At 51.2% G+C, this 60,948-nt stretch overlaps 1 protein-coding gene across 1 annotated transcript; it reads left to right on the top strand.

Moving 5' to 3' along the window:
* The first annotated feature begins 49,210 nt into the window (after positions 1–49,210).
* PHB1 (prohibitin 1) lies at positions 49,211–59,697 on the top strand. Its single transcript, XM_004434654.3, has 7 exons — positions 49,211–49,264; positions 50,458–50,572; positions 51,949–52,110; positions 54,124–54,266; positions 54,435–54,551; positions 57,090–57,185; positions 58,544–59,697. Exons 2-7 carry the CDS (start codon positions 50,485–50,487, stop codon positions 58,754–58,756), a joined length of 819 nt encoding a protein of 272 aa, XP_004434711.1. The 5' UTR covers positions 49,211–49,264; positions 50,458–50,484; the 3' UTR covers positions 58,757–59,697.
* Positions 59,698–60,948: the final 1,251 nt, after the last annotated feature.

The following is a 60,948-nucleotide window of genomic DNA, read 5'->3' on the forward strand; positions in this document are numbered from 1 at the left end:
CAGAGTCTTTCCTTGTTGGCCCTGGCCTCTAAGCACTGAGGACATGAACTTGGCCTCTTCTCTCCTGACCCCTGACCCCCAGTTTCCTCTGTGGTGGGACCAGGGGAAGGAAAATAAATCTCGTGAGAGGATCAGGGTCGCTCAGGTCACTTGAGAGCATAAATTGCTGCAGAGTGGATGGATACTAGCTTAGAATGATTTCCTGGCCTAGTGGGCAGTGGCCTTGCAGGGCATGGTCACCCCCCAGCTGATGCAGCCTCCTTTTGCTCCTCCTCCCTGGGGGCAGAGAGGGGTGATGTGGGGGGTGCTAGACTTCTGGACTCTGCTGGGATGCCCCTCCCCACCAGCCGCCTGCCCCATTACAAAGCCACAGAGACTTGAGCATGGCGGGGACCACCTTATGGTGACTGCCCTCCCACCACAGCTCTGGCCTTAGGCTTCCTGCTTGGGGGAGGCAGTGGGGTGAGATCAGGGGTCAGAGAGAAAGTAGCTGTGAAGAGGATGGACTGGCCACGGGAGAGGGCCAGCTGTCCAACTGTGGTGGAAGGGCATGGAGAGGACAAACATTTCCACACAAAAAAAGAAGAAAAATATTCTATTAGGAAAAGCTGGTGGCAAGGCCTGCCCTGTGAGTCCTTCATTCAACCCTCAGGATGATAGGAGAGACCCAGACACCCCTGAAAAACAGAAGCCAGTGGAGGGAAGGCTCAGGGGAAAGGGCTCTGTGGGGGAGGGCAGATTTTTAAACAAATAAATGAGAATTTATCAGGTAGTTTTAAGGGTTTGAAGACAGTAAAATTGGTGTGACAGATACAGAGTGCCTGGGGGCTGTGACAGATGGAGTGGTCAGGGAGGGCCTCTCTGAGGAGGTGACATTTGAACTGACACCTGAAGGCCAAGAAGGAGCCAGCCATGTGCAGAACTAGGGGGAAAAGCATTCTGGGAAGAAGCAACAGCTGGTGCCAAGGCCCTGAGATGGGAATAAGCCTGGTAGGTTTTGAGCCAGAGCGAAAAGCCAGAGTGAATGGGTTGAGACTGGTCAGAGGCGGGGTCAGAGAGGTAGCCAGGGGCTAGATCATGTAGCGCCTTGTAAGGTAGGGCAAGGACGTTGAATTTTCTGCTAGGTGTGATGGAAAACCACAAGAGGGTTTTGAGTAAGGGAGTGACAAGATCTGATTTATGTCTTTAAAAGATCCGGCTGCCGTGTGGAGAATGGACGATAGATGCCAGAGCGGAGGCTGGGAGGGGAGGCCAGACTTGGGCTGTTGCAGTGTCCGGCCGACAGCCGCTGGCGGCAGTGGAGACAGAGAGAAGAGCCGCTATGGGTCTGGTTTAGAATCAGAGCCAGCAGGCCCTGCTGACAACTGATGTGGCTGAGGGTCAAAGGGAGGAGTGGAGCTGACGCCTGAGCTTTTGGCTGCTGCAGCTGAGGCTGGTGGTGCCTCGCTGTGGACTGTTCTCCATTCATCTCCTTCTGCCACAAGCCCAGGCCTCCCTCTGCGGAGGCTGCGGGACACTTGTTCATTCATGGATTCCCGCAGGAGGTATTTCTTGAGCTTCAGCCAGGCTCTTCCAGCCTCCAGTCCTGCCTGACCAGCCCCTGCCCTGTTTCTGACGGTCAGGGTGGACAGCTGCCCTCCCTTCCAGCCTGGTGGGTGTGGCCTCATACACTGTCTCAGCCCAGAGTGGGGTAGAGACATTAGGGGCCTTGGAGAGCTTGAAAATCTCTGTGTAGTGAGATGATCTGAAGGAGGATGGTTGGCGGGGAGGGAGGCTGTCCATGTCCAGAAAGTGAAGCCCCCACCAATCCCTGTACTGGGAGGGCAGGTGGCGGTAGACACTTCTTATCATTGTGGAGTGTAACGAACGGCAGACAGTACTCATATGGGTGTTGGATGCCTAGATGAAGACGCCACCAGAGAAAGGTCCCCGAGAGTGTCTGTGCCTGGGGATGACTGTCTTCTACTGAAGGTCCTGAGATGTGGAAGCTCAGACTGGTTACTGACTTACCAAAGGTCACATAGTGATTTCTCAAACAAAGCCTCAGGTCTCTTTTGTCTTGTTCTGGGCAACCTGAGGAAGCTTCAGGGTACTGAGCTACAGATCTCTGCTCCAAGTCACCAGCCTCACCTCTCTCAGTTCTCTGTTCCCTTCCACCCCAACCCTCACTTGCTACAAGCCTTTCCTCCTGCCCTGATGTTCTTCCCATTTTCCAGCTGCACCCTATCTCTCTGTCCTCTAGAAAACCAGCTCTCACCACTCACACCTGTCTGGATATCCCCTGAGCCCCTCCCGAAGACCCAGCCCAGGCCAGGCTGCCCTCAGATGCCCCTCCGTCGCTGGGGTGGGGTCACAAGCATCAGATGGCAGCTCTGCGCCGGCGTCCCCGCCCCCACTCCTCGGAGCCCCAGTCTGTCAGCGGTGATGGATGCTGGGCAGCAGTCCCTTGGAACGGATCCTGGATCTAAAAGCCTCACGCAGCCATCCTGGGCAGGAGGCGGGGGAGGGACACAGGGGTCCCCCAGAGCCCGGCTCCCTGCCATGAATCAGGCGGCCGGCAGAGCCAATTAGCGCAGACAAGAGCCCAGCGATGAATCATGAGCCCATTAGTCGGGACTGCTCGCCCCTCCCCCCCACCCAAGTGGGGTCTTGGCTGGGGGTGAGGTGTTGGGGGGAGTCCTTCCTCCCTCCGGACGGCCTCCTCGTCCCAAGAGCCCCTCCCTCTCAGAACTGCTGAGAAGACCCTCGCACCGCGGAAACCCGGAAACCCGCAGTGGCAGGGTCACACTCAGGTCAATTGCCATCATCTGCATGGCACAGGGCACTGGACACTCCCAGAGACGGGCTCTCCCATCTCCCCCCAAGTCTCCAGCTCACCCCACCAGACTGGTTCACCCTGAGAAAAGACCTGGTGGGTGACCCCTTAGCATGGCCTTTTCCTCCATCCTCCAGGGACAGAGGGCTAGACCTGGGTTATCAGGTCGTATGAAATACTAGCCATGGAGGTGGCTTTAGGGATCACGAAAGTCAGCCCCTATCATCCAAACCTGCCCCCTCCTCTGAGGGAGGTGAAGCGCGCAGAAGGCAAGGGGCTTGTCAGAGACCAGCTCAGCCAGGTAGAGGACGACCACACCCTGTCAGCCTAGCCAGTGCCTAGAGCCACCTCCCTGAGCCCTTGGGGGGTCTCTGTATTGATGTCATTCACAGCAGGCTGAAGCCCCAAAGCTGGAGTCTGGTGACTGGTCAATGGTTGGCATCAAGTCCACGTTGGGCAGTGGCAGGGGAGGAAGGGCGTGTCCCCCATCTGGACACTCTTAAGTAAGGTCAGAGTCAGAGAACTAGAGGTTGCAGTGAGGGAGTCAGAGAAGGTGGAGGGAGAGACAGCCAGAGCTTAGGATGCCGTGTGACAAGTGCTGGCCAGTGACTTGGTCTCGTTTGATCCTCACTATTACTCTCTCCATTTTGTAGATGAGATTGCTAGGTTTGGAGAGGTTAAAGAACTTGTCCAAGGTACCAGAGGAAGAACATGGGGATAAGATTTGAACACGTGTCTGGCTGACTTCAGTGCTTGAGCAGATAACTTCTGAGCCACATGACTGAATCTGTCCTGAACTTAACCTCATTCAGCCAACTGCCTGGTTGACATCGCCAACCAGCTGTCCCACAGGGGCCTCTAACTCAATGTGTCGAAACCTAGCTCGTTACCCCTCCCTCCCCAGCGCCCTCCTCTCTCCTGCAAAAGGTCCCTTCAGCCACTGGCTGCCCAAACCAGCAACATGGGCATATTCCTCCTTCCTCCCTTTCTTCCTCCACATCCAACCAGGCATGTGAGTGTGGAATCCGGTCCGTTCCATCTGTGAAATGGGCCCCTCATTGGGCCCCTACACCGTAGCTGTGTGGCAGTGGTGTGGCTCAGGCCCTGGGCCTCTATTGTCTAGACAATTCCAGGACTCTCCCAGTGGGCCTCCAGGATCCCCCTGACTCAGTTCCTTCCTCCATGTTGCTGCTAGAGTGAGCTTCCCCAAACACAGTCTAATCCTTCACTTCTTACCTTAAATGTTGGCTCCGCATCATTTTCAAGACAGAGCATTAAAGGGCTCCACAAGTGGGCCCAGTAGATCTTTCTAAATCCACCTGTGGCTACTTCCCTCTCAACACTCAGTGAGCTACTGGCCATGAGGGATGGCTCATCTTGCCCAGCATGTACCAAGTTTTCACTCCTCTTAGCCTTTGCTCCTGCTGTACCTCTGCCAGCAACGCCCCTTTCCCCATCTCCACCTGGCAAGCTTGTACTCCTCCTTCCAAGATCAGTTAAATGTCATCTCCTGGATGAAGCTTCCTCTGCCCTGCCCGGGCAGGATGGATTGCTCCCTCCTCTGTGCTCCCACAGCACTTTGCTCAAACTGCTGGCCCAGCACTTCCACAGCAGTATTGCAGTTAGCGGGCGTCTGCCCCTCCTTGCCTCAGAGGCAGGGCCACGGCTTGCTCAACTCTGCTTCCCTGATGGGGTCTGGCATGTCATAGATGTTCAATAAAGGTTTGATAGATGGGTGGACTGCCCTCTTTCTCAATTCTCCAACTTCCTGTTCTTCTGGCTTCACTCCCAAGTTGAAACCATCCAGTTAGAAGTGTCTTGCTGGAAGGCAATCCTGAGAGTTGGCCATGTGACCCCTGGAACTGCAAGGAGCTGATCTGGACAACCACACTGACCAGAAAACGCAGATCGGAGTCAAGGAATTCAGATTCTGAACCGAAATGCAAGACCTCGAACAAGTCACTTCTCTTCCGTGGGCCTCAGTGTCCTCACTTTAAGTGAGGGTATGGGTAGAGGGTAGGTGACATTTCTAAAGTCCCTTTCAGCTCTGATGTTGTGTGAATTTATTGCTTTATGAGCCCATGGCCCGTGGAGGGCCCTGGATAGTCCACGTGGTGTGTGAATGAGAAGCCAGAGCTGTATCTTGGGGGTGGGCTGTCCAGGGCAAATAAGCAGCTGTCCAGGGAGGTGGCTCCTAAGAGAAGCGGGGATCAGTTGGAGAGGAAGTCAAGGCAGGCACACACTGAGAGGATGGCTTAACTCTTGTGATTCAGTTGTGAAAATCAATGGTCTGGCCGGAGGCAGGAGACAGGGAAAACCTGGGGGATGGAGACTCCCAGGGAGTGAAGGGGATGGGATGTGTCATTTTTTTTGCATCCTCTCCCAGCTGGCCCAGGGGTTACTATAGACAGAGCAAGGCCCAGGGGTGCTGGAGTTCAGGGAAGGAGCAATGCAAGGGGAAAAGCCTGCTATTAGAGTTTTTGGGAGAAGGACAGGGAGATTTGGGGTACAATGAAAATAGTCATCCTATGCAAATTAAAGAGAACTTCACTGCTGCACATTTAAATGGACACATGGTGCTGGGGACCAGGCCTCCCTCCCACCAACCCCAAATCCAGACCTGGAGTCTAGTTCTGGCTCTGCCACTGACTCACTGTTATGTGACCTTGAGCAAGTCACTATTTCCCTTTGAGCCTCATTTCCCCATCTGTAAAATAATGGGTTGTTCTATTTTTTGTGAGGAAAATCAGCCCTGAGCTAACATCTGTGCCCATCTTCCTCTACTTTATATGGGACACCGCCACAGCATGGCTTGACAAGCGGTGCGTTGGTGCACTCCAGGGATCCGAACCTGTGAACCCCGGGCCACCGAAGCGGAGCGCGCACACTTAACCGCTGCGCCACTGGGCCGGCCCCAATAATGGGTTGTTCTTGACCATCTCTAAGGGCATGGGCCTGGCACATTTACTACAGGGTCCCACCAACCGTCCTGCCAGCCTCAGCCCCAACCTCACGTGTTCACCACCTCTGAGCCTTCCATCAAGGTGTCTACCACCAGGCTCTGGGTTCTTTCCATGTCTGGCCGGCTTTTCTGGGCCCCTCCCCAAAGCAGCCCCTGCCCCCTCTGCTTCCCTACTTCCTACTTCCAAGCAGGCCTTCCAGCCTCTCCAAGATCCTGGTTTTGAATCAGTCAGCCAGCAGAGCCAATTGATTTTGATTTTCGCAATCGAGCTGGTGGGAGCACAGGTTGTAGGCCAGCTCGACCTCCTACCCTTTCCGCCTCCTCATCTCTCAGCTGATACCACCCCACCCTCTCTCATTCCACAGGAGGAGAGGAACAGCCGCTGGGTGTCCTGGGAGGGGGAAGAGGTGGACCCTGGTGGTGGTGACAGGAGACCAAGTGGACCCTGGTGGGGGTGGGGGGACAAAGAGGAGCAGGGAGCTGGGTAAACCACTCTCCTTTAATCAGCAGCCTCCCAGGATGAAATACCCCATTTGCTTGGGGCAGAAAGGAGATGCCAATGTTGACCCAGAACCTAGAAGGAAAAATCCCTTGTCAGTGAGCCCCCGGCCTACCCCTTTGATCGACCCTCGCCCACTCCCTGAGAGGCTAACATCCTTCTTTACGGGGCTGGGGATGCAGCCAAGACTCTCACCTCATCTGGGGCCCCAGGCGGCTGCTTTGTACTTCTCCCTGTGCCTGGCGCCTGCCATGGGGGGCCAGCCTGGCCCCCCTCCACGAGGACTGTAAGTGAGAAGCCCTCAACCTCGGAGTAGTTAGGTGATCTGATGAGAGGAGCAGTCTGGGCTCACAGGGGGCTCCCAGTCTAATGGATCAGATGGGACACACACCTCAGCTGACAGATTGAAGAGACAGACAGTCCAGCAGGACAGAGCTGAGTGAAGGCCTCCGGCGGGCTTCCTGGAGGAGGAAGCAAGGAGAGGCCAGAGGAGCAAGGCCAAGGAAAAAGAGGAAGAGTCTATGGTGAGACTGGGAGAGAAAGAGGTGCCTGCAGGGGACGTCTGTGTGGTTTGTCCATCTGGAGTGTGGAAGGAGTAGTAAGGGGGGGTGGGGGGAAGGCAGGCAATCTCAGAAGCTGAGCTGCAGTGCCGAGTCTCAGTTGACTCATCTGTACAAATGGGCCCACCCCTGCCTCCCCAGTTGCTGCGAGGATTAGCTGAGACCCTGTCTATAAAGGCGCTGGCTGGAGATCACACTCCGTCTCCACTCATTTCCTGTCCTCCCTTCATCCCCCCACTCCCTCCAAACCCAGAGGGGCCAGCCCCCTCCCCGTTTCTCAGCATCTGGCTTCATCTGGAAACATCTGCCTCTCCTTCAGGAGGTTCCACTAAGGCTCTGAAGGAAGAGCCAGTGGAGGCCAGGACGGGGATGGGGGCAGCGGCGGAAAGAGAGGGAGGTGCATCTTCCTCGCCCCCCACCGCCCCCGGGCTTCATTCAACACAGATTTGCCCTTAATCTCCTTCTGTTCCCCCACACTCCCGGCTGCCCCGACCCACACCTGTTTTCTCTCTCAACTCCTCAGTGTGGCCCCTCCAGGGCCCCCGCTAGGGGCCTCTGCTTGCCTTCCTCCAGCTTTTCCTTCAGTGGCTGCCCCACTATGGATTCTCCAGTTCTGTGTCCAAAATTTGAGCCAATTTTGTATTCTACTCCATAACACAGCCCTGTTGTTCTATGTGAAAATATTTTATCTCCCAGTTAAATTACCAACCTTTTCCCTGAAAAATCTTTGAGTGAGAAGCAGTGCCATTTTTACCCTTTGGCGTTGCCTGCTGAAGGCGCCTGACGAGGACTCGGGGACCCCGCGCCCCATGAGCCATGCCGCAGGGCTCCGTGGGGACACAGAATGCCCCGACAGAGCCCTCTGACCCGCCCCAGGAGCAGAAGGCGAGGGCACCAGCCTTGGTCACAGGAGCAGCGGGACTCTAGCCCGGTGGGGGACGAGGGGGCTTTGGGGATGGTCAGTTAAAGCTGGAGTGGGCCGGTGTCCCCTGTGGCAGGAGAAGGGGATGGTCCTCCTGTGTCTGACCTCTTTCCCTCCTGCTTCAGGGGTAGAATCTTGGGCTCATAAAATGTCCCCCAAGAGGACTTTGGGGATCCTGTAGTCCCATCCCTCTGATTACAGATGAGGAAACTGAGGCCAGACGGGGGTCTCATTTGAGACTCCAAAAACCTTCCTTCTTCCCAAATTGACCCATTCTCAGCTTCCAGGGTGTGGTAGGCAGAATAAAACCCATCCCCCCAAAGATGTCCACACTTGACTCCCTGGAACCTGTGAATATGTTACCTTACCTGGCAAAAGGGACTTTGCAGGTGGGATTAAGTTAAGGATCTTGTGATCTGGATTATCCAGGTTTAGCCGGGTGAGCTCAATGTAATCAGAAGGGTCCTTATGAGGGAAACATGGAGGCAGGAGAGTCACAGGGACGTGATGATGGAAGCAGAGGTCAGAGTGATGTGAGGAAGTGGCCACAAGCCAAGGAATGCCGGCAGGCTCTAGACGCTAGAAAAGGCAAGGAGACGGATTCTCCCCTTCAGAAGGAACTGGTCCTGCTCACCCACTTTAGACTTCTGACCTCTGGCCTGAATTGATGCTTTTTAAGCCACTAAATTTGTGGTAATGAGTTACGGCAACAATAGGTAACTAATTGCTAATTAATGACTAATTGCACAGGGCTTTGATGGCTCAAGCGGAGACCCTGATGAGCCCTCCCCTTCTTCTTCCATCCTTCCTCACTCAGCATTAATTGCACACCTCATGTGTCAGTCACATACCAAATTAATCGTCACAGCCCCCGCCTTCCAGGATCTTACAGTGTGGTGGGACTGCAGACATGCGAGCACACGAGAACCATGTAGTGACAGAGTGACCTAATGGGGGCACGCACAAGCTGCAATCGACATGGGGACAGGAGCTGGACATAGGTGAATGCTCGGGCTCTTGGAGCCAGAAAGAAGTGAGTTCTAATCCTGACTGCTCAGCTTTGTGACCATGAGCAAGTTGCTTGTCCTCTCTATGCCTCAGTTCCTATATCTGTAAAGTAGGAAAAATTACAACCCTTACTTGGCAGGATTGTGAAGATGAAATAGTGGTGCCCAAGGGGTGCTTGGCACAGAGCCGGTCACATACATAGTAAGCGCTCAGAAAACAGGGAAGGTTTTACAGAGGAGTTAGAAATTGAGCCCAGAATTGAAGGCCTAATAGGAATTTGTTGGGTAAACCAGCAGGAGGAAGCTGTTCCAAGCAGTTTCGAGGGAGGGAGGGGAGCAGACATTTGAGAGCAATCGCAATGAGCTTCAGGAGGCTGGAGCCTAAAGTGCCTGAGAAGCAGGAGAGAGGCTTGCAGAGTAGGCAGGAGCTGAATGACAGGGACTCTCTGTACTATTCTAAGAATGATTTCATCCTGAAGCCAATGAGGAGCCACTGAAGGTTGTTGGGAGGGGAGTGACCCCCTCAGAGGTTATGTTGGAAAACAAACCTGTCTTCTGGGTTGGTTCCAAAGAGAGAGGAGGGACAGGAGGAGGGAATCCCATTCAAATTCAGCCTGTGGGGCAGGGAGGAAAAGGAGTTTCCAACGCCCCCAGCTGTGAACCCAGAGAAGACCTCTGAAGAGGAGGGGGCTTCAGGATCTCAGCAAGTCAGAGGACAAGACCCAAATACCCATTGTCCATATGAGGTCCAAGGTACCCTCACAGCCACGACAGCTGGGCGAGTATCCCAGCTGGATACGGAGACTCACACAGAGCTGACAGTCTCCCACGCTGACTCCTTGGACAGACAGTGAAGGGAGTCCCTGCTCTTGTCCAGTTTTTCTGGGGACCTGGTTGCTGCCTGACCCTCCTGGGGATATGGAGGGGGGTGCCGCATTAGCCTGTTTCCCCATGAACTGGAGCTGCAGAGTGGGTGTGGGAGAGGGCAGAGGCAGGGAGAACGGAAGATATGGGCATTACTACGTCCCACCCCCTAGCCTGCCCAGATCTAAGCTGTCCTCAGTGCCAAGGGACTGGGCATTTGACAACTTGATAGACTAAAAATAAACTAGGCATTGCCACTTGCACCTTAGAACCAAGTCTCCTGACTTGAGTTCCCCGGTGAGGTAGTAGGCTGACCCCAAGTTACTTTTGGGGATGAATGCTGAGCCCATCAGTCCCATCAATGAGAGTGAACAAACAACAAAGGACCACCTGACTTAATCTCAAATAACTTATTGATTCTTAAAAAGAGAAAGGAGAGGAAGCCGGCCAAAGCCCTGGGCTGCCAGTTGAATAAGTCATCAGAGTCTTCTTGGATCGAGATGCGCTTCGCTTTGCAGCCCTTAGCATCTTCAGCTTGGAGGAGAGTTCCTGGCGGGACCTTGGCCTCCGCCCTCAACTGCAAGCGCACTGAGGGCAGAGACCTTGGTTTGGCAGGGCGCCCGGCTAGCAGGAGGGCACTGCTCCTCTTCCACAGACTGTTGACTCAGCCTCCTGAGTGCTTTCTCGACCTCTGATTTGGCTCCTCCAGTCCACCCAATGGTCTTCCTAAATGGGATCAGATCCTCTGACTCTGCTTAAAATGCCTTCAGGGACCATCCACAGCTACAGCAATAATTCTCAAAGTGGGCCCTGGGGCACATCCATCCCAAGACACACTCCTGTGGAAACGATTTGGGGGCCAGATAAGTTTTGGAAAATGCTCTTTACTGGAGCTCCGCACCCCTTGGAGTTTCACATTCCACATGAGCCTAATAAAGACTCTGAGAAGTCCTGCAAGGTTAGCGTTCAGCCAGGCTAGCATGTTTGACACAGCTTTCCCAAACTATCCCATCACACACAATCTTTTTTTTTTTTTTTGTGAGGAAGATCAGCCCTGAGCTAACGTCCATGCTAATCCTCCTCTTTTTGCTGAGGAAGACCGGCTCTGAGCTAACATCTATTGCCAATCCTCCTCCTTTTTTTCCCCAAAGCCCCAGTAGATAGTTGTATGTCATAGCTGCACAGCCTTCTAGTTGCTGTATGTGGGACGCGGCCTCAGCATGGCCGGAGAAGCGGTGCGTCGGTGCGCGCCCGGGATCCGAACCTGGGCCGCCAGTAGCGGAGCGCGCGCACTTAACCGCTAAGCCACGGGGCCGGCCCCACACACAATCTTTTTTTGTAAGAAATACCTATAAACAGCCAAAAAACAGCCCCGTCGAACATACTCTGGGAAAAGCCTGGAGTCCATTCGAGGAGGGGAAGGCCAGCTGTGACATGACGAGTCCCTGCAAGGGAGCATGAGTCTGTGGGAGCACTCCGGAGCAGTACTGGCCCAGGGCGCCGAAGGGGAGGTGTGGCTGTGGGCGGGTATGACGGAGACTGTGAGTCAGGAGACCCCATCAACAGCTCTTCTCTCGAGGCGGTTTCCTAATCTGAATGTGGATGTCCTGGCCAAGGGTGCACATTTCTGGACCTGGCACATCCAGAATGAATCTTGGCCTGTCGTTGGTCCCAGCAGCCCCCGACTAGGGCGATCACTGAGATGGTATGCAGTTATGGGATCTCCCCTAAAAAGAAGATTCCAACTTGTCAAGTGGGTAGTTATGGAGGCCAGTGTCCCAAGGGATCAGCTACAGCAGGAGCCTTCTGTGGTAGGAAAGACACAGGCTTTGGAGGCAGAATCCCAGGTTTCCATCCTGATCCCATCACTTACTAGGAGCTGTGGGGCCCTGGGTAAGTCATTCAATCTCTCTGAGCCTGTTTCCTTATGCGTAAAATGGGGAAGTAACAGCTGCTTTCAGGCTTGTTGGTAGATCCAGAATTCAGACCAAGATCTTGATGCCTCCAAAACCAGTTAAGTTCATTGCCCTGTGATTTAAGTCTCATCACCTCCAAAGTTCTGCAAGTTCCCAAGGGTAAGATTAAGTCTCATCATTCATTCACTCATTTATTCATTCTTTCACTCAGTCCAAATATTTATCGGGCACCTACAATGTGCCAGGCACTGGGGAAACAATGCTGAGGTAAAACAAGCCGGGGGCCAGCCTGGTGGTGTAGTGGTTAAGATTGTGCACTCCACTTCGGCGGCCCCAGGTTCGTGGGTTGGGATCCTGGGCACAGATATACACCACTCATCAAGTCATGCTGTGATGGCATCCCACATACGAAATAGAGGAAGATGGGCCTTGATGTCAGCTCAACCACAATCTTCCTCACCAAAAAAAAAAAAACAAAAGAAAGAAAGAAAAACAAGCCAGTTCTCTGCCTGAGTGGAGCTCACTGGCCGGTGGGGACTGAATCATTCGTACATTTATTCAATACTGAGCCACCTCTGTGGGCAGGCACTGTGCCGGGCTCGGGTCCTGTGTGTTATGTTTACAAAGCACTTTTGCCATCATTGTTCCGGTTGTTCCCCAAGACAGTCTGATGCGCCAGGAAGTACAGGGGTTACTGCTCCGTTTTGTAGACAAGAGACTAGAGGTTCAGGAAGACCAAGTGGAAAACTGAGCCGGAACCAAAACTCTCTTCTCTCCCCCGATTCACTGAAGGCCTGCTGTGGGCCGGGCGCTGTGTCGCAGTGCGGGGCAGATGTCCAGCCTGGCTGCGTGGAGCTGACAGCCTTTGTTTGCCTCTGTGTGTGTCGGTCCCTCAACTTCTCTGAGACGCTGACCCTCCCCCACCAAGCCCTCGGCCATGGACCTTGCACGCAACAGAGTGCGCATGAACTGATTCCTCTAACGCCAGCCCCTCAGCTGTCCCCCTCTGCAGCCCAGGAAATCCTTCCTACACTCGAACTTCCGCGCCTTACAGACCAAGGCTGGTCCCTCCTGTAGGGCCTCCTTTGAGTGGAGCAGTGCTCACGGAAGACCAGAATGATTCAGTCCCTCCCCAAATGCCAGCATGTGGGCCGAAGGCACAGCAGACCCTGCACCACTGCCCAAGCCGTGCTCACTCTGGGGCCACCCTGGGGCTGGGGGGAGGAGCAGGGAGCCAAGCATGCAGATCTTGCAAAGCCAGTGGGGCTAGCAACTGGAATAGGGGGAGGAAAGAGTAATGAGGAGGCAGAGTGATGAGCCCACAATCATTTTACTGGGGCCTGGAAACTGATGGCAAGATGGGATCCTGGAAGGAGGCGCTGCATGGGGGTGTGGGGGGTTGTCAATATCATCCAACACCCAACTCGCTGTCAGTTTAAATGAGCACATCCCAGCTGCGCCAGAGCAGACTGACAAATCCCGCAGTCCCTAAACCCCTTCTGAGTGCCCCCTCCTCCCTGCCCTCCCCCTCCACCCGCCTCTTCCAGAAAGACTTCTCAGATCAACTCCAACCACCAGAGCTTTCTCTGTGTGTCTGCCAGCTCCTGTACCTACATCCTCTGTCTCTGTGTCCTAGGTGTGCTCTCTCTCCTCCATCAAACAGGGGCTCCAGGAGGTGGGCCAATGCCCATGAGACTGCGGAGGGTTCTGCAGAGCAACTCCCCTGCAGGTACAGAGTACAGAATCTTCTCTGAAGCTTCCTCCACCTGGGCTCTCCTGCGGCCGGGCCAGCACCAGCTTCAGAGGCCACCCCCTCATCTCCACCAGATCCTGGCCACCCAGCAGGTGCTTACGGCCTCTCTCCGCTGCTCCAGTGGCACGGCCCTCCGCTAGGACCCTGTCTCTTCTTTCATCCCCTGCCCCTAGTTCTTACCAACATTATTCTTCCAGCCCTGTTGGCAGCGAGCAGTTCAACCTAAATCATGCTCACTGCAGTTTTCGGTGCACATCTTCTTACCTTCCAGGTTCGGTAGGGGCATGGATAGCCTGAGGATTTGGGGCAGATCCAAGGCACGGCTCTCTGGGTGGTGGAATATTCTTGTGCTATTCTTGTAGTTCACTCCAATGCCTTCCCGAGGAGGAGAACCTTCGTCTCCATGAATTAACTTATTGCCAGGAGAAAGTAGAGCTGCTTCTTTCCTCTTTACAGGTGGGAAACCCCGCAGTCATCCTTAACACCATCCTCAACACCATCCTCCTCCCCTTACTAAGCCCCTGCCAACTCCAGGTTCAAGCCAGTGTCAGCTCTCTCCTGGACCACTGCCATCACCTCCTGACAGGTCTCCCCACCTTCACGCACATTACCCCCGATCTGCAGCCAACCTGAGATGATTATGTCCCCCCTCCGACACAACCCCAAAATGCTAAGTGGCTGCCCCTGCTCTTAGGTCAGGGTTTTGTTTTTTGGGCTTTTTTTAATGAGGAAGATAAGTCCTGAGCTAACATCCATGCCAATCCTCCTCTTTTTGCTGAGGAAGACTGGCCCTGGGCTAACATCTGTGCCCATCCTCTTCCACTTTATATGGGAGGCTGCCACAGCTTGGCCTGCCAAGCAGTGCATTGGTGTGCGCCCGGGATCCAAACCTGCGAACCCCGGGCCGCCGAAGCAGAGCACGCGCACTTAACTGCTACGCCACCGGGCCAGCCCCTGCCCATCACTCCTGTATTCATTCCCCTTGCTCTTTGCACTCCAGCCACATCTGCCTTCTCACAGCCCCTTGTACATGCTCTCTCCCACCACAGGGCCTTTGCATATACTGTTTTCTCTGCCTGGACTGTTCTCCCATTCTCTCTGGTTTCAGCTTGGGCATCACCTCCTTGGGGAAGCTCCCCAGCGTCCCTGGCTGGTCAAATGTTCTGTATATACTCTCAGGGCATCATGTTCTTCCTTTTCTTTGCACTGACCACGGTTGTCATTCTGACTGCATTTATGTGGCTATGTAATTGAGGTTTGCTTCCTGCTAGATTGCAGACTCCATGAGGGCAGGAGCCAAGATGGCTTTGCTCTCTCTGTAACCCCCCGGCTAATACAGTTCCTGGCACACAGTAGGCTCTCAATAAATAGTTGCTGTTAGAATGAGTGAGGCCCAGATGAGTAATGCACCTGGTGGAAAGTCACTCAGTGAGGCCTTAACCAAACCAGGACCAGGAACTCAGAGCCCTTGATTAACTCCCAGGGGCTGGTTGGGGAAGCCACAGTCCCATGCCCTACTGGAAGAGAATGCCTCTTGCATGGCCAGCAATTAGTCACTATTTGGAAACAGAGTTTGCTACATAACAAGCAGTCCCCAGGGACTGAGTGCAGAGGAGGGTGCCAATTAGAGCAATGAATCCCACCACAGTCCCCACTGCTGCTGCTCCCTCTCGGTGGTCTGGTTCTCAGCCTTGGGAGCCCAGTGTTTGCTACACCTTTACCTTTGAAATTGTCCTCCCTGGGCCCATCCCAAAGCAGAGAAGTGGGAGGCCTCAGTCGTTGCCTAAAGGGTGGAGAACTGGTGGGAAGGAGACAGAAGAAGAGGAAGAAAAGGGAAGACAGAGCATCCATGAAAAACTCAGGGTGATGGGAGAAAGGCTCGTGGGAGGTAGGATGTTGAGCATTTGGGGAGACACTCCGGGAAAGTGACTCACCTTCTCTGATCCTTGGGTTGCCCCAGGCAGGCATCACAATCTCCCTCTTTAGCATCTCTCCCATGGGAAGGGAAGAGAGAAAGAAAAGGACATCTACTGTCCAGAAAGAGCCAGGCATGTTCCTCTGAGCAATCTTGGAGGGCTTCCTGGAGTAGAGGAGCTTTATAGAAGACACAGGCAGCCTGGGAGGGCAGTTGAGAAACAGACAAGGAAAGACGGTGTGACCAAAGTGGAGGGGAGAGTGCAAGGGAGGTGAGAATCACCCTGTCACATTAATATGTCTGGTTGTATCACTCTGCTCAAAACCCTCCAGAGGCTCTCATCTCACTCAGAGAAAAAACAAAGACCTTCCTCCCTGACCTCATCCCCTATCCTACACCCCACCCGCCCTGACTCCCACTGCTCAGCCACACTGGCCTCCTCCCCGGTCCTCAAACACATCCTCCGGCTCCTCAGGCTGCTCCCTCCTCCTGGGACTGTTTTCCTCAGACAGCCCCATGCTCACTCCCTCACCTCCTGCAAGGCTTTGCTCAAATGTCACCTCAATGAAACCTCTCTGATGGTGCTATTTAAAATCGCACCCCTTCCCCAGCCCCACCCTTGACACTCCCCATTCCCTTTACCTTACAACCTTCTAACCTACTCCAGAATTGACTCATTCTCTCTCATGAGAAAGCAAGCTCTATAGGGCAAGAAAAATGGGCTGTTGTTTGCTAATAAGTCATCAGCACCTGGGACAGCGCCCGACACAGTAGGTGCTCAATAAATATTGGTTGAATAACTGACTTAGAGGAGTAAAGTAGAAGTGGGGCTAGGAGCCTGGGAATGGAGTGGAAAATCATTTTTCCAGGGTCCTTGGTCGGCTGGGGGTAGGAAAGCCCAGAGTGGGTGGTCAGCTCCTGAGTAGCCACCAGCATGCCAGGAACAGAACTGTCCCACTCACCGCCACATCTGTCCCAGCTCTCCCTCCTCCCCACCTTCAGAGTCTTTTCTGGGTCATGGTGCTCCTGGCATCTGGCATCCATCAGTCCCTTCCAGAAGTCACTGGGAAACAAGGGGAGTGGCTAAAGTGATCCCAGATTGGGCAGGCGGGAGCGTGTGGCTGAGCTGCCCCTGTCCCCAAGCCCCCCTGCCCAGAGCTGTCAGCCCACTGACTTCACCGCCCCCAACACCCCATGGGCCTGGAGGAGGTTGTTGCCAACCACACACAGCTCCTGGCTCCAGATTTGAGGGGGGAGGAGGGGAGCTGGCAGGAGGGAACAGGGGCAAGCAAATGAGACCTGATGGACTGGGCACCTCGGGCAGAGAATGTAAATAAAAATCAGTAAATATTTAGGGGAAGTGGAGCGGGAAGTGGGAGAGAGAGGGCTGGAGGGGATGTGTTGGATTTCCAACAACATCTGGAGGGCAGTCCCCTCTACCCCTCCCCTACATTCCCTCCCACCCTGTGTGGGGGCTCGCAGTGTGAGAGAGGGTGCTGGCTGGCGGGGGTGTGTGTCTGCGCTGGGCTGTCTGGATGCATGTGTGCATGGGGGTGAGTTTGATGTCTGGAGTGTTTGCTTGGCCAAGCACACACAAGGCCAGCCTCACCCAGTCCCAAACTGAGTGCGTCCCTCTGGATCATTAGTGTCCTCCTTTCCATAAGGCCCTGCTGTGAGCCAGGCAGTGGGCATTCTGGGATAAAAGGATAGAGTCCTTATTTTCAAGGAGCTTATAAGTGAAAGGATGATACCTATACATGAGGAGGGCCTTGATAGAAGTCAGCTGAGGGTCTATGAACCCAGGCCAGGGAGTAGTGACATGAAGTGGAGATCAGGGAGGGCTTCCTGAAAGAGGAAGATTATGAATGTGCAGGGAGACATAGATGAGAAAAGAATGGATGTGTCGGGAGAAGGTTCATTTTCAGGGAGAGGTAGGAGTAAGGAACATCTATGGACGAGGTAATGAAGGACGATGGAGCAGGCGGGCAAAGAGGGTGGAAGCTTTGCCTAGCCCCAAGAGAAAATCTAAACCAAGAGCCCAACTGTGCAGCCACAGACACGAAAGGGGATGGGCCAGGCTCTGTCTCACCATCCTTCTCTTCCATAACTTCCTGATGAACCTTTTCCTGGACAGGAATTATGTCTCTCCCTTTCTCCGTAGCCTCCCCCTCCAGCCTGGCAACCAACTCTGGACTCTGCCCCCAGCCCCTGCCCAACCCTGGGAGCACAGCTCAGAACCTTGCAGCCTAGAGGGTCTCGTTAGTCCTCCTCCATCAGCTTTACAGGGGAGGAGACTGAGGCCCAGAGAAGGGAAGCGACCTGCCCAAGGGTCCACGCAGTCAGTGATCTAGCAGGGCTGGAGTCCTCTGACACAGGGAGGAGGAAGTGGGGTGAATGGAGAGTTCCTCATTGCTCTGCGCTGCCTCAGGCTCTGCTCTGGGGACTCCATCTGTGTCTGTGATGTTGGCACATTATGTGGGATAACCAGTGTCCAGCCCACCTCCGCATGCTCGCCCCTACCCTGCTTACTAATTCAGCAGCCACCCCTGATGTCTACTGTGGCCCTTCCCACCTGGGGCCATCGGCTAGCTCTGGCATAATTGGGAGGGAGCCTATCTAGGTATAGAGAACACCTAGAGTGAAGGGGAACTGGAGGCCCCAGCCCAGCCCTTAAGAGAACCTACCACAAAACCTCATAGTACATAAGTGAAGGGTGGAGACATCCATTCATTCATTCATTCATTCATTCATCAACTAGATTTTAAGCACCTACAGGGGCCTGGCCCCGGGATGCTTGGGCAGCAGGAGGGAGCAAAGCAGTCTAAAGCAGTGGTTTTCAAACTATGATTTGTGAACTCGCCTCCTTAGATGCTGCCATGGTTGGGGGGTTCGATGAGGATGGGGAAAGAGGCTTGAGGAGGCCTCTGCCTCCCAGCCCACCATTTCCATCATCTCAACCAAACTGGCTTCCACTTTCATCTGCTTTACTGACCAGACTCCTAGGAAGATTTCATTTGAAGGTTCCCAATACTATTTTTAAAAAGTTGCAAAATGCTACTCTCCCAGGGAATAGAAGAAAAGTTTCTCCCCCCTAAAGAGAGGTCACTGCTGGGAAAAGAAAAGCGAGAGTGTCTATCTCTGACTTGAGAGCAATGGCTTCAGCGTCCCAAGGTTGAGGTTAGACCCTAGGAAGGACTCAGTAGATACTCCAAGCTTTTCTCTTGCCATCCAAATTGGGTCGGCCTGCCTCTTGGCGCTTGCCCACCCACGCCCACGCGGAGGCTGCACCAGCCCAAGTGCGGGGTCTCTGTAGAGGGTCCGAGGACTGGAGTGTCATCCTCCCGCCTCCTTTCCAGACTGGGGAACAATTGGGCCCTTTGTCCAGCAGGAGGATGCCCAAAGGGTGAGGTCACCCCCAACATGGCTCTCTTTGTCCCAGGGCCAGGGAGACACCAAAACTGAGTCTAAGCACCCTCCCCCCACTGCCTGTCCCCAAGACCCGGGGGCACTGGAAGGAGCACTGACAGGTAGGGAGGCTGGTGCAGCAGCCACTGGTGGAGGTGAGGAATGTTCGAGATGGGTACACCCAGGGGTCAGGGATGAGAAAGAGTCCCCAGCTTAGAGAGTGACCTTTCCTTACCGGGATCTCCAGGCTCTCAAGCAGCTTGGCCTACAAAGACAATTCCAAACCCGAAAGGAAAAACTAAGGAGTCTGATCCTAGAGGCCTCAGTAGCTTGTCTCAACTTTCAACCAAGAGGCCTTTGGGAATAAGGGGTGAACCAAAAGTCCCCACAGGTCCAGTCATAGGAGGGCTTGGGACAGACTCACCCTGCCATGCAGCCTGCCCCCATAGAGGGAGAATCTGGGGCCTGGAGGGCAGGAACCGCTGGGGTAGAGAAGGCAGGGGGAAGGTGTCTATGGGCTGGAAGAGTAACAGAGCTGGAGTCTGAACCAGAGAGTTTCTGAAGAGCTGGGATGGGGGTCCTTCAGGAGGGACAAGAGAGGCTGGCCAGAGGAGGAGGTGGTCTAAATGGAGTTTGGAGGAGATGTCATTAAGGTGTCACTGAGCAGTAGGCTGGGAATCCGGGGCACTGGGTTCTAGTCCTGCCTCTGCTTCTAACTCACCCAGGAACCTGGGCTTGTTTTACTGTCTCTGGGCCTCAATTTCCCCCATCTGTGCAGTGAGATCCTTCTGGATCTCACTTCTAGTAGTCCAGACTAAGAAGTTCTAGGCAGCAGAGTGCAGGACTGCAGAACAGACACAGGATAAGGGAAACTTTGTGGTCACCTGATGACACACGGTGTGACATGGCCGGACAGGAAGGCCCCCCCCCCAGAGCTTCAGCTTTTGGAGCTATGGGAGCATGGAGGGGTGGGTCCACCCTCGGTGCTGAATGAACGGCCAGAGAGGGCCCAGAGCATGCTGGGAGCAGGAGCCAGCGACAGGACACACGGGATGGTCTGACCAGGTCAGTCTCTAAATACGGATTCTCAGACTGGGAGCTTTCAGACTTTGGGAGCACCCTGCCTCCCTGCCCTCCCTCACCCAATTCATTCCGGACCAGGCCCCACTCCATCTTAGCAGAATGTTGTGTGAGCTGAGAATAGTCGTTGCTGGGGTCAACGAAGGGAGGGTCGCCAGGCATGAATTGCCCTAAATAAATGAGCAATTATGGCTGTTACAGGAAGTATCCAGAGCCCCCCTCCATACACCACCCTGAAAGATCACCATGGTAACCACTGCTGGCTCCGCCCCGGGAAAGGCTGAGCCACTTGGTTGGCCTACATGGCTGTCATTCAGACAGTGGAGGATGAAGAGGGAGTGGCTTCAGTCAAGAAAAGCGGAAAGGATCAAAGAAAAGACGGCGTTGAAGGAGAGGCAGAGGGATGACTGGGGTGACCTTCTGGCTGAGGATTCTGGGTGATTCCTCCCAGTCAGTGGGGAGGAGAGGAAGAGTCTAGAGCTCACTACGTGACTGCAGCCTGCAGGACAGCTGCCCCTGTGGTAGAGGCTGGGCGCGGTTGCCAGGAGAAGTAGACCTTGCCAGGTCCCCATCTCCTCTCAGCGCCCCGGCCCCTCCCCCTCCACTTCCTGTAATGGCGTCTCCAATGGGGAGGCCATTAGTCCTGCTCAGGACAGCGCCTAAGTACTGTGGCTGATAAATATAACATGAGCCCATCGATTAGAATCCTCTAGTCCTGCAGCAACTCAGCTCCCTAATGGCTCCCCCTCCCCTCCACACACTGACTACCCACCCCCACCGCCCACCCGGGGCTGCTTTTCTTGCTTACTCGGGGCGTGAGGCAGACGTTGTTAGAGGAACAGAGTGAGGTGATAAAGGCAACACCCAGGGCCCCCTACGTGGAGACGGGCTGGACCAATCTGGCCAAGTGTGGGCCGTAAGGTGGCCTGGAAGTCTCTTGTCAGTAGTGGGGAGCGAGGGAAGGGGTGGCCCTGGCCAGCACACAGGACATGGAGTGCAGAAAGCAGAGGGCCCTGCCCTCTATGAGGTGGACGGCACAGCTCCTGCCTTTGGGCCTGTCCTAGTGACTTTTTAAAAGAAGTTTGCAGTGAAATCAACTTAGACCCTGTCACCACACCCTCTTCTCCCCCAGCATCTGGCCCCCTGCCCAGCCAGGCAGTCCCTTCCGTCTCCCCCAACCCTGCTGTTCCTGCCTTCATTTCACCCATTTTCGGGGTTGTCCACACTCCCTTGTCAGATGGCGAACCCTGAGCTCAGGGGCCGTGTCTCCCTCATGAGCCTGGGCCCCCTGAATGGTAGGGACTGTCTTCTCTAGGGTGGGGCTCTGGAAGTCATGAACTGTCTCCCCAAGCCCCCAAATCTGGACTGGGAACTGCAGAGGGTGGGGTGCGCCCTCATAAGGTAATCAGACCCGTTAGACCCTTAGACGTTGTTGAGCATCCTTGCTAGGAGCTGAGACAGCTCTGCACCGCGCCCCGCCCCCCCAACCTGAGACCTCTCAAGCCTCTGGCCAGTTGCTCAGCTGCTGGAAAACGTCTGGAAGGGCCATGGCAGGAGGCGCAGGAACAGCTCCTGCCTGGGCGCTGAGGAGCTTGGGTGGCTGGGGGCCCAGGCCCGGGAGGGAGCTGTGGTTTTGCAGAGCCGTGTCTCTGGGCAGAGGCTGCCCACAGAATCCTCTAACAGGAAGGCTGAGCCAGGCTGGCTGCAGCCAGGAAGTTAAGCCTTAATGTGCCTCTGGCCTCGCTGCTGTGCAAACTCACCACTTAAACACTCCAGGCCGGTGGGGACGAGCCACAGAGCCCGCACTCCTAGGGGTGGGGTGTGGTACCACGGCAAGCTGACTACCAGGGATGCTCTGTATGCTACAGGCGTGCCCGTCTGCCTGAGTGGCTTTGTATGAGAAGAGTGGGTGTGCAAGAGGCCGGGGTGGGTCTGGCCCATTCTCTGCTGTGTCTCTCTCCCCCCCACCTCTGTGCCTCTCTTAAGCCTCTGGTAGGCACTCCAACAAAGAAATGTGTTTTTGGGGATGGGGGTTTGAGCACCATTCTTCTGTCCCATGTATCTAATCGTGGCTGTAGAGATGGTGGCTAGATTGCAAGAAGAACTTCCTCATGTGCATTAGTGGGAGACCAGAGTGAGCATCCTTCAGGGAAGTGAAGGATTCCCCTTTGAAGAAGTTTCTGGAAGGGAAGTTGACCCTGGGAGAAATGGATGAAAGCACAGTAAGGGGATGGGCAGGTAGGTTAGGCTTCTAAGATGTCTCAGTCAGCTCCAGCTGCCATAACAAAACACCACAGACTAGGTGGCTTAAAGAACAGAAATTTATTTTTTCACAGTGTTTGAGGCTCTAAGTCCAAGATCAAGGTTCCAGCCATTCAGTTCTGGGCAAGAGCTCTCTTCCTGGCTTGCACAGGGCCTTTCCTTTGGTGCACGTGTGCTGGGGGGCTCGAGGGGGGATGAGCTCTCTGGTGCCTCTTTTTATAAGGACACTAATCCTATGGGACCAGGGCCCCACCCTTATGACCTCATTTAACCTTGATGATCTCCCTATGGGCTAAATATATATATATCTCCAAATATAGTCACATTTGGGGTTAGAGCTTCCACATATGAATTTCTGGGGGGACACAATTCAGTCCACAGCACAAGGTGAGGGATATTTCTCCTTGTTTCCCACATTGCACCCTCATTTTTGAAGGTGAACTAGCTAGATTTTCCCCTTCCAACTCGCTGAGCCCACTCTCTCGAGCCCCTGCCCACCTCCTGGAAGGGCCCGCTTGCCCTCTCCTCACCCCCACTCCCTTCCTTCCCAGCCTCCTCTTCTCCTTCTCTCTGTGGCCTGGGCCTGGGGCAGGGCAGCCAAGAGGCCTGGCCCCTCAATAGTCTGAATTCAGCCCCCAGCCCAGGCTATATTTAGCCTCCTGCCTCAAACACTGGACAAAGCCACTTTCCAAGGGGCTGGTGGGGACAGAGCTGAGAGAGGGCTGCCCTTCCTGCCCCTTCCCCTTCCTGATATGGATACCCTTCGGTTGCTCTTCTGGGGTTACCAGGAACGCTGTTCACAGGGCCATGGACTAGGACTTTGTGTGACTCGCATTCTATTTCTAGATTATCCGCTGGGAAGGGAGTTTTAACCCCCTGCCCCAGCCTGAATGGGCACGTTCTGGAGTGGTTTTTCTTTCCTGTCCTCTCTGTGCGTCGGAATCATCTAGGGAGCTTTAAAACTATGGATGCCCAGGCCCTACCCCTAAAAATTCTGATTTAATTGTCTGGGGTGAGGCTCTGGCATCCTTTCCTTCCTTTTAAAAATCTCCCCAGGCGACCGTTATGTGCAGCCAGGATGGCGAATCACTGTTCTAGATCCTTGCCACTCAAAGCATGGTTCCTGGATCAGCAGCAACAGCATCTCAAGGAAGGGGAGGCTCGTTAGAAATGCAAATTCTTAGGTACCGCCCCAGCCTGCTGAATCAGAATCTGCATTTTAACAAGCTCCCCAGGGGATTCCAACGCAGCCTGAAGTTTGAAGGTCAGTGTTCTAGAACCTTCCACTGAGTGGGTAAGGCTCCAGATCTGTGCCAGAGGTTCTGATACTCACCTTCCCTGTCTCTGCTTTAGCCTTTGGAAATGATTCTGGTTTCTCAAGAGGATCCACCTCTCCCAGGTCCTGCCTTCACTCCCGCGTGTGTCCTTACAGTCATACATGAACACACACACCCCAGATCTCAGTCCACATCCTCAAGGCCGCAGGAGCTCCTCTATCCACAGGCCATGCACAGAGAGGTCCAGGAATCTGTCTTGAGTCTTGAGACTGAACTCCCTTCCCATCAGGAGCAGCTTTCGGTGCTCAGCTCTCATTTCCACCAAAGAGCCATCCACTTGCTCCTTCAGCATCAAGAGAGCCTCCCATATTTCCCCTGTAAGAAATCCCAAGGGTCCCAATCATCAGAAATTGTTTCTTACATCCAACCTGAGTTCTCAGGATCAACTTCACTAGAGTGTCTAATATGTAATTCGTGTCCTGCCTTTACTTAAAACCCTTCACTGGTCCACCCCCTGACCCCACCCCTCCTCTACAAGACAAAATGTAAAGTCCTTGGAGGAGCATCAAGGCCCTGGAGGATCGCCATGTCTCTGCCGCAGTACAGAGCCTCACCTTCTGCCTCTACACCCAACACCAGAGCCGGACCCAGAGCCTCCTGGCTGCAAAACACACGCCACTCCCGTGATGATGCTTCTTTGTACTACAGCACTTTGCATTTGCTGTTCCCTGGCTGGAATGACTTTTATCTCTTCTTTCCCTGTCTCCCTGACAGGCTCCTATTTATCCTTCAGGTCCCAGATAAGGTCACCTCCTCTGGGCAGCCTTCCTTAATCCTCCAGGCACAAGTGTTCCCATGGCTGTTTGCACACATCCCTCTCCCGGCACCTATTACATTGTCTCTGTCCATGTCCAACTCTTCCACTAGTCTCTTCAAGGGAGGAGGCAGTCCTATTCATATTGGTAGCTCCGGCACCTTGGCCCAGCACCTGGCAAGGAGTGGCAGTAACAATAATAGCTAACATTTATTGAGTGTCCATTCTGTACTAGGCACCGTACAAACCACTTCCTATGGATCATATCATGTGTTATTCACAACCCTACAAGACAGGTACTTTTATCATCCCTGTTTTATTGATGCAGAATCTGAGGCTCAGAGAGGTGAAGCAACTTGCCTAAGATCACACAGTGAATCATGGCAGAGCTGTGATTTGAACTGAGTCTATCAGGATCCAGAGCTCATGTTCTTTACCACTGCACTCTACAGAGCTCATTAGATAGATGATGGAATTAGTAAACAACTCAATGACTCCTGAGTAGGAACTTTCTAGAATCATCTCTTTATCCACACATTCTTCTTCATCGGTATCAGTCTCATCTTTCTATCCTCCTTGTTACCTTCATCAGCAAGAATCCTTTGTAGGAGTAGAGCAACTATTGGTCCTGGCACAGCTGGCCTGTTGCAGGGATTAGGATGTCGTTCTCGGACTTCTGCTTCAGCTGAATGAATCTCAGGAATCAGACTGCTTGGGTCCAATCCTGGCTCTGCCACTTCCTACCTTTGTGACCTTCGGCAGGTTACTTCACCTCTCAGACTCTTTGAGTAAATTGCTTATCCTCGCTAAGCCTCAGTTTTATATATCGGGGATAGTAATGGTACAGCACCTCCCTCCTAAGACTGTTAGAGGATGAAATGAGGTAACGTACATAAGGCCTGGCCCATCGCAAGGGCTCAGTTAATGTTAGCTGGTGAGCTAAGGCCCGAGGGGAGACAGCACTGTTAGGGGAAGGTGGACTTCCTGGTTTAGACTTATCTTCATCCCGCCAGAGGGCAAGGGGCATGGCTATCTGGACACTGACCTTGATGAGGGGAGAGGGTTGTCGTACGGTGTGGAATCCCTTTACTCAAACTGAGTAGAGTTGAGTGAAGCCATCCTCTCTCCCTGATTACTCCAGGAAGACCAGAGGGGGAGAGGACAACTTTGAGAATGATGGAGATGATACCCAAGAGATGGTCCAGAGGGCTGAGGACCGAGGGCACAGGGAAGGAGACAAGGGTGCCCGGGCCTGTGGGGCCACCAAGAGCTCTGTCAGACTCTCCGCTGGATGGCTGCCCCGCTCTCCACCTCCCCCTGCAGCACGGAGAGTGTTCTATTAGAACCTGGAGGTGACCTCTACCACATCCCAGCCCCACGCCTTCCTGCTTGGCCCTGGGGCAGACCCTTGTTGGCACCATTCTCTGGGTAGGTGCCAAGAGGACAGAGAGCATGAAGAGGGGACCTTTGTCCAAGCCCCCAGCGACAACCGCTCTTCAGGTCAGAGCCAGGCCGAGGGGCCAATGCACAGCCCCCTCCCTTCGTCCTTCCCTGCCCCATGAGGAATGTGTCCTCTGAGGCTCACCAGCCTGGCTGTCGGCTCCAGTTCACAGAGGGGGCTGTGTCCTGCCACCCGTCCCCTCTGAAGCCCCCATTGTCAGGCTGGGGGTTTGGGGGGAGGCTGGGGCATGTCTCAAAGCCCTAATGTTCTCAGAGGTGGGGAGGCCGAGGGGTCTCCAGGAAGTTCTAGGCCATGAGACACCTGGCTCTTCTCTGCCTCTCTGCTCGGAGCCCTGGCTGGCCGGAAGGAAGGCTTCCCAGGAAGTGGGACAGTTATGGGGGCATCCTCTGCATTTGCCTGCCTTGTGCCAAGCTGCTCCCTAAGCCTAGCACATAGGCTAGAGAATTAAAGAATTAAGGCTAGGGAGGATTAAAACAAAAAAACCCCAAGCAGACGGTTAAGGTAATATAAGCTAACTTTATAAAGTCCCACTGAGGGCCAGGCACCGTGCTGTGGGTTTACAACCATCACGGCCCACCTTGAAGCAGATGTGATTATTATTGTCATCACTGTACTGCAAGGGAGTAAATCAGACCCCGAGATGTTAGGTGACCTGCCCAAGGTTACACAGCAATAGGTTACAGAGCAAGCTGAACCCGGGCGGGTTAGTTGCAGAGTCCCTGTCCACAGTGATGATGTGAACCAGGGACAGAAGAGCACTTGTGGGGAAGACTAAGGTGGATGATGCCCATCTGTGCCCCGAGCCACTCCCAGAGACACCTCCACAGACCCCACGGGTCTCCCAATCACAGCTGAGGCCACTGTTCTAAATCTTCTCCCAGGGTCCCGCCCTCAGTGGGGCCTCCCACTCATGGCTCTTAGATTGCTTCAGTAGGGGCCCACTTGGGGACAAACAACAATGGGCTCATCTGCCCACTTCTCCCCCTTTCCTGCAGCTCCAGTGGCTTCTACCACAGGCCCCTCCAGGCTGGGTGGAAAGTGCTGGTGCATTTCTTTCCTGGGGCACGAGGCCAGGGCTGCTGGAGGAAATAAAGGTTCTGAAAGAAAAGCACAAGATGCCACTGATGTTTTTGATAAAAGCACCAGGACTCACTCGTCGAAACACGTGTGGTCTTTTTCAAAGCAATCTTCCCAGGGGTCCCCCAGCATTTTTGGGAAACACTTGCTCTGGGCCAAACTCAGAGCTGGGAGCTCAGGCCTCTGGCTCTCCTGGACGGAGACAAAGCTTCCTGCTGCGAGGGGTGAACTTGAGTTTGGGGGACAGTCAGGAGCCACTTGAGTCCAGTGTGGTGAGCGAGAGGTGCCTTCTCCATTCGGGTGGGTGGGCATCATTCAGTGCACAGCCTCGGAGCAGGCACTCACCCGGGGCATGGTGCCAGGCTGGGATGGCAGTGGGAGATCCAAAGATGACCAAGGGATCCAGGACACTTGCCGTGCGGTGGGGAGGAAAAGACCCATCCCCGAGCAGTCCAGGGCGATGTGGACAACACAGGTGGGGCCTCGTGCAGGGCAGGCCTTCTCTGTATAGGGGGCTCCAGGACAGAGCAAATAGAAGTGCCGCCATGAGGTTCAAAATCAGGTACAACCAAGAGATTATCTCCAGCACGTGGGGAGGGGCTTACAAAGTCCAGGATGGCTTTTTGGAGGAGGCAGGCTTTGCTCTGGGCTTAAAAGAATGAGTAGGACAGAATTAAATAGGAAGAGGATTCCAGGTAGAGGGGACAAGCTGGTTGGTGCTATTTCAATTAAAATCAATCAATCAATAAAACAAACCCTAGCCTAGAACACTTGTCACAGGAGGAGGGCGCTACTCTAAAGTAATGTTGAAGGTTCTGGCTGAGAAGTTAGAGCTGAGTTTGCATCCAGCCTTAGTCAGATACTAGCTGTGTGGCCTTGAGCAAGTGACTTAATCTCTCCCAGCCTTGGTTTTGTCTTCTGAAAAATGAAGACAATAATGGTGGTTTCCTCGTGGGATTATCTGAGTACAAAACAAGATAAGTTTTGAGAAGTGGGCGCTCGGTGACTGGTCCGTGGTAAGAACCCAGCCAATGTCAGTTCTTGTGACAATGGCACCATCTCCTTAAGAGGCTCCTAAAGAGACCTGAACAGTTAGTTCTCAAAAAGGGGTCCCCAAGCTTCTCTGAGTGGTGGAAAACACGTGACACGCCCCTTGCCCTGCTCCCCAGCAGGGCTAGCGAGGAAAGGGAAGACTCTTTGTGGGTTCCATCCTTAGCACGTGGTCTCCACGGATGACTCCTTCTAGTCTGTCAACAAATCCTGCGGATTCTTCTAAAATAATTCTCTGCTCTTCCCCTCCTGTCTCCCTCCGGCACCAAAGCAATAGCCTCCTGAGTGCTCTCCCTGTCCTGGTCTCTCCTCTCACCAAACCTCATCCTCCCCATGGCCTCCAAGTGATCCCCCAGAGCAGAGTAGATCAAGCCTTTCCCCAGCTCAAAAAACCTTCTATGACTCCCACTGCCCAGAAAATAAAACCCAACTCCTTAGCCTGGCACCCAAAGCCAGTCCTCCACAATCCAGCCCCTGCCTGCCTTTCCAGTGTCCTCTCCCACCACCCACCTGCCAGACCCTCCAGTCACTCTGGGCCAACCACCTGTAGGTCCCTGATAGCCTGGTATAGTCCTGCCTTGGAGCCTTCCTTTACAAGCAGCCCTGCCTTTCCCTGCCTTTCTCTCCTTTCTCCCTTCTCTGATGGTTAAATCCTAGACATGCTTCAAGGCCCAGCTCAGCCATCCTCTCCTCCAGGGAGCCCTCCCCGACTCTATTTCCCAGCAGGGACCAGGGCTTGCTCATGGCTGTCTCTTTCTTTAACTGGGTGTGGAATATGGTTGAAAACTGGGGCCACACTCTGCAGTTGCCCAGAAGGTCTGTTGGGGACCACCCTCAGGGCAGAGATGGCTGCTGAGAGAGGCTGTACCCTGCAGCCCCTCAGAATAGAGCAGGGTGGGGCTGCAGAAACTTCCATGGAGCCTGGCATGGATGCCAGCAGCCCGGATAGAGCCCAGGCGGCAGTGTTGGCACGGCTCCGCTGCCGGAGATGAGGGTGAGACAAACAGCAATTAGCCAGGCACAGGCTGGGCTCTCAAGGCTAATTACCAATTAGATGGGGCCGGGCGATTAGCAACATGAAAGAGACAGTCAGCAAATAGTCACTGGCGTGGCAAACAGAAGGTGGTGGTGGGGGTCTGTTTCTGCCAGCAGGCCTGGCCTCCTAGTGGTTAGTGCAGTCCTGTTATGGGGAGAGGGTTTCCAGCAACAGAGGGGCTGAGCCTCCTAGGGGGACTTGGGCAAATCTGCCTTCTTTCTGATTCCCGGAATCATCTTCAGAGTGGGGCTCACTCTGTTTCGGGGCGGTGTTGGGGTGATAGGTGCTTTGACACCCTCAGCCAGGTGAGCCCGGCAGTTTGGAGCCTCGGTGCCAGATGCTGGGTGGGATGCATTTGTGTCTGGGTTGCCTGGCAGGGCCAGGCGGAGGGGAAGGAGGGAGGGAGGGAGGGAGGGGGGCGATAACTTCCTTCCTCTCATCTCTTGGCTCAGCGTTTCTTCACTCTCTCAGTCTCGTCTGTCTCCCTCTCCCTCCCCCCTTCCTCTCTTCCCTCTGCTCATTTTCTCTTTTTCTTTCTTTCCCCCTCCCTCTCATCCTCCTGGTCTGTCCACTGCTTGCCTCTCTGGCTACTCTCTCTGTCTCTGGGTCTCTAGGTCTCACTCTCCCCCTCTCCCTGAACTCCACACCCCACAGTCCCTGCTTCACTTAGGGTGGGGCCTCCATCACTGCAGGAAGAATTGAGTTTGGACAGATATAGTGACTTCCTGACAACCAAGGCCAGGCCACTAGGGGACGTGCTGGCCCTGGGGTGGGAGAGGGTGACAATGGGGAATGCGTCTCTCTCACTTTAGGAAGCTTATGGGGGCAAATAGTGATTTCTGTGAATGATCCTGCGAGAAGGCTGGATCGTAGGACCCCACATCATACAGGTTCAGGGCCAAATCAAGTTCAACCCAGAGTCTGGTTACTAGACTACCCCCTGGCCATACACTTCTCTCCAGTCCCTGGTCTGCTTGAAGCCTGGCAGGCCCTGCTGGGCCAGGAAGCCCAACCTGCTGAAATGGCTGGTGACCAAATCTGCCCACCTTACCAGCCCAGGTGAGCCTCCCTAGGCCAGGCCCCTGTGGTGGTGGTGGTGATAGGTGCACTGTGTGTGTGTGTATGCATGTGTGTGTGTGTGTGTGTGTGTGTGTGGTTGCAGGGTTGGGCATGGGCAGACCAGTGCATCCTGTCTCAGCCACCATCAATGGGGTGTGTGTTGTAGACCTCAGTGAGGGGAGAGGATTTCATTAGGGGCGGGGGGTCTGGAGGAAGATGAGAGCTCAGATCTGGAAACAAGCTTAGGAATGCAGACCTGGCCAAAAGACCTGGTTTGCACATCTCTGTTAATCTTGGCAGCCCCCACCACAAGTGCACCCCGCACAGGAGATCAAAGCACCCCGGGCTCTCATCCCAGCGTGGGTGGGGCTCCAGGGGCTGCCCCTGCCCCCAGGGACAGGTGCCACAATCCTGCTTCCCCTCGCCGTCGCTATGTCCGGAGCCCCCCGGAAGGTGGGGAGATTCTGCCTTGCTAGCTCCAGGAAGGAAAGCATGGAGCATCTGCCCGCAGGAATGCGGAAAGAGGAGAAGAGGAGCTGTCATCAGTTCTGCTGGGCCGTCCTGAGGGCAGGTGTGTGTATGTGTGTGTGTGTGTGTGTGTGTGTGTGCGTGCTGGGGAGCATTGGGAGTGCATGGGTCTGTATGAGGATGGCAGTGTCTGTTTGGCTTATGGCTCTGCGTGTGCAGTGGGGTGTGCCAGCCCCTTTCGCCAACAAGCAGCCCAGCGATTTTCCCTGACTCCCTTCTTCTGCGGTCAGAAAGCCGGTGACCAGCCCAGTGGTCGACATCTCTGGGCTCTGAACTCACCCCTCAGCTATGCCCCCGGGACAATGGGCTCTTTCTGCACAAGATAGGCACAGGGGACCCTGTCGTGGACTTGTGACCTGAGGGACAGGGCTGCCCCAGGGCACATCCCAGCCTTGGTCACACTTGTGGACACAGACTGGCCTTGAGCCAGGGCAGACCAAAGAGAAGGAGAGGCCCTCCTTCTCCTCCTGGAAGGCTCCCTGGAGAAGGGGTTGGTGCTCCCCTCAAGATCCCTGACACACCCATGTCTGGGGTTCCGGTGGCCATGCATGCACGGGGCTCCCCTTGAACAGGTACCAGCCCTCGAGCTGACTTGTCTCCCAGAGTGCCAACCCTCCAGTGCCTTGTGGGTCAACACCAGTGGAGGGCTGGGAGATTCAGCTGGAGGAAGAAACAAATTCAGGTCTGTTGGGAGAGACACTGCCCTGCTCTCAGGGAGCCCGAGTCTGAGGAAAGGAGATGTGTCCCCAGCCAGCGCTAATCTAATGAGAGACTTGGCCCCTGCTCTCTCTCTCTCTCACTAAGTGGTCCCCCACTCTCAGAGCCCCCAGCCCTCACTAAAGAAAGGGTCAGACACACACCCCAACAGAGACCAAGGCAGCCCAGGGAGTTAAGTGTGGGCTAATTGCCTTTGAGGGCAGGAGCCCATCCCATCAAGGGAAGACTAGGAGGGCTTCCTGGAAGGGAGGTTGTGGAGCTGGGCAGGGAACTCAGGCAAGGATTGTCCCGGCCTGGGGAGACACCTGGTGGGGCTCAAAGGAGGGTGAGGGCAGTGAAGAGCTAGAATGATCCCCTTCCCATTTCAGGGGCATCCCAGAGACTGGCACAGAGGCCAGTCTGAGTCTCGAGGTAGCACAGGAGGAGGAAAGGCACGAGGTTTAGCGCAGGTTTCTGCCTGACGCCCATCCTCACACACCCCCTTTCACATCCTCTCCTCCCTTCCCCTGCAGCCCACACCCCAGGGCGGCTGGAGAGATCAGCGCGGGGCAGGAAGCGAGGTTCCAGCCGCTCCGCGCCCTCGGCGGGACAGCTGTTCTGCACAGCTGCTGGTGGCTCTGGGGGCTGCGGCGGATTTGATTTGATTCAGGCCCCAAAATAGCCATCATAGCAGGAAGCGGCCCCCTCCCCCAACCCCTCCAGGACTCTCCATCCGGGGGCTGAATTGACACCTTAGAGGTTCTGCCCCCTCCCTCTCCCCCGAACTCGCCCCCTTGTCTCCGGAGACCCACTCCACTTTTTCTCCCCTTAGCCCGCAGCCATTCTCCTCTTCGCGCCTCCCCTCCTCCAGGAAGCCTGCCCTGGTCACCCCCTCCCCCCATTATGCCTGCCGCAGCTCTTTGCCCACACACGATCGCCAGCCCCTCCCCCACCCAGTCCTGCTCTTGGGGCGGCGGGGGCGGGGGCAGTCTAGGGCTGGGGGCCTGTGGCCAGGCACGGGCGGGCTGCGGAGGGCACACAAAGACGCGGGCTGCCCTGGCCTTTGATGAGTAATCGCTGTTCCCCGGAGCCACGATTCCGCTCGGCCGCCTCGGCCCCCTGCCCCCACCCCTGTCCAACTCCTCAAATAAGACTCGTTTTTGTTCTGAGGACACAATAGGAGAAAATGTCACCCAGGGGGCGTGCCCCCTGGCCCCAGCCCTGACAACCGGAGCTCTTAATCACCCGGCCTCCTTCCTCCCCAGCTTCCCTCTCCAGCAGCTGGCTGAGCTGGGAGAGGGGTGAGTGTAGGGGTAGGGGGACAGGACCACTTTCTGGGGCTGAGGCTTCTTCCAGCTGGAAGTCTAAGGCATTAATTTTTGTCCTCCCTGGGGTGCTGCCCCTGCACCAGCCTCCCACAAAGGCCTGGACCTCTGCTCAGTCCTTAGCTTTTCTTTCTGCATCAAAACCTTACAAGGTCCCCAAAGTAGGAGAGATGGAAAGGAGCCTGGACGGTGCATCAAAGCTCTAGAAGGGGGCTGCACTGTGCCATAAGAGAACTACACCAATGCTTTGATAAGAGCTACCAAGGAAGTAAAAGAGTGTGGTAGAATGATGGTGGGGGACGAGGGCAGAAGTCATCTCTCCAGACTCTAGCCGGAACCTTCCACACAAAGGCCTTGAGGCCTGTAGTGGTGTTAAGAAGTGGCTTGGAGGGGCCAACCCTCCCCCTCCATCATCTCCCTAAGCCTCCCTCTTCACCTGCCCCTGGTAAATAGAGTCCAAATAAGAACAGTGTGCTGGCTATGCACACGGCTTCTAGACATGTTCTCTGGCCCCATTCCAACCAAATGACTGCCCCTCAAACCCTTCTATATAGAAATTCTGGAACCTTCACTGCTGAGGTCTTTTTCTCTCTTGATCCTTACATCTCATACACCAGCCAGTCTGGTCTGCTCTCCCTCTAAAACCTGTGCCGACTCGTCGCTTTCTCCATCTCCAAAGCCACCCTCCGGCCCACACCAGCTCTCATTTCTGCCACTTCAGCAGCCTCTGTTTGGTCTCCCAGCTCCTCTTAGTCCCCTACAATGCATCCTCCTAGAGCAGACAGGGCCATCTTATAAAATGAAAGTCATATCACGTCACTCCTTTGCTTAAAAGCCTCCAACGACTTCTCATTGCTTTGAGAATGAAGCTCAAATTCTTCTGTAAGCAAAAGGAGGGAGAAGGGAAGATTCACTGAGATAAATGTTTGTGGGTTCTCACTGTGTGTGCAAGGAGAGACCAAAAAAATAGATGATAATGGCAGAGACGAGGATGGTGATACTACATGGCTCTCTGAAGAGTATGAGCTAACTGATTAAATTTGTATACATGAGATCCAGTAAAGAAAAAAAAGCAAACTCCTTATTGTGGTCCATGAGGCTGGCTGGTCTGGCCTCCCCTACCTGCCCCCCCTCATCTACCACTCTTCCCTTTCCCTTGCTCAATGGGCTCCTGCAGAGAAAAAGGGAAGATGTCAACCCAATGTGCAATTTCCCAGGCCATTCATATATTTATTCATTCATTCAAACTCATGTATTGAATCCCTGCCACCCACCAGGCATTGATTAGATATGGAGATATGGAGCTAAATAGGGGCTTACAGTTTAGCGCGGAGGCAGACAGATAATAGAGATATAGAAGAAGCGTGCTGGGAACCTTGCCTGGGACCCTTGGGAAAGGCTTCACAGCCTGGAACTCAGTCTTCAAGGAGGAGTCCAAGTTCACCAAGCAAAAATCAAGGTTGGAATTCTAGGCTGGGGGACAATGTTCACAAAGGCAAGAACCCTGAAGGAACAGGGGCTGATGGGGAAGGGGGAGGGGAAATGTGGTATGGATGCATCCAGGAGCATGCTGGGAAATGAGCTTGGACTGGGAAGCAAGGGTAGGGCCATGAATGGACTTGGAAGCCTCATTAGGACTTTGAATTTATCTTTAGGCCACAAGGCTACTGCCAAGATTTTAAAGCAGAGATGTGCATAATCAGATTTGTGTTTTAGAAAGAGCTCTCTGGCAGCAGCATAGATAGATGATAGATTAGAGAGAGGACAGTCTGGAGTCAGAGAGACCAACTGGTTCCGGAAAGAAATAATGCAGGCCTGAACTAGGGCAGGAGCATGGGAGAATGAGAGGTAGGCACATTCAAGGTAAGCCTGTCTGGACTTCTTGGCCACGTGAATATGGAAAAGGGGAGTGTGAGAAGAAGATGTTAACACCCAGACTTCAGACTTGGGTGATGGGGAGGGTGGTGGGGCCACACCTGAGATGGACAGCCCAAGAGGAAGAGCAGCCTGGAGACAGGGTGGAGGGCTCAGCCTGGGGCATGTTGCTCTGGTGCCTCAGAGATGTACAGGTGGAGAGGTCTAGTTGAGAGCTGGGAACACAGTCTGCTTGGGAATGAACTGTGGATTGAGAAAGAGGCCCCGGTGATGCCAAGAGCATGGATCTTAACAGAGGTCCCCTGACTCCCAGGGATTCTGCCTCTCACAGCCCCCCAGAGGAATGTCCCTGAATTGGGGCCAGGGGAGGGGGAAGTAAGGGCGGGAAGCTCCGCAGTGGGAAGGGCAGCTGTGCACCTGCAGAAATCAGTGAGACGGAGGGTAGAGGGAAAGGGGCAGTGCTAGGAACCAGCCGCTGTAGGATCCCTGTGGTTATGGAATCCTCCCTTTAACTGGAGCAGAGGGGCCTCAGAAATCACCTGGCTGACCGAATCCTCACATTTTACAGATGGGGAAACTGAGGCTCAAATGGGTAGATTGACCTGGCTAAAACTTCCCCCTAAGTTGCTCACACTCTGAATCGGGAAGGTGAGTGTAGATTTGCTTTTGATTTATGCACAACCTGCATCTTTCCACAGAACCTGGAACCCCCACTCTCTACCACCACCACCTTGTGTGTGACAGAGGAGAAAGCCAGAGCCCAGGGTCAAAGGAGAGGTGTTTGGGGGAGGCCTGGAGACCTCTGAGGCTCTCCCTTCCCACCTATGGAATGCTCCCTATCCCTAGAGAGCGTCAGCCTGTACTCCACTCGAGGACACTGGCTCCTCCTAGTGGTCACAAGGAGCATTGCTCTGGGTCACAGGTCAGCTTGGAGTCCTAGTCCCTGGAGCATAGGACCTCAGTTCCCTCTGACCAGTCTCCAGTGGGCCCAGACCAGTTGCCAGTCCCCTGACAGACCTCTTCCTGCCCCTATAGGAGACATTCACTCCAGAGCTGAGGCCTGACCCCAGCAAGACACTGTCTTCTCCAGGCCAGACTCCTTGACCGTGACAGATATGTTTCCATGGCTTAAGATGAGGCTTATGATGAGGAGCAAAATGTGGACCATTTGTGTCATATCCAAATGTTTTTCACCAGGCTGAAAGCTCCTTGAGGGCAAGAACCATGCTTACTTCACCTTTGTCTCCTTAGGGACTGACACAGTACCTCGCAGGGATTGGCTGATCAATAGATGTCTGCTGGAACAAAAGCCCATCCCCACTGGGCCATCCTGGGAGCTCAGAGATCCCATCCCCTATCCACACGCTCCCAAGATGGGCTGTCTACACTCCTCGAACCTCTCAGTTTCAGCTCATCATGAAGTTCTCCCTTCTAGAAAAAGCCCAGATTTCTTTACTCTGCATGGCTGGTGCCAGGTCCCTCCAGGCTTCAGCTGAGATGGAGAAGCACCTCCCAGAATTGCATCCAGCTTTCTGTTGGGGTCTAGACCTAGCCCCCATCCCTCCTGGCTCCAGACCCCTCACAACCTCCTTCCCTGCCCCTCCACCCCACCTTGGAGGGCAGAGGTGAGTCAGAGTCCTCCTCAGGGCTTCCTCAGCACTTCCTAGAGTTCATCTGTTTCTTTTTCCACATTATCTTTTAGAAGGTGAAGATTTTTGCTTATTCCATGATGCTGGAGCAGGGGAGACGGTGCAATCTTCATGACTTTTCCTGTCTTTTTTGCGTAAGGAATTAGTCGTGTGCGGCATCCGATTAGGGTGAAGCCTTTTTATGGCTCCTGGCTGTGACTGTGATTCTGAGGGAGCAAGAGGAGAAGGGCCTATGTGAGGAGGGCGTCCTGCCTGCGGACAGGGGTGAGTGTGATTGTGACAGCAGCTAACATTTGCACAAGCCCGGAGGGGCTTTCGTGCACCACTTTTGAACATGAGAGGTGTGTTGTCCCATCCCCCTTTAGCAGAGGAGGAAACTGAGGCAAGTGTGTTGCTTAAAGTCACAGAACTGGCAAGAGTGACAAAGCTCGGACCTAACCCAGGCCTCTTGATTCTCAAGTTTAGCGTCTTTTCCCTACAACAGAAGTGCCCCCTTTACACCATCTCTGACCTTTCAGAGACCTATTTGGTCATGACCTCAGGCTTGGCAACCTGGAGAGAATGGATTCATGGGATTGACTCAGATACAAGGTCTATCCACCCTCTCTCCTGCCTCCCTGCCTCCCTCCCTCCCTCCCTTCATTCCAACAAATTCTGCACTCTAAGTGTCTGGCATTAGACTCTGAAGGCCAGAACCATGCACTTGTCACTTATCTCTGAGCATTGGCACCAGCATGGTGCTGGGCACAGAGCAGCTGGGCAGGAGCTGTGTTGAAAGAAGTGAGGAGCCAACACGTGAATGGCTGGTCTACCTGGGAGTATTGGGGGGCAGGGAGCGGGCAGGAGAGTAGTGTTACCAAAGTCCCTGGAGAGCTAGAACTACAAGGAGGGGTGGACCTAAAGAGGCTGCAGCCATGCCATTGCCAGAAACACAGCCCAAGCAAGGGAGGGGCAAGGAAGAACTACTCCAACTTCTTTCCCCCTCCATCTTCTACTTCCCTCCCATTGCCTCCCGTTGGCCTAACCCATCTGGAAGTAGCTGGCAAGTGAGCTCAGCTGATGCCAAAGGACTGGCCTCCCCACCTACAGGCAGGATAGAGAATGGATCTGGGGATTTGGGGTTAAACTAAGATGAACCAGCACGTTCCTATACACTTAGTATTCCCAGGGTATAAGACAGCGTCGGATACTCAAGAAATTAGTTAAATTTTTAAATGAATTTAACTAGGAAAGGTAATAATACCTATCCAGTGAGGTGTTAGAAGGATTAAATAATAACCCCTAATGCTTGCTGAGTGCCAGTGCTCCACCAGGGAAACTGTGGACATAATTTAAAACCATCTAACATGTGCCTGGATACAGAGGGCCTCAGTAAACGCATTTCTTTCCCCTCTCCCCTCGCGAATGAATCCAGATGAATCAAGCACGGGCCTGGGGAGCACCCCCTGGAGCACAGCGTGGTCTAAGCACAGAGGACTCAAAGATACATCAACATGGTCCTGGTCTCCAGGGGTTTGGGGTGAGGGGGACAAACAAACGGAGACATAAGTGATCCAGGGCTGAGGCCGCTCCCCTCCGTGGGGAAGGCACGGCTCTTCCAGACTTTGCTGCAGCAAAGAGGACAGGTGAGAGGGAGAGAGGGGCAGAAGGCCGAGTCCAGGCACCCCTACCAGCAGGGCCTGACAGCTGTTGGCAGGCAGGCCAAGCCACCAAGGGCAGGACAAGAAGCGCCCACTCGCATCCCAAAGACACCCCCCCCCAGACCCTCCATGCCTCACTCCCCTCTGCGCCTCCACCCCCACCAGAAGTCCAAGCCAAGCCGTGGTGGTCACCCGAGTCACTCTCTCTTCCCTCATACTGCTCTGCCCCGCTCTGGTCCGACCCACTCCCTGCCCCCGTGTCCCCCCTCCTCCCATCCTCTGAGCGCTCCCACGGGGCCCTCTGGTGGCTCTGGTCTGTGACTGGCAAGCTCCCTTCTATCTTCACCTCTGCCCAGAACACCCTTCCCCTCGTGGCAGCCTCTCCTGCAGCCTTTTCAATTGAAGGCTTTTCTTCTCTCACACCCTGAATACTTTGGGACTTGGAGGGGTTAAGAGTTCTCCTTGCTCCCCATTTCTTTTTCCTCCTTCTTCCTTTCTTTAAAACTCCCAGATCCTTTGAAGCTCCTGGGATCCAGGTACCTTCTCCCCACCTTGTTACCACCCGTTCCTTGATCCACCTCCCTAAACCTCATCCTCACCAGAAACTAAGCCTCCTCCAAAACCTCTAATTTCAAACACCACTTCCCAACCACCACCTCCTGTCCTTCCAGCTGGCTTGCATGGGTCCTCCTGTGGCCACACTTCTGCAAGCTCGTTGAGACCTGCTGACCAGGGACCACTTTCTCACCAGCCACCAGCCCTTCCTGACTTCCGCCTTCTTGCCCAGCCTAGATTCTAAGGTCCCTCTCTTGCAATCCCTCCACCCATCCCCCCTCTTCTCCTCTTTCTGTTGTCATAGCCCACCTGGCAAAAGCCCAACCTTGGCTGCATTCTCCAGGCCCGGCCTGAGTAGCTGGCCATTGCTGGAGAGGATCCCACCGCTGACCAGTTCCTTGGTGTTTCTGCTCACAAACCTCACATGGGCTCAACTCCTCCGAGCAGTCCTGCTATGTTTCTCTGGTGGTCTTGCTTCCACTCCACGAGATATCTCATGCCTTCTCATCTTTCCTCGAACATCCCACCCCTTCTCCTCTGCCCTCCTCTCAACTGATAACCTTACCACATGCTTAACTGAGAAACCATCCCACATGACTCTGCCATCTCTCACCACCAAACCCTAAACCCTCCTGCATTTGCACCAGCCCTTCCTCCTCCTCTCCTCTTGCGAGGATGATGCCTCGCCACTTACGCTCCAAACCCCACACCCCTCGCCTTTCCAAAAACTCTGCTCCTTCAGAGAACCCCACCCCTGCAGTCGTCATTCTCACCACCAGATAATTCCTATCAGTCTACAAACAGGGTCGAGTATCTCCCACAGGTGGGGAGACCCCTCTTTTCCCACCTCGTCCTCCAGCTCCCACCTCATTTCTCTTCTCCCCTTCCCAAATGAATTGTTGACACACTCGGTTTCCTCACTTCCTACTCTATTTTTCTTCCCCCATGCTTACAAAAAATACCTAAGGACAGGAAAATTCTCACAAGAGAATGTAAAGTGAAAAAAGGCAGGATAGAAAGCTGTACATTCAGTCTGATCCCAATTATTTATACATTAAAAACCAAGGCAAGACCTATTTCTAACAGTGATTATTCCTGAATGTTTGGGTTAGAGGTGATTTTTATTTGCTTTTGTATGCTTTTCTCTTTTCCTGTTTTCTACAGTGAACACATTTTACATTTTTTATAATCCAACAAATTAAATGCTATACAAAAGGAGAGAAATCTCCCTTCAGCTGAAAGTCTGTTGTGATTCTGCCTGAGAAGAATATATGTCTTCTTATTCTGCCTAATTACCATGGCCTTCATCCTCTGTAGTTATTTGTTAGCGGTTCAGGGAGACAACTTTTGTTGTATAGTCTTGTGATGCTTTCTTCTTTAATACTATCTTTCTTTCTTCTTCTTTTAATTATAATTTTTATCAAAGCTATATATCTACATAATTCAAGAACCAGAGAGTTCCAGAAGGCTTATAAAGACAAACAGAAGTCCTGCCCCTTCTCTCTTCATCTGAATTCCTGCTTTCCAGAGGCCAACACTTTCAATTCTATCTATTTCTTTTGGTATTTCCCTTCACGTTTCTAAACCACATGCTATACAACTATTTACTGAATTATCAGCTGTAGATATTACTGTCTTTCTGTTATGGAAGATGGAGACTTAGCTCGTATACATGCATATCATCTTTCCCCTCCCTCGTCTTCCCAATATAGCTTCTAGCTCATATTTTATGAGATCATTAAGTGCTTACATTATCGTGACTATGAAAATGTTATTCACAGCTGAGCCATGTCGTATATTATGATACTGTTTCCTATCTTGAACAACTTCATTTCTCCTGGAATTAAACTTCTCTGTCTTTTTAAAAACTTTGCTTAGTTTTCTGTGTACTTATTGCTAATTAATCCTCACGCTGATGAAATTAAAATCTTCTCTCAGTATTTTCAAACAAAATTTTTTTTTCTTTGCAACATCCTCCCTGGACCCCTGCATCCTTCTGCTCCCATCTGGTCTGGGCACTTTCTGGGCTGTAGAGCTCACTTCACCATCATTCAAAAGACCCCTTTTGTCTCTCTCACCGTTGCATCTCCTATTTCCTGAATCGTATGTTTATGTCTTTTAAAATTTTCTCTTTCTTTTTGCTGCAGCTCATACTTAAGTAGTTTCCTGAGAAATGGTGCATGGGAGGCAAAATTCTAGAGATTTTATATTATGAAAGTATCTTGGTTTTAGCCTCGCACTTGATCAATTGGCTGGGTATAGAACACTAGGTAGCAAACCGGTTTCCCTTAGAATTTGAAAGCGTTACTCTATTGTATTCTAAGTTCCAGTGGGGCTGGTGAGATGTCTATGTCATCTTGATTCCAGTTCTTTAGAATCTTCTTTTTGTCCTCATTGTTCTGAAAGTTCACAATGATGAGTCTTGGTGTCAGTCTTTTTCAGTCAAGTTATGCTTTACTTGGTGCAATCTTTTAATCTAAAACCCATGTCCTTCGGTTCATTATATTATTTATTTAATCCTATCTTCCTCCTCTGTTTTCTCTGTTCTTATTTTCTGCAACTCCTATTAGTAGGATGTCACACCTGAATTGATTCTCTAATCTTTTCTCTCCTACTATCCATCTCTTTATCTTTTTTGTGTGTGTGTGAGGAAGATCGGCCCTGAGCTAACATCTGCCAATCCTCCTCTTTTTGCTGAGGAAGACCAGCCCTGGGCTAACATCCATGCCGATCCTCCTCCACTTCATATGGGACGCTGCCACAGCATGGCCTAACAAACAGTGCGTCGGGGCGCGCCCGGGATCCGAACTGGCGAACCCCAGGCCGCCGCAGTGGAGTGCGCACACTTAACTGCTTGCGCCACCAGGCTGGCCCCCATCTCTTTATCTTTTTATTCTATTTTCTGGAAGTAATTTTATCGCCCAGTCCTTCTACTAAATTTTTTATTTTAAATTTTATCTCAAATTTTTAATCTCCAAGAGCTTTTGTATGTTTTCAATAATTCATTCAACAAATAGTTGTGGAGACTCTCATGTATGCCAGGCACTGTTCTAGGTGATAGGAATATAGCAGTGAATAAAGACAAAAATCTCTGCTCTTAGGAGCTTATATTCTACTCCTTAAAAAAAAACTTCATTATTTATTTGTTTGTTTATTTATTTATTTTTGCTGAGGAAGATTCACCCTGAGCTAACATCTGCTGCCAATCTTCCCCTTTTTGTATGTGAGCCACCACCACAGCATGGCCACTAACAGACAAGTGGTGTAGGTCTGCGCCTGGGGAACCAAACTGCTGAAGTGGGGTGCACCGAACTTAACCACTAGACCACCAGGGCTGGCCCCCACCCCCAAAAAGCTTTAGTGAGGTGTAGTTTACATGCAATAAAGTGAACCTACTTAAGTTTGCATTTTGATGAAATTTGACCAATTAATACATCCATGTCACCACCACCAAAATCAAGATATGGAAAACTCTTATCACCCCAAAAAGTTCCCTGGAACCACTTTGCCAGTCAATCACCCCCTTATCCTGGTCCCAAGCACCTACCAATCTGCTTTCTGACACTATAGATTAGATTTGTCTTTTCTAGAGTTTCATATAAATGAAATCATATAATTTTCACTTTTTTGTGCCTGGCTTCTTTCACTCAGAAAAAGGATTTGAGGTTCCTTCATATTGCTGCTTTTATCAGTAATTTCTTCTCATTGCTGAATAATATTCCATCACACACCACAGACTTATCTCTGTTCATCTCTTGATAGACACTTGGGTTGCTTCCAATTTGGGGTTATTAGGAAGAAAGTGGATATGAACATTTGTATACAAGTCTTTGTATGGACAGAGGCTTTTATTTTTCTTGGATAAATATCCAGGAATGAAATTGCCAAATTGTATAATAAATATGTGTTTAATATTATAAGAAACTGCCAAACAGTTTTCCAAAGTGGTTGTGCCATTTTACATTCCCACCAGCAATGTTCCAATTACTCTACCTTCTCACCGAGAGTTGGTATTGTTAGTCTTTTTCATTTTTATCATTTTAGTGGATGTCTAATAGTATGTAATTATGGTTTTAATCTGCATTTCCTTGATGACTAATGATACTGAGCAACTTCTCATGTTTGTTAGCCATTCTTTGATGAAACTTCTGCTCAAATCTTTCATCTATTTAAAAAAAATTTTTAATTAGGTTTGTATTCTTGTTATTGAGTTGTAAGAGCTCTTTATATGTGTTGGATGCAAGTCCTGTGTCACATAAATACTTTGCAGATATTTTCTCCCTGTTTGTGGCTTTAAAATTTTTTTATTTTTATTTATTTATTTTTTCTTTTTCTTGCTGAGGAGGATTCACCCTGAGCTAACATTTGTGCCAGTCTTCCTCTATTTTGTATGTGGGTGGCTGCCACAGCATGGCCGCCGACGAGTGGTGTAGGTCTGCACCTAGGAACTGAACCTGGGCTGCTGAAGCGGAAGCGCACTGAACTTAACCACTAGGCCACAGGGCCGGCTCCCCAACCCCCAATTTTTTTCCTTAATAATGTGTTTCAAAGAGCAAAAGTTTTCATTTAAATGAAGTCTGATTTATCAATTTTTTTTCATCTATGATTTGTGCTTTCTGTGTCCTATGTGAGACATCCTTACCATGGTCATGAAGATTTTCTCCTGCTCTTCTTCTAGTTTTATAGTTTTAGCTTTTATGTTTGGGTCCATGATCCATTTCAGGTTAATTTTGGTGTATGGAGTAATACAAGGGACAAGTACTTTTGGTTTTCCATATGGATATCCAGTTGCTCCGGTGCCATTTTTTGAAAAGACTATCAATTTGCCATTAAATAACATCGTCATCTTTGTCAAAAATCAATTGACCACAGATGTGTGGGTTCATTTCTGGATGCTCTAGTCTGTTCCATTGAGAACCAATACCACACCTTCTAGATTACTATAGCTTTGAGGATGAAAGGACACTGTATCCTCCGTGTATACTAAACCTTCCAACCTTGTCTTTTTCAAAATTCTAGGTTGTCTGCAATTCAATTCTAGAATCAGCTCATCAATTTCTACAAAAAAAAAAGCTTGCTGGAATTTTGGATGGGATTGCTTTGAATCTTTAGATCAATGTGTGGAGAACTGACATTTTAACAACATTGAATTTTCTCTTCAATGAATATGGTATAGCTCTCCATTTATTTAGGTCTTCTTTAATTTCTCTCAGCAATGTTGGTAGTTTTTATCATACAGGTGTTATTAAATTTATCCCTAAGTATTTTATGTTTTTAATGCTATTGTAGTATTTTTAACTATCAATTTCCAGATGTTTATTGTTGATTTTTGTATACCAACCTTATTGTCTGCATTCTTGCTAAACTCACTTTTTAGTTCTAACAGTTTTTTAGAAATGTTTTTTAGGATTTTCTACATACACAATAAATAAAGACAGTTTTACTTCTTCTTTTCCAATCTGTATGCCTCCTATTTATTTTTCTTGCCTACCGTAGGCTATAGCACTGGCTAAGACCTCCTCATGTTGAATAGAAGTGATGAGAGTGAGCATCTTTGTCTTGTTCTTGATTTTAGGGGAAAACATTCCATCTTTCATCTCTACCTATTTTCTTAATAGCATCTTGTCCTAGTTGCATGGATGGTAGTATCTTTCTCTTTATCTGAGAATACCAGTTATGGGGTTGGTTGGTTGGTTGAGATTTTCCGTGCTCCTTGCCTTGTCTCTCATTCTGCTAAGGTTTTTGTGTGTATTACTTTTGTTTTGTTTCTGTTTTGCTTAGTCGTTTTTGTTTATTTTTCTCTTTTATTTTATGGCTTTTCTCAGATGGACTGATGTCACTTGTCTTATGGTTCATATTTGAGAGTGAGGTACTGCAGACTTCTGGTTAGCCCCCAAATACTTTCTTTCTGGCTACTTGGCTGCCCAGCTAAAGAATACATTTTCCAGCCTCTTCTGGGATTAGATGAGGTCATGTAACCAAGTTTTCACCAATAAAATGAAGTGGAATTTATATGTGCTGTTTCTCCCTCATTTGCTCAAACCAAAATTGCTGCCCCAAATTTCCTCTGTTTTCCCTTCCTGAAAGCTGGAACACAGATGGCCCATGGCCAGATGAAGACGATCTTTTAGGGGATGGCAAATCAATGAAATGAAAGGAAACTAGGTCTGTAAATATCTGAGGAGCAAAGAGAAATTAATTTCTATCTTCTTTAGTCCACTGTATTTTGGGATCTCTTTGGTACAGCAACTTAGACTCTAACTAACATCCCAACTAATACAAGCACTGAAAAGCCAGTCGGAAGCTTCGTGTGCATGAGTGCTTGTCCAGCATGGGTTTCACTCTAAGGTAATGGCTCTCTAGGTGTGGTCCAGGTAACCCTCGGGGTCCTTGAAGGGTCCTTTCGGGGGGTACTTGAAGTCAAAATTATTTTCATGATAACACTAAACCATTATTTACCTTTTTTACTCTCATTCTCTAGAGTGTACAGTAGAGTTTTCCAGAGGCTACATGACCTGTGATAGCACAACAGAATCAATGAAGAACTCGAGATTTGCAAAAATGTAAAACAATGCCACTCTTCTCACTAAATATTTTTGTTTGGGAAACTTTAGTTATTTTTCATAAAAATATGTTAACACATAATGCGTTCATTGTTATTTTTAAATGAGTAAGTAAATATTTCTAAAATTTCTCATTTTCATTTTGAATATATATAATCCATATTTTATTTTATTTTTTGTGAGGAAGATCAGCCCTGAGCTAACATCCATGCCAATCCTCCTCTTTTTGCTGAGGAAGACTGGCTCTGAGCTAACATCTATTGCCAATCCTCCTCCTTTTCTCCCCCAAAGCCCCAGTAGATAGTTGTATGTCATAGTTGCACATCCTTCTAGTTGCTGTATGCGGGACGCCGCCTCAGCATGGCCAGAGAAGCGGTGTGTCGGTGCGCGCCCAGGATCCAAACCCGGGCCACCAGTAGCGGAGCGCATGCACTTAACCGCTAAGCCACAGGGCCGGCCCCATATAATCCATATTTTAAAAGCTCTTTGGGGTACTTAATAACTTTTAAGAATATAAAGGGATCCTAAGATTAAAAAATTTAAGAACTGTTACACTAGGGTGACCTGCCTGGGCTCTTTCATTGAGGATTTCCAACTGTTAGGATCTGTAGATTTTTCTTTTGGGCTGGTTGTTTTCCCCACAGAGGAATAATTCACTCTTCTGCTGAGAAACTTTCAAGGACTTTTTGGCAAAGCCTACAACATCTGGTGCTTGCTTATTTCACCTTTGTCATCTTGTGTAACTCTCCCATTCACTCATTATGGTTTGGGACACATTCATCTTCATCTTCATCTTCACTCGGTTCTGTCAATGGACCATGCTCCGACCTGCCTCAAGGTCTTTGCACTGTAGGGAGATGACTCCACCATGGCGCCCTGGCAACCTTGCATGTCTCCACATAGTCCACATAGGCAAAGGCTGGAAACTCAGCTGAATCTAAGTCTTGGCAGAATGCCTTGTGATCCTCCTGGAACACAAGGGAGGCTTGTGAGGAGCTTCTACAAGGCCATTTCTCACTCACTTCCCTATCTACCTGGAAAGTTGTCATGAGGCAGTTTCTCATAGCCTCCAGGTTGTGATGAGGTCTGAAGCTTTCTGTCTCACTCCTCCGAGGATACAGTTGCAAAGTATAATACTACTTAGCTGCAGCAGGGCATTGGCTGCTCAGCAACAGAGTATCCTAACAGCTGTGTTGCAGTCATCTGGCCCCATTTGCTTCAGTGTCGCCCTACATGAGGGCCACTAGGAGCTCGCACCTTTGGCTACTCTTCCTTTTGGCGTGTATGTTAAGTAATAAACTGTCTGAATCTAAAAAGAGTTCCTTGTCTCTTTATCAGCCGCATCTATCAGTCATGCCTTGCCATGTGGTTCACATGCACATGGTATTCCCTCTGCTTAAATGCTCTCTTTCCACCCCCCCAACTTTATCCACATCTTACTGTTTTAGATCTTGCCTTAAATGTCATCTCCTCATACAGACCTCCTTGACCAGCTTGTCCACACTAGACCCCTTGTGACAGACACTTTTGGTTGCAATTCCAACACCCATTCTCCCTTCCATCCTGTTCCTGGCTAACGAGAACCCCAATGTTGACTTGTTAAGGTATTAGGCAGTCATGTGGTTTAGGAGGAGCCAGGCCCCTCCCCACTCCCAGAAGATGGCTCTTGATTTGTTGAGCTCCAACAAGGCAATTTTATTCCTTTGCCAATGACTGGTCTAGAAATGGGCAGATGATAAAATTCTGCCCAACAAAACACAAAGGGATATCTGGTGGGTGCTTCCGGGAAACTTTACCTCACTCTTAGAAGGGGACCCAAAAATGTGACTTGCCCTTTTCCTGCCTTCTGGCCTTTGGTTATTGTTTTGTGAGAACATTAAGTTTGGACCTTCTGCAGTCATCTTATGGCCTTGAGAGGACAATGCCTGAGGACAAAAGTCAACACCTGAAGATGGCAGAGCTGAAAGAAAGAAAGACTGCATCATTGATGGCCTTGGCGAGCCACTAAATTCACCAACCCCAGAACTGCCCTACTACGGGACTTGTTATTTGAAATAATGTATTTCCTTTTTGTTTAAGCCAATTGAGTCCACTTTTCTGTTACTTGCACTCAAAACCTTCCTGACTGAGTCACACAGCCTCCTATTGTCTGCTTATTTCCTTCATGAAACGAGTCAAAATTTCATATAATTTATTTCTTTGTGTACTTGTCTTTGTCTGTATACCACCCTCCCCTCACCCCAGAATGTAAACTCCATGAGGACAAAGTCCTTCTCCATCTTCTTCGTCACTGTATCCCCATTGTCTAGCACAACGTCTGGGACACGCTAGGCCTCCAATATATGTGTGTTAAATGAATGAAGAAAAAGAGAGGTTCTTCTATAATTGTTTGCTTTAATTATCACCCCTCCCATGTTGGCACTGAACAAGGAAGTAGAATCAATCTTTGTTTGGATATGACTTACGGATCACCCATTCCCACAGCTTGGAAAAGCACAGGCTAGGGTATCAGACATATCTGCCATTTATCAGCTGTGTGACTGTAAGCAAGTTACTTGACTTCTCTGAATCTCCATTTCTTCATTTCCAAAATGGTGATACGAAAATAGGGCTAAATAAGGTTATGTATTTAAAAAGCAACTGGTCCATAGTCGGGGTTCAAGATATATTTGTTCTTGTCCTCAATCTGTACACCTGACTGGGGAAAGGGGCTGAAGGGGAAAATGCTCTATGTAGCAACGAATTGGACCCACTCCTAAAGCTGATGCAGCAGTGCGACTCTGTCCCTAATCTCTGTCTCACTACAATTAAATTATTCCCAGATACCCTCCTCAGTGTCCTTATCCTTCATCCTCCCCATCTCTCCACCTGTAACTAGCTCAGGTCCACATGATGCCCTCATGTCACGTGAGCCTTTCCATTGCCTTTACTTTGCAGGACAGAATGTGGGGAGGTGGCAAGAATACAGGGCTTAGACTTAGAAGACCTATGGTCCAGTCCAGGCTGGCTCTGACCAGACAAGCGACCATGAGCAAACCATTTAACCTCTGAATGAATTATAAGACATTCTACAAAAATTGGTTTCTTTTAATATTTTCAGCATTCTTGTTAGTGAGATTAGAATAGAAGCAGATAAGACTAAGGCTATTCTTGCAGGATTCCGGAGCAGCCTGTCCTGTGTTTCCTGACCACAGCCTAACCAGCCACTTCAACGCCCTTCATTATTCATTCATTCAACAAATACTGATTGAGTGCCCACTGTGTGCCAAGCACTGTTGTATGTTCTGGGAATAGAACAATAAAGAAAGCAGACTAAACTTTCAGTCTCATAGAGCTTGCATTTTAGTAGTCAGAGGAAAAGATTGTGGTTGGTTAGAGCAAACTCATACCACCTGAAGAGTGCTGCCATGGATATCTCTGATCATTTGAGTGTGCCAAATGGGGACAAAGAAGGGGGACAGAGAGGAGAGGAGAGAAATGCAGGAAAAAGAAATTGAAAGAATCCAATCCTACTAGAATCCAGAAATGGGCCTGGTTTTGTTAAAATTAAGTGTCCATACATCAGTTAGGTAATGCCCCAGCTAAGAATGCAAAACCTGAATCTAATCATGAGGAAACATCAGACAAACCCAAAATGAGAAACATTCTCTTTGCTTGTTTGTTTTAATGTAATAAAAGACAACGAAGGCTGAGGACAATTTTCAGATTAAAGGAGACTAAAGAAACATGAAAAATAAATACAGTACCTAATCTTAGACTGCATCCTGTATGGGGGAGGGTGGAGACTACTATAAAGTTCATTATTGGGTCAACGGACAAAATTGGAATGCAGAGGGTAGATTAAATTTACTCAAGTTATATAAGAGAATGTCTTTATTCTTAGAAAACACAAAGAGAGAGAGAAGAAGGGGGGGACAGGGAGGGAGCAAATGATAAAGCAAATGGAGCAAATTGTTAGCAATAAACGAATTTGAGTAAAGGATACATATGTTTTTTGTACTATTCTTGCAACTTTTCCAAATAAAACTTTTAAAAAAAAATTGTGTCCAGGGGACCCGGACTCTAAGCCGAGACTTTTGTTAAATCAGTGCATGACCCTGAATGAATCCCTTCCTCTCTCTGGGCTTCAGTTTTCCGGCCCAGATGGTTTCTAAGGTTCTCTGGCTCTGGCAATCAATGTCCCACGACTGAGGACATTTCCAGACAGGGCTTTGGAAACCAGACAGTCCCTCGACTTCCCTCAAGATCTCTCAGCCCACCAGTTATTTCACAGCTTTCCCCAGAGTGCCCATCCAACCTGTTTCATCAACCGTAAATTTGCCCCTGTCACTCTTTCAGACGGCCCTCCCGGCCTATCTCCCTCAGGCTCTAGCACCGGTGCAGGATAGGCACGTGCATTTATCCCCACGGAACTACAGGCCCCAAAAGGCTTTGCGGCCACTTCTTGGCGTTTACCGCCAAAGAGAAAAGCCTTTTCAGCGCAGGCCAGCCGCTGCATGGCTCTTTGGGAAATGTAGTTCATTAGTGAGGAGCCGGGGAACCAGACTCAGGAGGCCAGCCACGCTTCCCAGAATGCACCACGCTCTTCCCCACCAATCAGAGGTGCGGATCTTGGAAGGAGGGGGAAGAGGAGGAGCTGCCAGCGCATGCGCAGTATGTGAGACTGGGGAATTCATGTGGAGGTCAGTGTGGAAGCAGGTGAGAATGGAGGGGTCGAGTCCGGGCGTCTCTGCAACCTTCGTCTGCTCTCCTCTTCGCAATTTGTGCAGGCGGGTTGCGTGCGTTTGTCCGCCTCGTGTGGGAGGGGAAAGGGGGTGAGCCCGGGACGAGCCAGGGGTGGCGTAGAGTAAGGGAGGTGTGTATGGGGGCAGGGTGAGGAATAATGCAGAAGCTATTAGAAGTGGAAAGGCCGAGGGGTCAGGACTGGGCGTCCTGGCCTCGAGAAGGGAATTTTTAAGTGCACGAGGGGAAGTCAAGGTAGTCTCAGGAGTTGAAACTGACGTGGACGATGATGGGCGGGGCATTAAAAAGTTAAGTGCTGTAGTAGATTCTAGTTGGGTCAGCCGTGCTCCCGGCACCCCCTCTCAGCCCCACCCTCCCCTTCTTCCAGGGCTCTGCCGCGCCGTGCAGCTGTTTAGAGCCTTTCTGCCCAATTGGTTCTTCTGATATCTTGATCCCAGGAGGTCATCCAGCTCCTGCTTCCATAATAACAGGGCATTCTTAATACCTGATGTTGAGAAGCAGTATGATGAGGAGTTAAGCTGTGCCTTCTAGAATTAGACCTGTAGGTTCTAATCCTGGTTCTGCCACTTAATAGCTGTGTGATCTTGGGCTCCTCATGTAACTTCTCTGTGTGCCTCAGTTTCTTCATCTGTAATAGTCTACTTCATAGGGGTTGGTGTGAGGATTAAGTAAATTGCTGGTAGGAGACTGCCTGGTATGAAGATTAGCTATTATTATTTTTGCTGTTGGAATCCGTGTAGCACATTCTTTGAGTTATTTTTCCAAACCAAAATTCCAAAGAACCAACCGCACAGCCTCTCTCTTGGGGCCTGCTTGTCCAGGAAATGGGAGGGTGGTTTCCTGTGGTGCTGAGTTCTTCTTGGGTATCAAGCCCATATCTCATTCCCATTATTGAACCAAGTGCCCAGACCCCTTTTCTTAAGTGGTAGAAAAAGAAGGAAGAAATGGGAAAACAAAAAAGCAAAGGAATTGATACTACCCTTTTCTAAGCTATGGAGTGTCATTTATTAGGTGTCCTTCAGTGGATGGTTTAGAGCTCCAGAGTGGGGAATAAATAGCCAGCTTGAGAAGTGAATATGGTGCCTCAGACAGGGCTTTCTCTGAGGATTTTGGGATCAAGTTGCTTTGTTTTGTTTTTACCCCCTTAGGTGTGAGTGGGTCCAGCAGAAGGAGACATGGCTGCCAAAGTGTTTGAGTCCATCGGCAAGTTTGGCCTGGCCTTAGCTGTGGCGGGAGGCGTGGTGAACTCTGCCTTGTACAATGGTAAGACACTGAGGGGCGGTGGGTCATTGCCTTTTGCCGGAAGACGTCTGTTGGTCTCCACAGCCTATGTGACACTCCTGATGGCAGCGGCTGTCTGTGAATGTGTTTGTGACCAAGAGGGCTCACCTGCTGCCATCCCACACTGTATGGTTGTACTGTCATCAGAACCTCTGTCCTTGTAGCTGTAGGTTCTCTCAGAGGCTTTATTCACAGGGAGCCTCCCAGCCCAGTTGCCGTTGGATGTTTCCAGCTGCTCTTGTTAATTTGAAGTGATGCCACGCCACTCAAGTGTTGCAGCAGAGTGTCGCGATTGCACAGGCTGGCCGAAAGGGAGCTCTCCTTTGTTCCCTTCTGCCTGTGTGTGGACTAACTCAGCAAGGGCTTTAGACCTTTGGTGACCTTGTCCTCGGCAGGAGCTTCTGCTCTGCTGCAGTTGGGTCGTTCCAGAGAAATATCTTTGAGATGCATTGCCCAGCTTTTAACAATGTGGCAGGGGTTTACGCAGGCTTTTCTTCCACTTTTCTGTGTGACCTTAGGCGAGTTACTTCCCGCTCCCTAGGGGTCGGCTTCTTGATTGGTCAAGCAATGCCATTGAACTGGTTCGTCTCTAAGACCCCCTCTAACTCTGATATTCCCTCACTTTCTTGTCGGAAAGCGGATTGACCCAGCTCGTGTGTGACTATCTGACAGGAGGAGGATTACTTCCAGAGTGAAGATATTTGGACCAACTGTAAAGTCCCAAAAGGCAGGGGCGGAGACAGTCCATCAGAAAAGCCTTGGCTTATATGGCCCAGTTTTATCCTCTGATCTTTTTGGCTACCCCTGCACAGCTAGACCATAATTGCCGTCACTAATTTCTCGCTGAACCAACAAGACAACTCTATAACCCCTTAAAACCTTAAAGAAACCAAGCTATTGGAAGGAAAGAGTAGGACCTTCCATGTTCTGGGATTCCCCTAGTGAGGGTGCTGCTTCTGGGAACACTGGGTTAAATTGGAGCTAGGATGGAATGTGGTCACAGTGAAGACCTTGGTGCGTTTTAGAAAGAAGTTTGGGGGGTGGTTCCTGGAAATGTATTGGTGGGAGTTTGGGGATGAGGTAGTTAATCAGAAAACCAGCAACCAGTTGTTTCGAGGAGAAAGGATGCTGAGGAATAGATCCTATTACCAAAGTCCGTGGGAAGACACGTGGGATAGGAAGTGATTGCTTAGTTTTGTAGCTATTTAGAAGCCTCTAGGGACCAGAAGAGTGGGAAGACAGAGGAAGAGAGCGGAGACGTAAATGAACAGGAAACACCAGGGATCTTTCAAAGGCTCAATCCTTTTGGTTCAAGAGTGAGGGGATTTTTCTGACCCGTCATTACCCTTCATTCCTAGTGGATGCTGGGCACAGAGCTGTCATCTTTGACCGGTTCCGTGGCGTGCAAGACATTGTGGTTGGGGAAGGGACTCACTTTCTCATCCCTTGGGTACAGAAACCAATTATCTTCGACTGCCGCTCTCGACCACGTAACGTGCCAGTAATCACTGGTAGCAAAGGTGAGTCTTGCCTGGGGGTCAGGTAAAGTAGAGAGTGTGGAAGGGGTGCTGTGGGTTCCAGAAGAGATTGAATTTCCCATAATAAGACTTCCTAGCATATTTTCCCTGGAGGGTTTTATATGGATTTATAGAAATATATACTCAAGGTACATGCACAGACAACTGTACAAATTTAGAGAAATACACAAAGATATATTTCAAGAGTTACATGGTGATCCACTTTTAAAGAAATGTAAATGTGCCTTTGCTCCCTCAGTTGACCCTTCCCATTGGTTCTGGTTCCCCAGAGTGGCTCTATAAACCCATCTCTCTCTGTTCTGTTTGCCTTCACAGCTGACTTAACCTTTACCTTACTTTCCAAGGCCTCTGTTTCCAGCAGGGCTGACCTCGCATTGTTATCTTACAGGCTGAGGCCCACGTCCCTGAGAGCAGTCTCCTGGTGTCTGACATGCCACTGGATTTCCAGTTGGAGCCTAAAATGAATAGCTCTCACTGTTCTCCCATCCTACTCTCAGAGGGACACAGGCAGTAAATGGAATAGCAGATGCTGGCTCAGCAGTGACATTTCTGTGCAGCAACATCCAAACCATGGATGTTGGTTTATGATCTTGTTAACCCTCGATGCCTTCAGTGCTATTCCTGAGCAGAGGTTTGCTGACTATAACTGTGCCAGGCTCTGTGCTGGGCCAGAGGGTGGGGATAGTTCAAAGGTGTCTACAGCAAGGGCCTTTAGGAGCTCAGTCTAGCTAGGGAGATAGACATGTGAACAAGCAGTTACAGTAGAGTGTGGTGAGTCCTGGAGCCAAGGTTGCAGAGTGTAGGGGAGCAAAAAAGAGAGCAGCCAGCTCCCACAGGTGGCTGGGCAGGCTCCTGCGAGGAACTTACGGGCGAGCTGGGACTTTGGAGTGAGAAGTGTGTCCACAGAGGAGGAGGAAGGGTAAATTGATATTGCATAATCTGCCCTGTAGCTACTGGCCGGCGAGGAAGGAGCCTCCTGTAAAGGGCCTGGCTTGCCTACTACAATGGGAAATCAAAGGTGGGGTGGGGTTCATCAAGAAACAAAATTTTAACTTAAAAGCCTAGTTCTAAACTCCCCACCTCTTTGGCATTTCTTTCTCTGCTATTCTGCCTTTCTTCCAAGGATACAATATGTACCTGTCTTTAAGACTGCTGGTAGAAGTTCCGGAGATCAGGGACTTGGGTGGTCCATTTCCCACTGCTCTTGTGCTGGTTCGGGACTATCTCCTGGGTGCGTGGTCCACATTGTTGGTGACTGCAAGCAGGCTGTGATGGTGCTTTAGCTCCGAGCAGGCCTGAATTATCAGGGGACATTGTCATTCCCTCCCAGGGTCCTTTGAGAAGCAGTCACTGGATGAGTCTGAGAACCGCTTAAGGCTGATGCACAGTTGACAGAGTGTTTTTGTATCTGTTTATTCTTTTAGTTTCCCCAGCATGCCTGGAAGGCAGATGAAATCATCCCCGCTCTTTCAGACAAGGAAATAGCTGAGATTGGCTAAGGCTTAGTGAGGCCACATGATGAGTCAACAGCAGAGGGGGACTGCTGGTCCAGTCCAAGGTGGACTCTTTCCGCTGTCCCCAGGATAACCTCTTGAAGGCAGACTCCTGACATGGGCCACATTCACCAGGCCCTGGAAAGACCTCACCCCAGAATTCTTGACGTTGGCCTGTTTTCTTAAAATATTCAGTGTTCCAAACATCCCACAGGCCCTATTGGACATATAGTCTGAATTGCTTATATATCAGAGGGCATAGGACATACTGAAAAGCTGTCATCACCAGAGGCCTTTAAGAAGTTCCTGACTCTGTAGTGCTCTGCTTGGTTCTCTACCGAGGAAACCATGCACGTGTGCTCCTTGCCCTCTAGGGTCTTATAATCAGCAACTTTACTTATAGATTGTAGGAAATTGGGGGGAGGAGAGGTCATATAAAAGGCCACTTGTTTCTTGCTGGGCTTTTTATTTGTAACTCTACCGTTTGTCCCCCCACCCTAAGATTTACAGAATGTCAACATCACCCTGCGCATCCTTTTCCGGCCAGTGGCTAGCCAGCTTCCCCGCATCTTCACCAGCATCGGAGAGGACTATGACGAGCGCGTGCTGCCGTCCATCACTACAGAGATCCTCAAGTCAGTGGTGGTGAGTGGACAGGGCCTCAGCCTCGAGCCTAGAGCACAGCCCCCACGAGATCGCTAGGTGGCAGGCAGAGCCTGGCAGTGGATGGTTAGGATGTGGCTGGTAGTTTCCTGGTTCCCTTTCTGCTTCCTCATTATCCTAACCAGCTCCTCTGCCCTCCCTTGGTATCAGGCACGCTTTGATGCTGGAGAACTGATCACGCAGAGAGAGCTGGTCTCCAGGCAGGTGAGCGATGACCTTACGGAGCGAGCAGCAACCTTTGGGCTCATCCTGGATGACGTGTCCTTGGTAAGATCCATGAGGAGCCCAGGGGAAGTGGCTGTGGTTCTTGTTTCCATGCCTGGCTCCATTTCTGGGTAGACACTATTTGGTCCTGCCTTCCACTTTCCTAGATGTGAGACTTGAAAACATGGAGACTTCTTGATGGTATGAGGCAGTCTCCTTGGGTTTGTTTTCAGGTTAGGGTTCTTTTACCTCCCATCTGCCACGCACATTTTTCTTTTGACTCCTGGCCCTACCCAGATGGTCCCTAACCACTAGATTTTTCACCTTCCCAAAACTGATTGTTTCCCAGAGCTCCCGGGAATTGATGTCTTGTTAACCATTTGACACAGGAAGAAACTGCCTGGTGGGGACTAGAGAACAGCTCAGATAGTCTTTCTCCCTAGCACAGACCTCCCAGCCTGACCCCCGGGCATTGCCTAACACTTAGGTTCTGAAGCTCAGTGAAGGGGGCTCTGGGGACCCCCAGTGAAAAGTGATAGAGTGTAAATGAATGGTTCTGTTCCCCAAAGCCTGGTATGGAGGGCAGGGGACATCTCTGAGGCATAAGCTGTCCCCTTGAGACTGTATAGTCTGTGTATTTATAGGACATTGGATGCCATAACTCAGAGGGAAAGCAGTACAGGTGGGATAGCATTTCAGATTGAGGAGGGTGAGGGAAAAGGGGTCGTGTTTCTAGATTCTCTGGGAAAAATCATTTGGAGTGATTTGTTCGGGTAGTGAGGTCGTGTTTCCTGTTCAGTTCTCCTGTGCGTGGCTAGGGAAAGGCACCATTTCGCCGCCAGCATCTGTGCAGCTGTTTAAACAGTCATGCTCTATGACAACCAGCGCTAACCCAGAGCTAACCCGGGGGCACTGCTCCACCTTGCCGCTGTTGCCGGCAGTGGAAGGGCTTGTGGGCTCCCTCTACTGGCAAGATGCCATGCTGCAGCCATTTGGCTCCTCTGACAAGAGCCGTTCCTCAGGCTATCCCACTTACTGTTAACCTAAACACCCTGGCAGTGAGAAAATACCAAGTAAAAACCTAAGGAGAAACTTGGCATTATGCTAGACTTTAACCACATTCTCCATTCTGGGGAGATGTGGGCTGACCACAGGAAACGATATCTAAGAGGTGTGAGAAGAAAATTAGATTTCATGTGGAAATTTGCTGACCTCAGCTGGCCCTTGTAGAAAGGAATTTTATTCCTTAATTCCACATTTCATTTTTTATTTCTCAGGATTGTATTTTCTTCCCCAGACTTTGAACAAGAATCCCGAAATGGAGTGGGCAAAGTAGAGCAGGTACAGTTTAAAAGTTAGGAGTGTTAAAAATTCTAGAAGACAGTGGGAATAGGGTTTACTCTTCAGGAGAAGTTTCGAGCTACCTATATTAAACAGAAAAAAAAGCAGAGGGTGAGAGGGTGGTGAAGGAAATAAAACAAATAGAATTTGATAGCAAAAACAATACTGTTCTGGGGGCCGGCTCCATGGCTTAGTGGTTAAGTGTGCCTGCTCCACTACTGGCGGCCCAGGTTCGGATCCCGGGCATGCACCCACACACCGCTTCTCCGGCCATGCTGAGGCCGCATCCCACATACAGCAACTAAGAAGGATGTGCAGCTATGACATACAACTATCTACTGAGGCTTTGGGGAGAAAAAGAGAAAAAAAGGAGGAGGATTGGCAATAGATGTTAGCTCAGGGCTGATCTCACAAAAAAAATAAAATAAGTAAAGAAAGAAACAATACTGTTCTTCCCATTATTTCTTCCTATTTAATGAAAAGTTGGATAAATAAGTAAATTACTCTAGACTAGGCAATTAGGAGCTCTGAGATCTGTTCCCATTGTTTGCACTGTCATTAGAGACAGTCACTTCAGCCAAGTCTCAGTTCTTTATGTTAGTAGGGAAGGTCTGTGGGTAATCAGAATTTTAAACCCGCTCCCTGAGCAGTAGCTTTACCTGCCTTCTGCTTCTGTTAAACCCTTTACCAGAAGCACTCACACATAGGGAATACCATGATTCGCGTCCCACCTTCTCTCTCCTCCTCCTCCTGTTCTGTGGTGGAGGTGTGTGAGAAAGAAGTGGACTGGTTATTCCATAAGCAGAGAGCGTCACGCTCTTGAATCCCTGAGAACCAGCTGCATCCCCCACTCTCAGGGGCTCAGTTTTCCATCTGGCCTCCCTGGGGGCTCCAGCAGGCCATCAAAGGACTTGAAAGAGCACTAGTCAGTGGTGGGGGTCCTAGAACCCACAGGTCTCCTCCGCCAGGGAGGTGGTCAGTCCAGTAGACACCTTCAGGTGTCTTTGGGCTGTTTTCTACTTGAGATCGTCACACTGAGGGTGACAGAATGACGTACAGGAGCAGTTTGGGCAGCCAAGGATTCTGGGTATGAACTCAGTTTGGGCAAGGATGTGGAGGTGGAAGGGTGTCCTGGCTTCACAATGCCTCCAGCTGCTGGAGCCATTCCTGGCCTCTTCCTCTCAGCCGCCACGGAGGCCTCGCAGCAACGCTGTCTAAGCAATTACACTGCCTCATCTCGCACTCACTCTCTCCCCTTAGACGCATCTGACCTTCGGGAAGGAGTTCACAGAAGCGGTAGAAGCCAAACAGGTGGCTCAGCAGGAAGCGGAGAGGGCCAGATTTGTGGTGGAAAAGGTGAGCATTCAACCAGACGGCAGGAGCCTCTCTTCCATTTCTCCTGTGCTCAGCCTCCTCGTTTGCTGGGTGGCCTGGAAATTCATCATCTGTCATCTCTTCTTCCGGGATCACTGGAAGGGGGTTGAAGGGACTGCACTCTTGCAATTGGTTCCAGAGTCTTTGGGGGCTAGTCAGGGATATGTGAAGTTGTGTTCCTAAATCACTGAAGGGTCATTTTTTTTTCCACTTCCCTAAGATCAAAAACACTTTGCTACAAATAAAAAGGTTTCTCCTGCAATATTTTGAGCTTCACTGAGAAGCCATTTTTAACTGTGGTTACATAGGGAAAGCTGACAGCAGAAAGGATCAAACGTTGTGCCAGATGTGCTATCATCACTGGATTTTTTTCAAGTGCTAAATCCATCCAGATGTGTCAGAGTGCGATGGGACACAGTATATCTGCATAGCAGCCTAGTCTTCGGGGCTTAGCGAAGGTGTATTTATTTCTTGCTGTCCCCTTCTCCCCCCAACTCGTTGTCTTGGGTTAGTATTCCTGATCCAAGACCCCTTAGACCTTAGAATCAGGGAAAAGAGGGATACATGGGTGACCAATTTAATCTTAAAGAATATAAACTCCATGTGGGCGGAGACTTTTCTTACCTTTTTCTGCTTTTCTCCAGAGCCTAGAACATATCTAAGACTGTGCCTGAGGATCCTAGGTGCTCAGTGACATTTGTTGAGTGACGAGTCACAGAACCTAGCAGTTTCAAAATTGTGTGTTAATTTCAGAGGGGCTTGTTACTGTCGTTCCTCCCACACTTCTGAAGGTCATGCATTGCAGATAGATGACGGGTCATCCTCATGATATGGGTAGGGAGCGCCTAGGAGACCTTGTCCTGGGTGCCTGGGTTCCTGGTCGGGAACCAGTTTAGCTCACAGGTGACTAGGGAGTGTCACACGTGCCTGCTGCTCCTCAGCTGTGCTGGTTTTGATGAAAGTCACTTTGACTTGGGACTGGAGGGAAGATGAGCCTGAGGATTGATTCCACCTTTCTTTCTCTCCTGTTTCCCTTGGCCTGAGATCGTCCTGGCTCAGAGTAGGGTGGCCGGTCTAGATTGCTGTTAATACTAGTGAGGACTTTGAAATGACAGATATTTATGCAGCCAACAGAAGTATCTCCCTACAGTGATGAGACATGGGCCTTACCAGACAGAGGAGGATTGGGTGGACGGTGCTTGTTGACCCCACCCAGAGGTGGAGGTAAATTCCCAGAGTGCCTTCAGGAACCAACGAAGGTGCCTAACCTGGTCCCTCCAGGCTGTAGCCTGCCATCCTGCCCTGAGGTGTGACCTTGGTCTCTCCACATCCGCTTTTAGGCTGAGCAGCAGAAGAAGGCGGCCATCATCTCTGCTGAGGGCGACTCCAAGGCAGCCGAGCTGATCGCCAACTCGCTCGCCACCGCGGGCGACGGCCTGATCGAGCTGCGCAAGCTGGAAGCGGCCGAGGACATCGCGTACCAGCTCTCGCGCTCTCGGAACATCACCTACCTGCCTTCCGGGCAGTCAGTGCTCCTCCAGCTGCCCCAGTGAGGCCTGCCCTGCCTGCACCTCCTCGGGCCACCTGGGCCACAGCCCCAGTGATTCTTAGCACCACCTTCCTTCTGCTCCCACCCCAGAAATCACTGTGAAATTTCATGATTGGCTTAAAGTGAAGGAAATAAAAGCAAAATCACTTCAGATCTCTAATTATCAGGTAGAGCTCTTTCATTCTTCTCATTTCCATCCACTTTTTTATCCACCTCCTTCCCCAAAATTGCTAAGTGCCTATGCAGACCAGCTTGGCTCCCATCTCCCGGGCCTGCTGGAGCTCCAGCCGAGGTACTGGCAATTGGCAGAAGAAAGGCAGGGCCGTGTGTGTGATGAGCTGGGGAGCACAGTTGTCGGCCGAGTAATCCTCTAGCCTCCAACCCATCATTTACTCAAGACTTGAGGAAGATGGCACACGCAGCTGAGCGAGACTGCAGGCCTCAGTGTTTTCTAGTGCTTCCTGCACAGACCCAGTTGAAGAGTGGTGCTGGGGAGGGTCAGAGAGGAAGTGGTCTGTCTCTTACCATAAGGCTGAATCTCTTTAACTGGGGCCAGCGGAAGCAGGTGTGTAGGAACAGGGCATGGAGTGAAGAACTTGCCCCTGTGAAGGTGGGTGGGCCTGATTTGCTGCCCCCCTAGGGTCCCAAAGCTGGGACGGACTTGGATAGAGAGAGCAGGCCTGGACCGCGATGTGAGTCCTGTTGGAGACTTCCTCTCCACCTCCCACCCGGGTGTCTCTCAAATACCCGGCAGAATTCCAGCTTGAAGGATTGCATCCTGCCGGGGCTGGACATGCCTGCCAAAGACGTGTGCGTCCTGCGTTCCTGGCTCCCTCGTTCAGAGACTGCCCTTCTGGAGGGCTCCGTGCCTGTGCTTTGGGGAAACAACCATGGGAAGAAAAATGTGTGTAAACTGCTGTCAATAAATGACACCCAGACCTTCCAGCTCAGTCGTTTGGGTTTTTTTTTGTTTGTGAGAGCCAGGGGATCAGGACAGAGTGTTCTAGCAGTTTGTGTGTGTACATGTTTGTATTGCCAGCTGGGACAATCTCGAGCAAGGCAGAAAATGCTTTAGTTTCAGAAAACACTTTGTGCTGTGTTCCAGATCCATCCCCAGCCTGAAGCAAGTCTCCGTGGTATCAGGTGGTATCAGGTGAGGTTTGTCAAAGATGGACTCTTAGGAGGCGAGGGTGACTAGAGGTTAGTGAACTTTCCTCTGTGGCTTTTCCACCACTCCTAACTGGGAGCAACACTTTCCCTAACAAGAGGGAAGCGATTGACATAAAATACACGTGTGCAATAGCCTTCAATGCACTGCACTTTGATTTTTATATACATTACATGGCTTCAGTTGCCCTGCTATGGGTTTATGTTGCTTATTCTGCTTTGCTTTGATGTGGAAATCACCTGGCGTTTGACCAGCCGAGTTTACCCATGTTGGATGGTGAGGAGGGAAAGCAGACCTACGATTGAGAAATGGCCTGTGCCAATCACCCACTTCAGATCCTGGTAGGAATAAAACGTGCAGTGAGCGCTCGCATTGACTGCTTTAACCTCTGCTCTCAGTCTAATCCCCGGGCTCACCACCTGGCAAAGGAGAGCAGTCTTAAAGAGGACTCTGCAGGCTGATCTCTGACCTCGATTCTGCATTGCCTCTCCCAGAGCGTTAGGGCCAGCTGTCAGCTGGGAAAGGTGGGGACGATGCACAAATTTGGGGCGGGACTGTGGACTGAGTTCTCTCATCCCTGCACCCCGCTCCCCTCCCAGGGCCTCTTGGGCAGGGATCTAGTCCCTTCCCATCCTCCCGTGAGCATGCAGACGAGTGTGCGATGGGCTCCTGAGCCTCGGCTGAACCTCAGACCCCCCAGTCTGATACTCCCGCGAGCCTCCCATCCAGCCCGTCTCCCTACCACCTCCCCCGGACATCATTTATCTCAGGATACCTCTTCCTCCTCTCGTTTTTTTTGCTGTAAGAATAGTGAGGCCTGCGAATGATAAGGTGCCTGGACTCACAAAGCGCATTCCAGACTGGAGCAGAAAGGGCATAATTCCTAAATGGGTTCCAGACTGGCTGCCACTCTGCCACCTTCTTCCTTTCCTGCTGTTTATTGCTGTGGACACCCTTCAGGGGGGCGGGGGCAGGAGGCTCCTCTTCCCCAGGCCCTTTCTAAAAGAGCAGTTGTGTTTCTTGCATTT

The sequence above is a fragment of the Ceratotherium simum genome, chromosome 16 (genome assembly GCF_057802395.1).
Source record: "Ceratotherium simum simum isolate JZ-2026a chromosome 16, ASM5780239v1, whole genome shotgun sequence".
Lineage (NCBI taxonomy): Eukaryota > Metazoa > Chordata > Mammalia > Perissodactyla > Rhinocerotidae > Ceratotherium > Ceratotherium simum.

What these genes read in the sequence shown, in the direction of transcription:
- PHB1 (XM_004434654.3), top strand. Translation starts at nt 50,485, where the DNA reads ATGGCTGCCAAAGTGTTTGAGTCCATCGGCAAGTTTGGCCTGGCCTTA. An exon ending in GAACTCTGCCTTGTACAATG is followed by an intron (nt 50,573 to 51,948) that starts GTAAGACACTGA and finishes CTTCATTCCTAG; the next exon opens with TGGATGCTGGGCACAGAGCT. An exon ending in AGATCCTCAAGTCAGTGGTG is followed by an intron (nt 54,267 to 54,434) that starts GTGAGTGGACAG and finishes CCTTGGTATCAG; the next exon opens with GCACGCTTTGATGCTGGAGA.